Source organism: Perna viridis, chromosome 3, assembly GCF_037379345.1.
Source record: "Perna viridis isolate PV_CMFRI_1.1 ecotype Kerala chromosome 3, ASM3737934v1, whole genome shotgun sequence".
Classification (NCBI taxonomy): domain Eukaryota; kingdom Metazoa; phylum Mollusca; class Bivalvia; order Mytilida; family Mytilidae; genus Perna; species Perna viridis.
Genome location: NC_142447.1, coordinates 23,196,004 through 23,268,060, shown reverse-complemented (window position 1 = coordinate 23,268,060; position 72,057 = coordinate 23,196,004). Strand labels below are relative to the sequence as shown.

Sequence of the window (72,057 nt, the reverse complement as noted above, 5' to 3'; positions counted from 1 at the left end):
ATGTTTGAATAGTTCTGTCTAGGTTTAGGAATAAAAAGAGCATTCTTTATGGCATTTCTAGAATGGAATGGCTTTTCTTCAGAAACGAATTTTATTTTATCAGCTAAATAAGATGGAGCTAATCAGTTTATACATTAAAAGATCAATAGGCACTTGTGATATATAATTCTTATTACTTAGTTTTCTTCAGAATAGAAGTTATTTTTTACCAGTTATTTCAGTAGGAAGAACAAGACCAGACATAGAAAACAGACATACACAACATAGAATACAAAGTAACTAAAATCATACATAAAAAGTAACAAAAGCAAATGAGGAACTCGAACTCCACCAAAAACTGGGAGCATGGACCATATGCACCGGTAGGGTAAGCGTCCTCTGCTTTTCCAGAAACACCCGCCGAGTTGTTCATAAAAAGTCAAGTCCGGGGTAGACAAAAGTGGAAAGGAAACCTATGACACTCTGAACAAATCAGTTTTCATGGTGTAGATGGATACATTGTAACAATCCCTGAGTTTATGACGACGACCATAAAACTTTTGTAGTGATGACTTCAATTTTGTAGCAACATAACCCTGCTTCAGAAACCTATTTGTTAGAATTCTATTGCGATACAAAAAGTCTGCGTTGTCTCGGCAAGCTCTAGCATAACGTATAAGTTGTGATATGAACACCCCATTCGCAGGTGCTGAAGGGATGTTGCCACAGATGAAAGGAAAGTTAACAATTTTGAATGAAAAGTCATCAAAGTTTGGTAAAGTTTTACTTTACCATTGATTTCTAAGTGTAGGTCAATATATGAGGCTGACTTCACAGTGTCTGTAGTATCCTTTAGCTCAAGTTCTATGGGGTAGATGCGATGTATCAAATCCCCAAGTTTAGGATTGTCTAAAGATAATATAGTGAGAGTGAGGGAAAGTGAGATTTCAGGATCTAGCTAAACGATATTCTTTCTTTCGGATCAGATCAGCTATAAAGTCAGCCTCATAAGAGTGAAGGAATAGGTCAGCACAATTAGTTCCCATTGGAATGCTGACCGTTTGTTGAAAAACGCGTCCACCACACTGGACAATTATGTTGTCGATTAAAAATTCCAGCATTTTGTAAACATCTTCTTCTGTGTATTTGGAAGATGATTTGGAATTATTTCTTACAAAGTATGAGGGATCTCTACCAAGAACTATATATTTGTATCAAGGTGTACCATCTTTTGGGGAAAAACAACGATGCATAATGTTTTTAAGTCGGGTTTTAACTGAGTATGTGAAATAGAAGTATACAGTGTTGAACAATCATAGGTTTTAATGCTATTATATTCTGATGATAGTCTTGAACTGATTGTCTCCAAAAGATCTTTCGAATTTTTCAGGATCCACATTGAATTAATACCACTAAGGGAATAATAAGTGTTGTGGTAGGATTGCAAACCCTCTATGACAGCATGTAAGTATAGAGGTTTGGTGGTGCATTTTCCAGATCCAGCTATGTAACGTTGTTTGTATGGATTTTTGTGGAGTTTATAAGTTAGATTGTACTAAATATTTGTACAATTGCCATTGCACTTGTTGTGAAATAGTTGATAAGACTGATATTGGTCTGTAATTTGATGGGCTTGAGATATCCCCAGTTTTAAATATTGGGGAGACTTAAGTATTTTTTTAGAACATCAGGAAAAACTCCCTGGTCTATTATCTTGTTAAAAATTGAAGTTAGGGAGGTGACTGTTATTTGGGCACTAATTGGCATTAATTTAGGTCCAATTTTGTTTGTCCCCATTGATTTCCTTTCATCAAGATTTTTTAAATTCAAATACAAATCATTTACACGTGTTACATTAATAGGTGGAATTGAAAAGGTTTTATCAGAGCATTTAGATCGAACAAATTTCTTTAAATCTTTGAAATTTAGGTCTTGTGGGTTCAGTTCACACATATTTCTCATTTGATTTACACATTTGGTAAACAATTATTGAATTCATTAAATTCATTGGCAATATCTTGCGTGTAAGTAGTATTTTCATTTTTGATACATAATTCATACTATTTAGTTTGTTTTGGTGAATTAAGTCTGTGTATGCAATTCCACAATGTTTTAGAATCCTTTGAATCCCCAACCAATTTATTGTAATACTCCTACTTAGAGTTTTCAATAATATGTGATGTTTTGTTCCTACAGAATTTATATTCACCCCCCCATGAAACTTATCTCTTATTCTTTGAGCATGAAGTATTATACCACTCGGGTAGATTATTTTTTATTTTTTTGTTTTTTTGTTTTTTGTTTTTTGTTTTTCTTTTTTAACTCGTTTTAATGATAGTAGCCTGTTTGTTCAGAACACCATTAAAATATTGTACCACATATCCATACATTTTGAGGGGTCACTATCAAATTCGATTGAATAAAAAAGTGCTTTTTCTAGGTCTGACAAGAACTAATTTTCATCAATTTTTCTAAAATTTCTATACTCTATAACAGTGTTTTTATGTTTCCTTTGATTAATAAGATCTCTTCTATTTACATAGATTAGGGAAAAAAATCACTTACACTATATTTACATGTATATGAGTTAGATATTTTATCTAAATTGGTGAAATACACATAGTCAATAAGAGTTTTGGTATTTTCAGTAATCCTTTTATTATTTGGTGTAAACTATTAAACTTTTCTATTTTAGAGGTATTTTTTCATGCTTAAAAAAGTCAAAGTTAAAGTCACCTACAAGAATTATATCTGAATTTTTATTAAAAGCAATCATTAGCTCTTTTTCAAACTTATCAATCCATTCGATAAGTGGCTGAGGTGGACGATAAGTTTAGCATAGTAGGAAGGATTTCTTGTGACTAGGTTTTACTTCAAACCATAGATTTTCAATTTAGATATTTAAAATTCTTTTCTTCTATTATGTTAATTTTTTTTTCAGAAAATTAACAACCCATCCACCTCCAGCACAAATATCCCTATCTTTTCTATTCATGATATAACCTGGAATTTCTATTTCACTGTCAGATATTCTGTCAGTTAAAAAGTTTAACAGAAACCAATTACATGTGGATAATTAATGGATGTTGTCAAGTTATATCTTATTTCGTCAATCTTGTTCATCATTCTATCTATGTTATGACTGCATTTCTTAATACCTTTCCTGTCATCAAAATTACATACATTCAACAATTCTACAGATAAATTATGATACATAACATAAAATAATCATGCAAATTATAAATCTTATAAAGAACCATGTCAAACAATCATAAATTGATATGGCCTCAGGAATGGTAATATATAGTTTGGCATTATCACGTGAACAATCAACGTCTAATGACATAGTGATGGGTTGGATTTGCAGATTTATTTGACTATTACATTCATTTATTGAAGAGTGGTTGGTATAATTGGATTTATCTGAGCCGTTTGCTTTATATGTCTCTTTTCATATCATGTACATCAGCTATAATGTGTTTATCTATACCTAAACAATTACAATCTTCAAGGAGTTTTCAACATTCTGTGCATTCATCATCAAAAACTTCATAAATATTTGATGTACATACTCTTGATTCAAAAGAGATATTTAAAGAGGTAAATTAGTATCAGAACATACTTTGTAGATTATGTCTTCTTTGCCATTGTTCTAGTAATGTAACCTACAGTGTTTCTCTTTATGACTGAAAAACCCACATAGATAGCATTGATTTTTTTTATTATGTCTACATACTCTAAAGTTGTGACCTTCTTCTCCACAAAAGGCACACTTTCCCATGTTTTCATTTCGTAGTATGAGAACAAACTTATTTAAATCACGAAGGAAGGTAGAAGTTCCTTTCTTCGAGAAGTGGACGAGTTGAATAACGATAGTCTAATTTTGCCACTATCTATACAAAATGAATTGCTTACACATTGAATCTAATATGTTGTTAAGTGGAGTGACATTCACATCTAACCTTGTGGTAATTCCAGATACTATAATAACAGACTCAGGATTTTTGCCTCTAAGAAGATAAAGTATACTTTCATATTTCTCCTTCATTATCTACAGACCATCACCATTGCTGTAAACATTCCCTCCAGTATGAATTATAATATTCTTGTAATAAGAAATATTTCATTGATTAAGAACTTCAAACAGATCATCTGTTGTTGGACCTCGGTTTATACACACTTTCAGACCTCTAGTTTGTATACCTTTCAGAACTGAGCTTCCTATTACCAATGTTCTAGCTTTCACTTTGCTTTTCAGTTCTTGAATTTGCTCTTGAGGAGATTGTCTTAGACTTGAAGCTTTTTTTATCATCATTCAAGACCATTTGAACCTCTATAATCAATATTACCCTGGCCATAGTTAAATACAATAATGTTTTTAAAGACTGAAAAGATTTTTTCATCTTTGAATTTTATGACATCGGAAAAAGTTCTATGTGTGCAGTCATCAATTGCATATAATTCACAGAGGTTTCAAGATAAAACTGATACTCAGCTTTAGAAAAAAAATCTTCATTGTAGGATGAAAACAAAAAAAATAATTGCTTGTAAATTTATATCCATCTCTATAAATTCTTAATTCTTTTATCCTCTTTTTTTAACAGTAATACAGTAATAGTTATAGTAGTACATATGAAATAATACAGCCATTAATGAAATGGTAAGTTCATTCACACTTTTTCTTCTTTTTGTTTTAAAGAAACAGAAAAAAAAATCAGCAAAGATACAGTAATCCTGTTGAAAAATGTATATTTTCCCATAATATTACACAGAATTAATTCCTGATATAATCCTTTGAAAAGCATATTTTTAACTAATTCACTGAGAGCTAATAAGGGTGATGTTGCTTGTCGGCCATATTTAATAAAAATTCAAAACTTAAACTGATAGTTCTTATCGAGGTGTCATTGCATTTGAGGTTCAAGATAATCATGCGTCTTAAATATCTTCTTCGTCATTGTCCAAAAAGTAGTCAGAAATCTAGATCGCTATAACATCGGTCGAAACAGTACCTTCGTGAATTTTGTAAACAAGATTGAAATACTGATATGACAATCTAATTCTGTAATATTTTTTTAAGTAGTGTATTACTCTAACAATTACATTATGGGTGTTAGAAGATTTTGTTACTTTGTTCCCAATTCTTAAATTCCCTCCTGTTAAAAGCAAAACAAATCAACCAAAAAGTATATACTTTTTGCCGTCAAAACTTAAAAGCGCCAGGTAACAGATATCCTTTTAACATGATAATAAATTTGGTCGGTCCTCAACTTGTAGCAATTTGTTTTTATATGCATGACTATGCAAAATTCGGGCATTTCATGGAGGTAATTACCAAACACTTGCTACACAAAGGATGAGGGTACATAAGGCTCTGTAGCGCCTTCTAGAAGAAATGAAATTATCTCCATTTTGTAAATTCAAAACTGTTTCAATGTTTAGTTAAATAAAACAGTTTAATTCAGTTTAAATCAAAAACGAAAATTTATTGTCGCTTATGAAAAGGTATAAACAAAATAAATGCGTTTTCGATCAGTATATGTTGAATATATTAAAAAATAATTACAACTTAGTGTTAAGGTTCATACTATCTGTTAGTCATATATATAGTAACAATGAATGATGGAAAACCTGGCCAGAGAAGCATACAAAGAATAATAAATTAATATATTCTTCTGTTTAGTTTTGATCTGTCGTGATTGTTTTTTTTTAATTGATATGCTAGATGAATGGACTTCCGATTACTCAAGATTTTGCAGGTGAAAGGATTTTTATGACCATATCATGCATGTGATGTTAATACTTAATGGTTTTGCGTTCTAGAATCGGCAAAATATATGTTTTACGTAGCAGTTATGTCTGCGCATAAATTAAGTATTGAACTTCAAATTAAGGAGGCACACAGAGAGAGAGAGAGAGAGAGAGAGAGAGAGAGAGAGAGAGAGAGAGAGAGAGAGAGAGAGAGAGAGAGGGGGGGGAGAGAGAGAATAAATCGTTTGGTAGTCTCGAATTGGTACAGTTGCGCAATCAGCCCTGTAAAGAATGACTGCATTTGTACCTTCACTTCTAGGCTTTGTAAAGCAATCAATCATTTTTGTCTCCGGTTCTGTAAAATAGCGTTTTACTTAAATCAAACTTGTATAAAATTCGGTGACCATCGAGTCTCATAATATGTTCCGCTGAGGACGGAATCAACAGAGATGAAGCAAATATACAAATCTCATGTTACCGTTACTTTCTCGACTACATGGTAACACTGCATGATTGAATATCTTACTGATAACCAGTTACTAATGCTTCTCGTGCTCCACTACAGACAGACAAACAGAAAAAAATTGTGAGCAATGTGTTAAATGCTTATCACAAATCATTGTTGATAAACTTATCATTACTTTTAGTTTTATCAACAATTCCTGTAATTTTTGCTAATTTTTAAAATATAAATGAGAAGAATAAAGACACTTTTTTATTAGAATTTATGATTATTAGTAACTTGATATGGGACAGTTTGAAATGAATGCATCTATATAGGTATTAATTCTCCTGCTTTCTCCTGCTTTCAGTTTGAGCCTTCAATTACCTTTACAATATGTAATACATGTAGGGACATATTTGACATTGACATTGTAAATGTATAGGTATTGGAGTTAGAAAAAAAAGTCTTGAGAGAACTTTGATAGAACTGTGCTTAATTATTGCTTTAGATAAAATACCTAGTTGGTGCATTCAAGTACATGCATGCAGAGGCTACTTAGTATATCAAAATCGTCATCTGATCAAAGATTATTTCAGACTTTATTTGCAAAAAAATCATTCTTTAGCAAAAACTATAGATAAAAGCTCTTTAATTGATATGATTCTCCATGTGCTACGGTGTAATAAGGGTTTCATTAGGTATTTAATCACGTGATAGTTAGCTAAGTCATATGATACATGTACAGGTAAAGTTGCGCTTTTTGAAGCGATTTTATCGTGATTTTTTAAAGCTATTTCTTAAATGCACATTGAGATCCAGCGTGAACCAAAACATCCATTTTCCTGTAGAAAGAATGAATAAATGCACACTTTCAGTTTCAACCTAATAAACGCTGGATCTCACTATATACTAAACAGCAAAAGAGTGAAAAATGTTATATTATTTACTGAATAGCCTTCAAGATTTCTCAATCGTTACTTTTTAAAATACAAACTTAATTCATAAAATTGAAAATTTACAATATGATTTACATTATTATTTAGTTTTCTTCCGAATTTATGAAAATGTTTTATACCGATTATTTCAGTGGGCAGAATAAGGCCTTATTGGCCCTCATCCTTTAGCAGTTCCAATATTGTTCGAAAGTTTCCAGACCTTTGTATGCTTATCTTATCTTCTCTGTTTGTAAAATGATTCGATGGAACTGTGTAACAATTAGAGTCTTAACGTTCTCGTATATATATAAAGTCTAAAGGAATCTGTCAACCAGCAAACTTAATGGGTATCGGATCGTCCAGTCATGACGATGCAGCACAAGCAAAAAAAAATTATATAAGTCTAAAGGATTGTACAACGATACCGATAAAGATGTTAACACACTATAATAAAGTATATAACGGGCAAAATTTTCAGTCAACAAATGACCTTCTTCAGTGCCTTAAATAAACTAAGTATAAGTATAAGGAGTGAAATTGATTATTAAAGGAACAACACTTTATGTTGAACTGTATATTCTCCTTTTCGAAAACATTCATTTGATATTTATTTCAAATTCGTTTGATTGATACAATGTACTTTGCTTCAACAACCATGGGTTTTCAGCTAGAATGGCAAAAAGGCAAAAAGGCATATATTCAAAGAGTACTCAAGGGAACCAAGGTTATAGGGGTAATCAAAAGAATGTAATCCAGGGACAAAGACCCGACATGGAAAACATACATACACAACAAAGAACATAAAGTAATTAAATCATATATACAAAGTAACAAAAGCAAATGAGTAACTTGGACTCCACTAAAAAAATGGGAGCATGGACCAGGTGCATCGGTAGGGTAAGCGTCCTCTGCTTTTCTAGAAATACTCGCCGAGTTGCTCATAAAATGTCAAGTCCGGGGTAGACAAACGATGAAAGGAAAACTATAACACGTTGAACAAATCAGTTTTCATGGCGCAGATGGATACACCATAACGATCCACGAATTTATGATGACGAACATAAAACTTCTGTAGTAATGACTTCCATCTTTAAACATAACCCTGTTCCAGAGGCCTTTTTGTTAGAATTCTACTGCAACACAAAAAGTCTGCGTAGTTTTTGCCAGATCATGCATAACGTATGAGTTGTGGTATGAACACTCCATACGCAGGTGTTGAAGGGATGTTGCCACAGATGAAAGGAAAGTTAACAATTCTGAATGGAAGTCATCACGTTTGTCGTAAAGTTTGGTCAATTGTTTTCTAAAAATAATCTTTTAGGCAGCTTATAGTCGAAATTAATGTCAAATTGATATCAAACGAATGTCAAACGAACGCCGATTAAGTACCTAACTTCACACTGCTAATCCATCAAGTGGTTATAGAACACTTGCGCTTACAAGATGTTAAATAAAAAAATACCAGTTTTATGAATTGTAAATTTCGATATGCTGTACACGTGTTTCAAGGAGTAATCTCTCATCAGCAGCATCAAAATCAAATATGTAGGAAGTTCATAATAAAAAATATTAGTTAAACACAAGAAGTACTCATAACCCCAAACTATCGAAAGAGGAAGTAAAATCCCATCACCGAGAGGTTCTATCATATGCAATGAAAGGAATGACGCCTCGGTGTTTTCTAAAAACACTAGAAACACTACATCATCTTTTTTTGCATGGATACCGCGAGAAAGGTCTTTTTTTATTAACATAAGTCAATGTTTAAACAACATGACTTATTCAGATGTCATACATGATTTTTCCAAAATTTAGAATGGAAAACTATAGGAGTTAATGACAAAATAGAAGTTTAACTAATGGAAACATAAAATCATTAAAAGAAAAACTAGATGCACAATGGCAGTACTTGATTATCATTCCCCGATGGTTTCATCAAAATTCATCAAGATATTTAGAAGAAGTTGATGAATGTCATATATGTTGGTAAACCATCCATCCGAGTCAATGGAAAAGTCAACAATACGCTTAAGAAAAACAAAACACTCTTGTGTATTAAAAATCAAAATAGCAGGTGGAATCACCTAGTTATCTTTCTCCTTTTTCATGAAAAGTAATTAAAATCAAAATTATAGACCAGTGCATAATTACATCACTTCTTGAAAGTGTCAAGTAGTATATGTGTAAGAGAAGTTTACCTCTTGAAATGATCAGACGAAAATCATTTATCTTAAAAGAAAACTCTTTAATTGGGTTATTTCCCTTTTAAAGATCCCATAAGACATTTAGTCCTCTACTTACCTCTATATGTGGTTAAGGAGTTTCTTTTCCAATATGGTAAGTCATACGGTAACGTTAACCGAAAAAAAAATATTTGCTATGATTAGATGAATTAAACAGGTCAGCAATAATATGGAAATGTTTGCTCATTTCTCTGTACTTTACTGTGAAATTCCTTTACAGCTTCAATTATATTATTGTCACAAAATGTCACTCAAAATCAATCATGTAGTCAAGAATTTATATTATATCAAAAGTGATACGTATATGTTCTAAGCATATCCCTTAACAGTTAGTGCATTATCAATTAAAAAAATAGCAATTTTGGCAGTACCAGTTGGCAAATAAATGCAACATCAAAACACAGTTTGCCTGTCAGCTAAATACATATATCGTCAATAAAAACACTTTGTTGATCTGATGCATGCACAAAGTCTTGGTAATCATTTTACGGGTAGCTAGATACAACGGATACTTTAAGTCATGATACATGCATTATCAAACATGTTTCATATGCATTTCATATATATTTTAAATAATATGATTTTAATCAAGTTTTACAAATTCGCGAACCAGTAATAAAAATAATCTGTGATTAAGTTGTTGACATTTCTTTTTTTTCCAAATGCGTTGAATTGTGCAAAAGACCTATATATAAAACTCAATCTTTAGAAATTCACAAAATGTAAATTAACAGGTTTGATTCTTCTCTGATGAATAAAAATAATGTATTAGATTTCAAATAGCTGCTGTACGGTTGAGCGTTTTGGCAAAAAACCCGTTAGGCACTTAAACAGAAAAGAGTTATTCATCAAAGGGTTATGCATAAGTTCATAAATGACGCGCTCCAATAACTCATCTTCTATGTTACTAAACAGCGATTTAATATTTAAAGGGAAGCCTTTCCGTCATTGAATATATGTCATCAATTTTTTGGCAGGTGTATGTGCAGGTCAGGGTGTCAAAAGAATAGACCTGCAGCAGCGCTAAGCTTGTCGTAAAAGGCGACTAAACAGTGCTCAGAACCCTGGCCGGTGGCTAGGGCGCTCTGCCCACAGAGCAACTGGGATGTGTGCCCCAGGTGATGGAATGGAGTATCCCTGGCGTGTTACATGCTTGGGTTGTCTGGCTATAATACGGAAAACCTGACCGCAAACCATAGTGGAGCACCGTGTTGAGAAAGATGCCACGTTCCTCGCACGTTAAAGAACCCTACTGTGGTATTCTCCCGGAGTAGGAACCATAGGGCTCCGCCACAGGAGGCTAAATTGCCCGACCCTACCCACTACTCCCTATTTCCAGTGGCAATCAAAATTTGTCGACCCCATTGTCCTCTTGTCCCATCCCTTTTCTTGTTCATTTTATCATCAATTTCATGTTCATCGTCTGAATATAGCTGCAATATTGCTGCTCGGACGTTAAACCCCAACAAACAAACAAACATATATCTACATAATGTATACCAATTGTGGGATATAATTTATAGTATATTTTAAGGAGGCAGACCTAGGGTAATGGACACAGCTTTCACGAATCATTGGAACGTTTGTATTCAGCATTTTACATCGATTTTATGTAAGCATAGAAGTAACTTTGACTGATTTCATTCTGTTTCAAATGAAAGCTTGAAAGACTTTAGTGGAATTGAATTTGATACAAACATATCACTGATTTTATGAGTTATGTACCTTACCCCAGGTCCACTTCCTTAAGCATACGATGACCGGTTTATCTTGACCATGGTCAGTAGCTTTATTAGGATCAAGAATCTGATTGATTTCATTATCCGTTATTTGTATGTTGTTCAGAAGATTGGCAGTTTTTGCACCGATTTTGATTACACTACACCGACATCATAAATTGCTGAAATTTTACTAAACTATTTATTTAATTGCTCACACTTTTGATTATTCATCGTACACAATATCATCGTTACCTAACGTTAAAAGGGAATCGATCACTTCGTTTCGCGAGGATTCCCTTTTGTATTACTGTTAATTTTGGAACTTATAGTCAATAATTGAAAAAAAAATCTTCCCACTTCGTAACGAAAACAACCTTAATTACTGATATGAACTGTAATACTTTATAAACTGATTTTATTTGCAATGTAAATGCGAATAGAATATCACGTTATACAATGAGCTATGGTACAAGGAAAAAGTATACACAAATCCGTATATATATGTAATACTCTTGCATTACATATCAACTGTGATAAAGTTCATACATTGAGGCTAAAGGAATGCTGCGGTGGACGGAAACTGATAGTTCTTATCACAGATGCACAGTTACTTACCAAATACCAATATTTCAAGGGAGGATGAGATGAGAGTAGAATGTAGAACATATTCTCCTAATATTATCTCTATCATAATACACGGACAAATATTGTTCTGTTTGTTTGTAAAATAATAAACCGTTAATTCTTCTCAAATTTATTTCAAACATAAAATATCGTGAACAGCAATACACAAGGAAAACAATGATATATACTATCAAATGTGCCCTATCAAAATGAATTGAAATCTTACACAAAATGTATACTAAATTAATTGAAATCTTACACAAAATGTATACTAAATTAATTGAAGTCTTACACTAAATGAATAGAATATGGTATACATTGAATAAGATCAGTCAAATATTGTTCAATAGTCTTAATGTACACCTTAAGTGTTATTTCTGACAAAACTGATAACAGGACATCTACTTTACGCTTCTATTTATACACAATACTGCAATTTGTTCTTTTCATGTCTTTTCTTCTGTTCAAATATGTATACATTGATCAAAAGAAATAAATTGCCATAACTGACAAGGCTAAGATAAGAATCAAATTTACAATGTATATAATCATTAAAACTACATCTGCTTTCTGCAAAGACTCCGAACCGTTTTTCTCCGATTTTCCTGAAAATAACAATAAGCGTTTGTACAAAAAATAGATACATTCTCACACACACTCAAACATATTCAAAATCATGAACGCCGACTGCCTGCTTGTAAGTCGATTACATGATTCATTTTGTCAAAACAAATTTTAAAATTGTAATATAAAAATTTAAATTCGTTTGTTGCTTATGCATCGCCACATTGTTATGTGCTACCAGCAGAAATATGTAAGACTTCCCTCTAAACATATTCTTTTCAAATTTTAATCTGTAGAACTGTATTTTACATTTGACCTACCAAGCAAATCATTGAGAAATCTGAATATAGCATTACTACACACTCCAAGTAATTTAAACATTTTAAGTACATTTTAAAATGAATACTTCAATACGAGAGACCGGTTGTGCCATGTACAAAAGACAAGTAGAGCTATGACTTCACATTTCCGGATTGATGCGAAACATTTTGCAGTTGTACCCTGACATTTCTCGGTTCCAAATTGGAACTGTGAAATGACAACTTGGAACTGCGAAATGCCAACTTGGAAATGAGAATGTCCACTTGGAAGTGAGAAATATCAAGTTGGAATTGAAGAATGACAAGGTAAAACTGAGTAATGCCTTTACATCAATCGGGAAATGTGAAAGAAGTCATAGCACTACCGGTCTTCCGTATTTCAGGGTAAGACATTTATTGCTGTCTTCTTTCTGACTTACAGCCATATATTGCCACAACTTGAAAGTTTGATTTTATCTGTGCGATCAAATTTCTATATATGGAGGAACATGAGTACATAATTTTTTTTAAAGAACGGTTTGTATAACTAACCTCTTCTTATATGTCGAAGTTCATAAAATGCTTCCCATAAAATCTGGCATGCAACCCATATACTGGAAATAATTACTCCAAATTTTGATTGCGTCTTTGGAATCAGCTTTATGTTAAAGGCAAGGAAAATGGCAACAGCTGCAAACCAAATTAAAGACCTTTATAATTTTGCATATTCATATGATTTCAGATGAGATATGTGGCTTTAAATTGGTAAATCAGTAACTGCTGTTATATTATTTTTTTTTAAGTTTATAACTTTATAGAGTGTTCTCTGTCTCTGCCCTTGTATCAAACGAAATTTGGTCACTGATTAAATTGTAACACTATATTGAAAAATCTAAATTTGATATAATGTTGAAACAATGGGGAAAAAACTGACCCAAATAAGACCTAAGTATCAAGAATAGAAGACAAACATTACACTAAATAAACAAAGAGAGGAAATTTCTACCTTCAAGCGTAAGATTTAACATGATTACATCTATGGTTATAATTCGAGATAATTCTATTGACACAATTTCATAAACAGGCTAACCACATCCAAAAATGTTTACCTGCCAAAATATGTGACAACTTTCCAAGTATCCAATGTCCCCAGTTAAAAAGTGGTCTAACTTTCGATGACGGTTTCGGCCTGAGTAGTCCGCTTATTATCTGCATTGAGGTTGTTGTCATAAGTGCAATTCCAAAATAGGCATGTAAACCAGCAACCTGCATTGTTAACAAATGTTTAAATGCTTGGAACCAGATAAGAGTTTATATATCATCGTGTCTTAAATGAAGAAAATTGATAAAAATTCGAGTAACTGACAATGAATGTTAAAAGAATCTTTTTGTCGTTAACAATAATAGTTAATTTAAAATAGCTATTTTTTTTAATTTAAACTATTTTCACAAAATCTTTCTTAATACACTTTGCATATGATAACGGTTTTTTTTTGTTTGAAATTTGGAAAATATTGTCGCAAGAAGTATAATGTATAGCACGAGCACGAATGCAATATATGTTTATACTTCGATAGATAGTTTCTTTAATTATTCATGTAATAATTCTTTCTCTGTATGGAAAGGAAATATAATTCAAATATTTATTTTTCGTTTCTGCTATCAAGACGTAATTGATAGAGCGTAATTTTGCATTAGCGCAATATGGGAATTAATTGTATAATTACACTTGGTGTCTCTTTGTAGTAAATATTACTTTGGGATACAATAAAATATATTTGAAAGTATAATAATTTCTTATTTACCAGTTCCAGTACATAACCAAATGATATTCTTTTTTACTTTTTATACTGATCATTAAAGTAAAGCAATTTGAATAATGTCCGAGAATTTCGAAAAGCTTGTCTGCAGCGGTTAATAAGAAAGGAAATGAACGTCTGCGGCTGCGTTTAGCTTGGCTCTCTGTACTTTTAATTGCATAATATTTGTCCTTTATTTGTTTTCCTTTGTATAAGTTTTGATTCTTTTTTGTGTTTTGTGATATGTTCTTTGTAAGTTATATAAATAATCATAAGTTTTGCCATTTATTTCTCTTTCGTTTGTTTCTTTGGCATTGCATATTCTTTGTCCTATACTGGCCAAATTTTGGCCAATCTATATATTAAATCATTGAGTGATCGTCTTTTTTGTGTTGGTGTTTCTTTACTACAGAAGTTCTATGGTCGTCATCATGAACTTGTGGATCGTTATGGTGTATCCATCTGCACCATTAAAACTGATTTTTTCAACGGGTCATAGTTTTCCTTTCCTCGTTTGTCTACCCCGGACTTTTTATGAGCAACTCGGCGGGTGTTTCTAGAAAAGCAGAGGACGCTTACCCTACCGGTGCACATGGTCCATGCTCCCAGTTTTTAGTGGAGTCCGAATTGCTCATTTGCTTTTGTTACTTTATATGTATAATTTTAGTTACTGTATGTTCTTTGTTGTGTATGTCTGTTTTCCATGTCGGGTCTTTGTCCCTGGATTACATTCTTTTGATTACCTCTATAACCTTGGTTCCCTTGATTACTCTTTCTTTATCGTTTGTATAAAAAGACTCCAATAATAATTGACACCAATTACCTTTGTAAATCCATCAACTTTCACAAAAATAATAACGAATGAGACAGCAGTACACAATGCTGCCAATATTGCACTAGTTCTGTGAAGCTGAATATGAAAACATTTAAATATGTAAATATTGTTATACAAAACGATGAACGCTTTTCAAAATATATTTTTACTTCAAATTTCGTTTATTATTATAACTAAATGAAAACTAAAATGAAGATGCTGGGCAAATGGACGCAAAAAAAAATAAACAATCACACAATAATAGTGACTAAAAAACCCACAATACAATCTAGGATATATTATATACTCGTAAGCTGGTTTGGGACACACAGACTCGTCTCTTCTACAAACGAGGAACTTTTGGGTATCATACAAATTCTTCACTCAAAAATGCAAAATTTGAAACAAAACATGACCTATCTCATCGTCATTACAATTTATAATTAGGAGCAGCTTGATGCATGTTTTTAACTTTTCCACTTAAAACATAAACCAAATCAAACAACATTAAGGTTTGACGACATTATTAGTTAGGTAATAATTTCACAAAAACATTCAAGACCCACATTTAGTGGTGATTTAAGCAATTTAATACCTGATATTAAAAACAAATCGCCAAGTTGTCATTAAAACGTTATTCAAAATAAACGCGTAGTATTATTTTGAATAATACAGAACGGAAACCTCGTCTCATAGGTTTAAGTCTAAATATGCAATACTTTATAACTATCAGTTGGAGTACAAAAACACATTTTCTCGTGAATTTAGAAGGAAATAATTATAATTGAAATTAGAATCGTAATTAATTCGCAACGAATGAAGGTAGACATTGTCCATTATTTACTGTTGTCCCATCATTTAGCCTAAAATACTAAAACGGGTCAGTGAAGTCCAATATTAACAGTAAAAATGTATTACCTGAAACCAAAGCTTAGCACCAATTAACGTCTTTTCCCCGAAACTAGATTTGAAATATCTTGCAACTGTTGTAGCCAAACCAGTAAACACTATCCATGCAATTAGCATCAACAGAGCTAGAAACGAACATAAAGAATATTCTAAAGCCTAAATACATATTTAGTATAGTATTCTCTGAAATCATGTGATAATGGAAGATATGATAAATGACGGGTAAAAACGAAATCACCGAACTGATCAATTCTAGGCAAAAGTCAAAAGAAAAAGTGAACAGAAGGCCCATATAACAAATGTCAATATCAGGGTAAAATTCTAAAAACTTTCATAGACTTGGTTTGCACGAAAAAACATTTTTATATACATTATTAAAAACATGATATTAAAGTATAAACATTGAAATGTGTTGTCAACTCAGGTATTGGGTGTTTAGAAACTTAACAGAATCGTATAAAAAATCAAATATAAGGTTTCTTTAGAAAAAAAAATAAAGAGTCTGTTATATGCCAGATGATTTTTGTCCAGCAAACTTCAAATTCCAACAAAAGCATATAAAGAAGCAGTCTTGTAAGAATCATGCAAATTCCGTAAAACGCGATATACCCCAAAAGAGCCTACACATTTTTATTACTGTAATTAAGTTGCTCTTTATGTCTATATCATGAAATGTATAATTATTCATTTCGATATGTCCCCTCTTAGTAGATCATTCACTATGGTATTTTACTGTGATTTATCTCTTAAATTTTTAATCCTACAGTAAATTTTATGCAATATTTATCTCACCTGACCATGGGTTATATGAAAGAATTTTTTAATGAAAATATCAACAATAAAAATATGTAGGCCTTCCGACCATGTATCACATTTTGCATTATTCTTAGCTGGGGTGCTACTTAAGTAAAAACTAAATTCGAATGCTTTGCTGTGAAGTCAATATAATAGCAAGGTGGGTCTATCAAACATACTGACCATGCACTTGTGTCACTTGTGGTAGAGCAGATCCCCTATAAATTAACGCGGATTTAAAGTTCACTTTTGAATCTGTAGTTACAGGCAATTCAACATGGTGTGATATAGCAGGAGATCCTACAAAGAAAATGAATATTTGAAGATTGAATGTATACATATAAGAGGCGGTTGATAGTTATTGCGTAAGTTCTTACCCAGTGCGCTGAACATCTTTTTGATATTTTTGCAGATTTACATAGAGATATCTATTTTAAACAAGCAAAACATTTCTAATGTGATGTGAACACCTCTTTTTATATCTTTATTGTATAAAAAATCAAATTAATGTTTGTATAAAATTTAAGGATTAAACATTATTTTTGTCGTGGGTCGTTATGCTGTATCCATCTGCGCCAGAGGATGTTCAACCCACCGGTGCACCTGGTCCATGCTTCAAGTTTTTAGTGGAGTTGGATAGCTCATTTACTTTTTTTCTTTGTACGTGTACATATTCTATGTTCGGTGTGTTTCATTTCTCTCTAGTCTCTATTCTTTGAATATATTCTTTTGATTTCCGCTCGAATGAATTTTAGTTCTTTTATTTACTCTCTAAAACGAAGTATTGTGCGTTTTTTTTTTTTCTCTTTTAAATAACAAAAACAAAAGTTCAATGACCATACATTTTCGTATTAAAGTATGAAAGAAAGTTAGGTGTGTTTTTGCTGTAAAGAATTTCAACTCACATAACAGACTGAAAATTTCCTACGTAAAATATTAACTCGAGATCAAGTGTAGTGAACTATGTTTTTTTTTTATTGAAATACTAAAACTTATCAGATCATCTATAAAAAAGTAAAGTTGAACTGGTCAATAAATGATAATATATTTAAATATTTGGGTTAAGCTTAAGACTACAATGTAACAACACGGGCACATATGATAACATTTGCAACCACCTAGCCAGTCCTAGTCACTGTCCATTCTATAAAAAAATATTGTTTACAGCTTTTTTATGTAATGTCATTTATAATGTATGACCGAAATGACGGATATCATTACAGAGTAATCAAGAGAACTAAGGTTATAGCGGTAATCAAAAGAATGGGACAAAGGCCAGACATGGAAAACAGACTTACACAACAAAGAAGATAAAATCAGACATACAAAGTAGCAAAACCAAATGAGCAACTCGGACTTCACTAAAAACTGGGAGCACGGACCAGGTGCACCGATAGGGTTAGCGTCCTCTGCTTTTCTAGAAACACCCGCCGAGTTGCAGAACATGGAATACGGTTGTTCAAAGAACCGTTGTACATCTCAGATCTTGATGAAATGTTTGGTAACCTTCTATTTGTGTGTAGTTTACTTTATTGCATGTCTTACTATCAGCTAAAGCTTTTTTAAGATGTGGTTTAAACCAAAGTATCCACATTGTATTTATGTAAAATGATTTTTCTCGATAAAAATTCCTAATCCTAACATCAATACCTATAATCATATCAACTTTCATTGAATTCGAGAGTAATAACATAAAAAATTAGCAAAACAAAAAACAACAAAAACAAAGAAACAAAAACGTATGAAAAAGCTTATTATTCCAACATATCTACTCATATTTAAAAAAAATGACCTCAAATAGATTGCATAATGCTGATCACTTTGACTTCGTGTCAAAATTTTGTTTAACTTAACGGCTTCTGTCTGACCCCATGTCTGTTCTATTTTAGTATTGGCGGCATCGTTTTACACAGATAAAAAATCCGAATATTAGTTTTAGTCAAAAATCGTAAGAACATTCCTATTAAGTTTGGTTCTAATTGTTCAAAAACTGTAAGAGGAGAAGATTTTTGAAAAAAAATAATATTGAAAATAGCGAAAAAAACATCCAGAAAGGGCAATTACTCCAATATGGCTTAACAGGTGTTTCTGTCCATGTTTGTTACAAGTAAATACTGAAATTTATCGGATTTAACTTGAACAAAAATATCTTTAATTATGATCTAGCTCACTTACATTCGCCTTTAAGAAAAAAATATATATCCATTCTTTCCACTCCTTACAATACCTCAAATACAAAGGATACCATCAGTGGGAACATGCGGACGTGAAATAAATTCAGACTTAATTGAACTGAATACTTTATCAATCACCTCCGAAAGTGTGATAGCCGCTTTATGATTTAGTATGTATCATTCCGATAGCATATTACTTCTCCTACCCAGAATGAACAAATTTCCAGAAAGCATGATCCATAATCATTAAGAAACAGAAAACCTTTTTTCCGATGATGTAGCAATTTGTATAATTTGTACGGTTAAACACTAGATATTGCAGAGGTGTTAAAACTATGAAAAGAGGACGAATTACTTTTGCGTAGGAGATTGGTAAAATAACAGTTATTAGTATCTTACCACGTTTTATCGGTCCCCATGCAACCATTACGTAATAGTCTCGGTCAAGATCGAAAGTCAATCGCTCGTCTGGATCAAACATATTAACGACACTCATGACCTTTGGTCTTGTGAACTCGCACTTCAGATATCCATCATGTTGAGCAACGATCATATCTTGTAAGTCGTCTTTCTGAAAAGGGAATCAGTGCAAAAATAATAAAGAAAATGTTTCGCTGCCTGACATAACAATAACTGCCAGCTTTGTTTTCAACACTGCTTTCAGCTCAACGCAGACTTGCCATCACATATGAGCATCTCGGTGGGAATTACTAGACAAGCATAGGCTGCTTACTCTCTTATTTGTGTCCGGGTTACTCATTTCTTCTTTGGTTATTTGTGTACTCTTTTTTGTAATTTTTTGTTGTCTGTTTTGTGGTCAAGTCTTTGTCTCCAGATCAAATAATTTCATTTATATTTTGGGGGTTCTAATCAAGGTCTCTTTGATTTTGCTAAGAATTTTAGAAGTTTTGTTTAATTCACTTAAATTGACGAAGAGCATTAAAAATATTAATAACATACATGAAACCAATACCTTAAACACAGCCAAAGCCTTCGTTCCTCTTCCCGCCAAAACAAAAAACAACAAACAGAACAACAACAAAGAGATACATTATAAAAGATCAAGTCATCAAGTGATGAAAGAAACAAAGAAAAAAAAGAAGATATTTGAAACAAAACATAACACAACAGCACTTGATGCGTCCACTTGTAGTTCGTCCTTGGCCACTTCTTAACCCTAAAACAGTACTCCACCACCAGATAAATCGGTTCAAATACATTTTATGGAAGGTATAGAAGGTACAGGACATCATTGACTAATCAAGTTTCATTTATATTATAGGAAGCGTTTTCCAATCAGTTATTGTGCGAACAGTAAAAATCCACTCCTTTTTTAATGAAATCCTTTAACTTGAAGAAAAAGAAAATATACAAAAGTAAAAAGGAAGCTTACATGAAAAGAAATAAACAATTTGTAAAAGATACATAAATTGCGTTTGACGTGGTTGAAAACACGAAATCGCCTCAATTCTTTGTATGAATAAAGTATCATAACTCTAAAATCATTGAATCAAAATTTTTAAAAAATCAATTTAACAGAATAAATATCTTAAGTTATAAGAAAGTTGGTGGGAGTTTGTACTTTGGTTACTGTACGAAATGTGAACAACGGATAGACGAATGGGTGGACAACGCTATAATTTATCCTGCAAAGGACGCATTTTGTGCCAATATTGCATGTCCAATATTGGAAATCGATATTGGGCAGTTATATTTAGAATAACGTGGGAACTACTTTTTGCCTTGGAAACTGTAAACAATATGGCGGACTCCGTGTCGATGTCGCTGAGAATATCTGTCATACATTTTGTACGTTTTTTGCCTGTAATATTTCTCCTCATTTGAAATAAATATTTTGAATATTGTAATCGTGACTTGTTTTTATTTGATGACTGTTGTATAAATAAATGACGCCTGAGTAATTTTGTAACCCTATGCTGGTCTATCCCTCTCGTCCCACATTCCACTGCAGACGACCGGTAGTCATCCACAAATGTCTTCCGACAGTGAAACAGAGCCTGTATTGCAATTTAACATTGACTCGTCGCCGACGTTGAACATGAAGAATCTTAATGTTTACATGCATCCGGCGCCGAATTCCATGCATGAATGCCTTGTTTCGTGACGTCATGATATAGTAAAAGCGTTTGATAAGACTTGTTGACATTTTTATCCAAGTGTGAAACAGTTACCTTTTTTCATTTATATTATTGTGATATGTGGTTTTCACGATATAAAGTTCAAAATAAATCATCAATTTATGAACTCATTACAGAATTTCTTCAGAAAAGACATAACTCAGCCCTGCAACCGTATTATATAAGAATCATTTTTCGGCTTGGAATTGCACAGAAAGTATTTTTCAAAATACTTTTAAAGTCATTTACATTTATAAAAAAAATATTGAGGTTACAAATACAGAAAGCATGTTCTTCCGAATGTATTATTTTAAAATGAATTGGCAGACTCGCACGGATTTGCATAGCCATACTGTCGCTAAGATATTACTTTGCGCTGCGTCGTTAGAGGCTCAATAGGGTACTTTTGGTTAACCACGTAAAATTGCAATTTTACATAGAATAGACTACAACCAATATTTGTTTTTATTTGCAGGATAAACACAATACACAACCAGTGTCCTAGCATATCGGAAGTATGGGTTACTTGGCGCGAAACGGGGGTAAAGCCTCGCAAAACCCCCATTCCTTAGCTTCATACCCATATCTCCAATATGCTAGGACACTAACCCCCACTTCTAAGCCTCATACCCATATTTCCGATATGCTAGGACACTGAATATGTATTGCATATATACGCTGTAACACATGAAATGATAGCGTAAAAATGTCAGAATTTTATAGAGATACAAAGGTTACGCTCTTAAGATTCAAATAAGATTATTTCTATAACTACGTTGTAATTGAATACATTTATGACTTGATTGAGGACGGAAATGTCAAACGATTCTATAAAGAATATCCATCAATTAACCGTATTCTACTTCATACTATTGTATATTCTTTCTTTATTGATTTAACGACATACCTTATACTGTCTATAATTAAACAATTTTGGATTATACCCATGTTGTACTGTATATTCTCCATCTTTAACTGTGCATGAAATTGTATGGTCTGTTCCCTGAAAATAAGAGACACACTACAATTAATCATGAACTTAATTATCATTGTTATATCTATAGCTAGTTTAACACATCTTCAGTGTTGTACGTGATTGTATCGTATTATGTTCGTTCATTGTGTATGTAGATCATATCCTATTTTCATGAACTTGGATTTTGATGTATCTAAACTGCCACAAGACCATGTGTCAATAGTAGCATTATTTTCAAGACATCATCTGATAAGGAATGGAACATAGGAATGGAACATGTTTTCTCTGCTTTGTTTCTCAAAAGGGAGAGGTTGTTACGTCATTATAATTGTCGTGTTATATCATATGTTTTTGCTGTTGTATAAAAACTTCATTTTAGGCAAGAATACCAACCATCCACCTGTCTTCAGAAAATCCAACTGAAACATAACCTTCTACTTGCTTGGCAAATATCTGAAACCTTGTTCTATTCCCTTCATCTCTATAAGTGACTCCGACGTCACAGTTCCAGTCTGTACAATAAGCAGGGTAAAGGAAACAGCCGTGTGTTTGCCCACAACCGTCAAACTGTATCTGCACACCCACTGAACTACTGACCTTTTGAAGATGCATAATGTTATACTTATTATCCAGTTTGCCTTGTGATTGCATGCGATTATATTATTTGGGTACTTCTGATTAATGATTCTCGTTTTGTCAACTAAGAAGTTTAGTTTGCATAAGGATATCTGTACCCTCAGGTTCAGACAAACATATCCAATGTTTGTGTTATGGTTTGTTAATGAGGGGTAAAATTTAGGTCAACGTATTAATACGCCTATTCAGTCCTTTATTCTTTTAAGGTAATGCTACTTCAAATTCATTTGAAATTAAAATTTAAAAACATGAAGATAAAAATGTTTAATGATGGCTCTATGAAATACTCAGTCATCCTTTTACTAATCGTATCATGTAAAAAAATATGTCAAGTCAAGTCCGTCATAGACAAACGAGGAAATGAAAAACTATGACCCGCTGAATAAATCAGTTTTCATGGTGCAGATTGATACACCATAACGATTCACGAGTTCATGATGACGACCATAAAACTTCTGTAGTGATGCCTTTAATCTTGTAGCAACATAACTCTGTATTAGAAGCCTATTTGTTAGAGTTCTAGCGCGATACAAAATGTCTGCATAGTTTCGGCAAGCTCTGGCATAACGTATGAGTTGTGATATGAACAATTCATACGCAGGTGCTGAAGGGATGTTGCCACAGAGGAAAGGAAAGTTGACAATTCTGAATGAAAAGTCATCACGTTTTTCCTCAAGTTTGGTCAATAGTGTTCCTTTACCATTTCTAAGTGTAGGTCAAGATATGATGCCGACTACAGTGTCTGTAGTATCCTTTATCTCAAGTTCTTTGGGGTAGATGCGTTGTATCAAATCCCCGAAATTAGGATTATTTAAAGATAATGCGTCATCTACATAGCGGAAACTGAGATTAAAAGATATTCTTTTGTTCGGATCAGATCAGCTATAAAGTCAGCCTCATAAGAGTGAAGGAATAGGTCAGCAAGTGAAGAAGCACAATATTACGTATTGATTTCATTATTACGCTATTCATTGTCTTTTTTTTTTTTTTTTTTTTAGTTAATTTTGGAAGAATAGCTGGTCACACTCTGATGGGCACTCAAATTGTAACAAATATATTTAGATACAACAAGTCTTCAATTGTTTCCATTAGATATGGCAATTTATATTTATTAAGATTTATACACACGAAATATAGAGTCGCTGATCTTTTATAATTACTACAGCTTAATGAATACATGTCTCATTCTCTAGGAGTTGCGGAGTTCTTTTTTTAAGTCATGTAGTTGATAGATGACTACTGCATACTTATAATCATAGAAAATCATATCTTTATTTATCATTTTAGTTTGTCTATTTTGTACTTTTTAGTAATCAGATTATATTAAATGATTGATATCTTGGATTACATTCTAATATATGCTGCTACAACGTACCTTTCAAAGATGCGTAAATAGAGATCGGTCACTTATGATGTTTACCGTTTCTTCTGTAGTGATACAATGTATTATAATGTATGCTTTGGTTCGTAATATTCACAATTTCATTGCCTTATTTACCTGTGGAACTGGAGTATGTGGAACGTCAATTGAAGAAGGCAAAAGATTCTTTATGTTAATCCAGAAGTTGCTGAAGTTTTCGACAATTGAGGTACTAGAAAATAAACACAATTCGTAAGCAACAATACTCATAGATGCAATTCTGTTATAGTTAAAATATAAGCAAACTTCTAGCAAAAGCAACGTAATCTATATGTTTCCGGTATTAGAAAAAAAAACTTAGATGTAACTAATTGACCATGATAGCTTATGTAGAATACCTGTTTTCCGTGTAAGTTCAAGTTGTCAGTGCCGTTGTATTACCAAACCATCTTTTTCCAAATTCATAATCGGAAATAGTACTAAAATCTCGAAAAATAATTTGAAAACAAGTGATTTATGAATTTAGCTATCGTTAAGCCAAAAACAGATAAATGCTACTTGTACACTGGAAAGTATATGCAAAATTTGCAAAATGAAATATTCAGTGTTCCTTCGACTGAAAAGCATTAAACTAAAACAAAACATGTTTATATACTCACAACATGGTGAGATTGCCTTCATTTACGTCTGGTGCCCTCCATGTAACATTAACTTCATTTACAACGTCACTATTATAATGGCCAATCATATTCTAGATATAATATAGAAACGTCAACGCTTATGACATTTTCACAATAAAAACAATTTGACAGTTACAGTTTTGATACTAAGGACGGAAGAACTTAAAAATATATATTTAGATACATCAGGTATTCCATTGTTTCCATTAGATATGACAATTTATATGCATGAAGGTTTATACACAAGAAATATACAGTCGCTGGTCTTTTATGATTATTACGGCTTAATGAATTCATGTTTCATTCTCTAGGAGTTGCGGAGTTCTTTTTTGAAGTAATGTAGTTGATAGTTAACTACTTTATACTTATGTATTTACAAGGATCCTATGAGTACTTATTTCAACCTTCTTCAATCACACAGGAAATTGAAACAAAACATTTCTACTATTCTGTAGAAACTATTTCTGCTGATCTTCCCAGTGTTCTTAAAGTAGTTTTTGGTTAATCATAAGTGATATATCGTCAATTTTGTCTTATCTAATATTTTCTAACAATTACTATTAAAAACTCTTACGTACTCTTTTACCGTCAATGCAGTCTAAGGCTTTCACTTTTTCCGCAGGGAATTCTACGAACTCTCCAAAAAATTCTTCAGTATCGCCTTTATTTCTATGAAAAGCAATTTGAATGCCCATCAGAGTGTGACCAGCTATTCCTCGAACGTTAACTGAAAAAAAAGAGAATGAATAGCGTAATAATAAAATCAATATAAACATGTTCTATAATTTTTTTACAATTTTGTTTTATTATGGCTTAGACACCGAATGTTTGTGAGCTCTCGAACACTCATTTTCACTACGGATGACACCAAATAATCTCCCCTAATCCACATTTTATTGATTATTTGTACGGTAAATTACTTTACCCTTTAAAATTTATTTTTCTGCAAGACAACCGCTGAGTACGAAATCATGAATAAAATATGTCTTTAGTATATAGATGGTTTGACGTACGTCATTTCAAAACAATCATTTCATATCAAGCCAAGCCATATTTGCCATATTGGGTAAGAACCATTTGATCTAAAACACATTATTTCTTGAAAGAATATAACTAGATTAAAGACCAAAATTCTTACGTCGTCCTAAAAACGATTCACTGAATTAAAAAGTGTGATAATGGGGATTTTCTTCAGCTCTAAAGGTTTCGACAGGCGACATACGTAATTTATCATTGCACAAAAATAAATTGACTAATATTTTTTCATTTGTTACCAAATAAGTCAGTACTTCAATTAGAATAATTTAGTGACGAGGAATGTACAGGGGACGAACCATCATTGCTAACTAACAGAACACGATAAAAAAAATAAGCACATTGGACGTTATCAGTGAAGGGCTGATAATAAGGCAATATTTGAAAAGCCATGTCTTATAATTTACTCATCACGCATTTCAATATTATGTCAATTATGTCATTATGGGTCACAAAAGGACTCCGAAATATTATTTTCTCTTCTAAAATATTACTCACCTTGGACAGATAACACTAATAAAAAAGCTTTCATAGTATTTGCACTGAAGTATATAATGAGCTAGGAGAACGAACTACATCTAAACTGAACTCAAAAACACCTGAAGTATGAAAACATCACTACTTCTTTTAAGACATCCGTTGTGGAGCTCATTGGAAGGTAAAGAATATATATATAGATTGGGCTTTTATACTGAAAACGGACACTAAATATCGGTTAGTATCCATTTTCCAGACTGTATTGGTGTAGTGGTCGCAGCTTTTAGCACAGTGGGTCGTTAGATAAAAACTCCATACACCTGATTAACTTGGATATTATTCAATATAGGATAGGATAGTTGTTTATTTTGCGGAGATTTTAAGTTTTCCCCATTTGTCAAAAATGAATGACATGTTAAAAGACGAACTTCTGCTTGTCTGAAGTGTCTTTAATATCCAGCTGCTTTTGGTGTCCTGTCATTGTCTTTTTACAAACACATGAGCAGTTTGATTTTCATGTCATTTCCGATAGACTTGAAATTCAGAAGCTATCAAAACAAAAACAAACAAACAAACAAACAAACAAACAAACAATCTTGACATGTATTTATCGTACAAGAATCAACAAAGTTTCGGTTGACACTATTATCCAAGCGGTACTTTTGAATGTTGGCAAAAGATCATTGCAAAGCTCACCTGGTCCATGCTCCCAGTTTTAGTGGAGTCAGAGTTGCTCAGTTGCTTTTGTTACTTTGTATGTATGATTTTAGTTACTTCATGTTCTTTGCTATATATGTCTGTTTTCCATGTCTGGTCTGTGTCCTGGATTACATTTTTTGGATTACCGCTATAACCTTGGTTCCCTTGATTACTCTTTGGCTAATGAGTTCTTGGCAATATATTGAAGCAATATGTTTGGTTAAAATTTTTCATCGTATTTATGTCTCTTTTTTCACAGAATTTTTAATTGAGGATGAATTCAGCCAAATTTAGGCAAACAAACTGCTTTAGCAATGAAATTATTTAAATACCGTGTGGCGGTTTATTTTGGCGGATGTAAAATATGGCGATTTTGAGGTAAAAGGTATACGGTGTTTGTTATCTTGAGGACGCTTCGTGATAAACTTTGTAAGTCCGGGATAAAATATGGCAAAATTTATTTTGGGGTATTAGAAAGACCGCTAAAATACTCCAAAATAAGAATCTAAAATCAAAAGATGGCTCAAAAGTGAACATATAAAACAAAATAAATTTAAAGTACATGTAATATGAACTCCCACAAAAAAACCGGGAGTGACATTATGTGCTCCTGATATGTACCTAATACATTCAAATTGTTCATTCAATGTCCTCTGAAGCTCTATGTAGTAATATTTCAAATGAAATGTTTTGTGAAGATAACAACATTTTGATTCTGGAATACTTTCATAATAAAAACAGATGGATACAGTCAAATATATTACTTACTATGAATATTCTGCTCGGGAGCGTAATTTGCTTCTTTGATAATGATGACGTATGGTGGGTCTGTAAACTGTGCATCTTGCCCTTTGTGTTTAGGGAAAAATGTCAAACATGTACTAAGGGGAGGGCCAGCTGAATATCCAGTTACTGTAAATCAAAATTAGCAATATTACCCAGATATATATATATATATATATATATATATATATATATATATATATATATATATATATATATATATATATATATATATATTCTTTTGTTTCTTACAAATTACCCGTGTTTAAAAAACTTTTATTCTGAAAAACGACAAACATTAAGCAACAGTCCATTTTAATTCCGGCACTGGCAATGGTAAAGTGATTCATGGTGTAAAAAATATCAAACAAACGATGCTTTTTCAATCTACATAGAATTTCACATAACGATAATCTTTTCTGCATTCAGATCTGTACTTTTTAGACAATCATTTATTTATCTCCCACTAAAATGTACCAAATGAAACTAAATTAAGAACGACAACTCTTTCAAAGTGCAAATTTCATGTACAATCTTTATAATTTCATATCTAAAAAGCGCAATGACCAAATAAAACACTAAGCCTTATTATGAGATAAGTAACTGTTTCTGAACAAGAAAAACTGAGTTGGGTTTTTGACATGGATAAATCACCTCCTGTCTTATTTTCGGAAAATATGCTGCTTAGTAAAAGCAACATGAACAAGATACAAAACATATTTTGTTGGTAATAGATAAAAAAAGTTTTTTTGTGTGCATTACTTTTTCGAGGATATTTCATAAAGGCTTGATGTATCTGCAAAGAGTCAAAGCACATTTACAAAAAAATACATACGTCCCTAATACATAAAGATGTATTTAATTAAGTTACTCAGTTAAGTATTTAATTAATGGAAGAGGATTAAAGTATAATAAAAAAAAAATACGTAAAAGTCATTTCTGTACTTAAGATAAAAAAAAAATAATGCAAAAATGGTCACTTAATCTTTGTTCCCTTTGTGGCAACATCTAAATCTGCTGTTTTGCCTAAACGAGGACGAGGTATATTGAACATAACTTTAATTAATAGTTAAATGAACCCTAAATTTGATGTCTTATTTGGGTTTATAATGAATAATTTTCTTCCTCAATCGAATCTGAACAATGTGAAAGACAGCCAAACCTTACTGAGATATAATTGCTCACAATTTATGTGCATATGGTCTGTAGTTTTATTTTTAAAAATGCAATTATTTAAATAAGTAATCACATCGCATTGCAAACTGAGACAAGAATGTTAATTTTACAAGCTAATTTTTTTCTTCAATAAACAGTTTTCACTTCGCCGTCATGTTAAAGATTTCCAAATACATCTTGCTGTGATCATTTTAATGTCATATTGAAATAATTGCAATACAAATATTGCAAGAAGCAATATAATGTACACATAAATAAACCATCACAATATTTTGACTTTTAAATAAAGTAAATAATAATAGACAGAGGGCCTATAGCAACGGTACCTGAGTCAATGCTTGTTGATTTTTCACAATAGGACACCAGTATAGGACAGAAGTATTTTATCATTCATCTATACAAGTATTGTGATAAAAAAATAAGATAAACATGCATTTATTTATATTGGTACATAATTGTATTTTCAATTGAAATACACGCCTAGCTTTATCTATATCTGAAATATTGTTAACTTCCATGGCCTTGAGTATATAAATGTGCACTGTAAATGCGAATAAAAATGTCTTTTTTAAGCTTCTATTAAAAAAAACCATTTTTTTTTTTTTTTTGGTTTCGAACTTTAGGCTGACAACCAGGGAAAAGTCAGACATTATCTGAATAGATATCGGAAAGCTCATTTAACCGGATTTGTATCATATATTATTTACCAAAATATTCAGTATTGCAAAATCAAAAGCTTAAAAGATTGAGGCAACATTTCTTATACTGCACTTGGTCGAACTTTTTGGTGCTGGATTTGTATACCCATTTCTATATTTTTAGTTTTGAGTACTTTTTGTACACATTTGTTTCTGCATGAAGATTTCATATGTATTTTGTTCTCATGCTGCAAATACCTAATTGTTTCTTGAAAAACCTGTACAGCATACACAAATTTTCATTTTCATTGTTAATAAAAATGGTATTTTCATATTTACCAATCATGGTGAATTGACAACTGGTAAATATAGAATATTACAGTAAGTAAATATTTTTATATTAATTGCATGCATGATAGCCTTGTCGGCGACATTGATTCCAGAAGTTTTAAACTACAAATATAAAAAAAACTATAGAAAGAGCCTCGTCACATATGAATAATGAAAACTGAACAATTTTCCTAAGTACTGAACTGCTGAGTTATGTCAACGACCCAAAAAATAAATTTTAAAAAAATATATCTTATGACTTGAGATGTCATGCCGTTCATGTTTTATGTTCATATAATTAAGATTTGCACTGATAATCTTGGCATACATTCTAAATCTGACGGAGATAAAACTTGGTATTTCATAAAATTATGTCAACGACGTCATTAAAATAAAAGTTACCCAATAGAAACAAAATCATATAAAAGATGTAATACATTTTGATGTTTTATGTTTAAATAGTTTGAATTATGATTTGCACTGCTACAATGGTTGAATTGAATTAATGGAAATTAACGACTTTATCCTGATTTAGCTATAATACGTTATTATATACTTGTTATGCACAATGAAAGCGGTCAAAAAGTTTCATATCTTTTAACGTTTCAAATATTTTCTTATTTACTGATATAATTAACACTAGTTCCTTTTTTATTATAATGAAATTCAACAAATAAAACTTCTGACGGGAGGATTAGAAAAAAAAAACATATTGTCGAACAGAAATTCAAACATTTTAACAACTGCGGACTTGAAGTACTATTTATCAGTATGATTTTGTTAAGGTAAGGTCTTTTCTATGCCTTGTGCTAAATAAGCATTTCTTTGATTCCCTGGTTTGTATAATAATAATGATTCAATATATGTCCTTTTTAATATTGCCCTTGTTATCTGCATAATATCTTGACATCGGCCCCGAGGGGCATTGACATATCAATCGAAGCCATCTGTTTATCTCATATTATTATACCAGTAATGGATCATTAACCAATTTTTCTTTTCTTTTTAAAAAGTATGTGGTCTATTCTGTTGATTCTGTATGTTTTAGTGCATTTGACTTTTTTGGTGTTTACAGCAAAACAGCTCTCAATTATGACAACAGCAGTTGATTGTGCATCGGCAATTAATCGTTTTTGCATGGTATTTTTAATCCTATGCTGGGGCCGTTATCCGCTATTTCAACTTGACAATGTTACGTCACTATCGCTCGGGGTAAAACAGCCAGCCCATGGTAAAAAAAATCCGGGATTCATTTCTTTATTGACAGAAAGTTAGAGTGTATCTTGTCTTCTTTTCATCCAACTCCTAATTTAATTTATCAACCTAATAAGCGTAACGAAATATGAACTACTTTATTAAAAAGATCAAAGCAACATGTGGTTTGCCTTTATCCTAAGGTTCTTATTACCTTTCTTAAATATGCCAAGTCAACTAGACCTTTGGTATTGATTTCAAGAATAGCTACTCAAAAATAAAGGAATTCTGCAAAGAAAATCGAGATGCATTGTTTACTGCAATGGACTTAGGTAGGTTATTCCGTAAGATTTCTGTACACAAACACTTAGATCAAAGTTTTTTTTTTGTTTTTGTTTTTGCTCTATATGAAAGAAGAAAGGTTTATTTTCTATAAAATGAAATAAGTCCTTGACCTATGATTTATATGATTAACTAGGCTAGAAACTCCAAGACCACAAACATATATCCTACTTTATAATTTTGTTTAAAATGATTGTCAAACTTGACACATAGTTATAAAGGCACAGCAAAAAATTACTGGGTGTTATGTAACTTGTTAGTGTTAATCAGTATGAAACCATTCATCAGAAGAGCAACATAGTAGATAAAATTCAAAACAAGGAGACTGACATATAGATTCTTGCTTAGCAAGCCGTTGTGGAATGACGAAAACCTAATAATGTCTAGAGTACATCATCAATAAAAAATTCACTGATTAATGAAAAATCTGTGAGAATATATTGATTCAGTGGAAGTAGGAATTCGTAAAGAACAGTTTAAATTGTGTCTTCAGTCTACCTTACGACATGCATTCAACTAAAGTCAATATACAAAAATAAAGTATTGTTCATTTTGCATCAACACTATATATAGTGCATGTAGAGGTTAAAAAATGGTATAAGTATGGTAAATAGATATAGTAAAGTAATGACATGGTTAAGGTCTTTCTGTTGAATTTCTGTGGCACGGAACAAAACTCTACTTGTAACTTGTCAGTTAACTTCCATTGAAAAAAAACAATTTTGTCAGACTTTTTATAGGAGTACTTGCATTGTTAAGCATGAACCTAGGTACAGAGAGGTTTAAACGATATCCTCATGCACTTTATTAGGGAACCATAAAAATCATGAACTTGATTTGTCAGACTAATACATCTTTAATACTCAACTGTACACAATTCGAATGGAAAAAATCGAAATTTCTTATTTTTATTGTTTAGAATAAAGAACTAGTCAATCGGTTTGGACGAATAAGACCAATGTCTAAACAAATAAATGAATGATAGTATTATCATTGACCGTTCATCATAAGCAAAACATATAGATAAAACGGTCATAAATATTTAAATTTTTCACACATGACAGTATCAAAAGTATAATTATCATAAAGAAACAAGGAAGCGAACAGTATATTTATATTGATGGAAACGTTACTTGACATGAAATAGGAATAAATTATATACAATTTATATGTAAGGACATAGATACGTTTTTATTACTGATGTTGTACCTACATAGGATATGTGAAATTACTGGCGCATGATAAAAAAACAAGGGAAGAGAGTAATTGTACTATCTTATTAAAACAAGGATACATTCTTTCTTGCAGGGGAATCTACATAGATAACTCAAACCATACCTAAAACACTGTACTGCAGTATATACATTTGATGTAAGATTTGATTTCAAATCATATATTAAGTATTTTTTTTTTTTTTTTGATATTTTAGTGTATTACATTGTTTACTAATAAATTTTGAAATAAATGAATATAAAAGCGCAGCCAAGTTCGCAATTTTGCAAACATGTCCGAAGTTAAAATGTTGTCAGTAATAATGTCACAATGCTGTTTTAGTTCACCGTCATTACGTTTGGCTTATTTTTCATCCCGATGTCGTTGCGAATCGACAGGGGCGTAGCTAGGCCTTTTTTTAGGCAAAATTACGGCGAGGGGTCTTGGGGGGGGGGGAGTCGCTCAAGGCCCCCAGTGAGTCATTGCATAAAACCTTTATTTCATCTTTAAAATGTGTGTTTTTATTTTTGTTACTTTTTTCGAAAGTACGCAACTGCGTATTTGCGTATAGGCAGCTACGCCCCTGATCGGCATGTACTTTGTTTATAAAACATAATATAAACTATGCAAAGTTCATCAGAAAGCTTCGTGTAGTAGTTGTTATATATTAAGTGCAATTTAAAATATAACATAACGGGCAGTTTTAATCTTCAGTTCATTTACAATTTACAACAAATCTTTTCATGGATGGAAAATTAAGACGCAGCATTATTGCAATTTTATACATTTTTAAGACTTGATAAAGTTATGGAAGCGCCTCATAAGAAATAAATCCTGCTAAACATATGTAAATACAAACAAATTTAAATGTGTAAATCGATCAAAAAATAGCATACCTGAACCGAATTGGTACCAATAATTCCACAGAAAAATATATACAATCAATCTATACATCCCGTGATTTAGCACAGTGTTTAATGTGTATTTTATTTTGGCCGTCGGCTATAAATACAAAACACTACATATATAAGTAGTGTAGTTGGAAATATGCGTGTGCAGCATCAACAGTAATAATTGTAGTCAGTTCTCACACTTACAAAGATTTATTGGGTCAAGTGAACAGGCACTGATAGCGATGTCAATATTTATGTGCTCAGACTTAAATGCAACATGCTACATAATATAATCTGATGGATCATTCTGAGCAAATAACTCAGATGTAAGACAGTTATCAATAATTCAGTGGTTTTTTTTTGTTGTTGTTGTTGTTGTTCTCTTAATTTGTATATTATATAAAAAGATCATATGTACATATATTATGTAATGTTTTATTTTTATTTATTTACCTTTTTTCAGTATCATAGTTTAAAGTCCAAACTTTAACATTTAGGATACAAATTAATGTCAAGACTGCATAATTCAAATAAAAAAAAATACCAAAAATTACTGAAAGCGTTTTGATATGAATTTTGAAAGGGTACTCATAACGAATTTCATATGAATATGTTAATTCCAAATTTAACCTCATTGAACTGTTGTTGATAGGTGGCACACAATCAGAAACAATAAGAGTGGTTTCAAGACGTATATTGATGTTCATGGACTTAAGCAAATGAAAATACAGTTACTAGCACATTTGAAAAGTATTCAGTTTGTTTTTGTGATGCTTAAGTTTTATAATTTTATTTGCCAGATTTAAATTCTTTTAATCTCTTCATAATTTGGTTCCATTTCAATGCACGAATGAGTAAACAAGAACCACATTATTCTGTTTCCGTCACAAATGCGTAGTTAACCCCAACAATAAACAAAAACAAAAAACAAAACACAAAAAAAAACAAAGCAAAACAAAGTAAAACAAAACAAAAAATGGTACATGTTATATATATTTTTAATTGAAGTTTAATTTGCTCTCTCTTTTTGACATTGGCCTGGATCATGTTTTGCAGGATTCGTCCCATAAATGAAGCTGTTATTTGTCCGTAGTTTTTTCGTTGCAACCGGTAAAAAATAACTTGCTTTTGTAACTTGAATGGTTTTTAAAATCAAACAGAAAAAACATAGTAATTTGCTTTTCAACAAGCATGATCTAAATTAAATGTTTGGAATAAGAAATACCAAAAGGAACATCTTTTCAACTATGATGTATGATTATAGAAAAAAAACAGATTTTGATAGCCCAAGATGATTGATAAGGTGTTAAAGGTGAAGGTTTTCGGTTGAAAAATAAATCATAGGAATAACACATCTTATGTAGCATTCATAAATTATTGCCAATGTATTTATCGTTGTTCAACTAACTAAAACACATTGGATATTCCAAATCTGACAACTACAAAACTGACTTAACATAATTTTTTTCTAGTTTTTAATGTGTGTAACGGATCAAATTTTATAACCATATTGTTTTCTTGTAAAAAAAATGTAAATGTTTTAGTTTAAAAAGTGACTTTATAAGAAAAGTCTGGAAAGACTGACAAAGTTCCTTGAAATATAAATTTGGGTTAAACAAATGCGATACAACTACTTTTTATATTGTTAAGGAATCCGAAAAGTCTCAGTTCGTAAATGTAAGAAAACTGGACGTGCTTCCCAAAATCTAAATAAACCAATGTCAAATATATTCACACCTTTGGGTGATCATTGGTAATAACACACACAAGACGAATGAATAATATTGAAATTTATAAATTACAGATACAGGGGGTAGATGAAAGATTCGGTCTATGGGAGAGAACTGTGAAATATCAGGACTCAAATTTGGCGATCTTTTTTTTTTTCGCGATTTCGCGATTCCCCGAACCTCGCGAATATAGCGAAAATTAGAACCTCGCCAAAATTTCCCTCTATACGGTATTTTAAGCTTTCTGTTTTCATAATATCAATGTAGCTGTGTCCAGCATATAACTATGTCCTTCATATAAATCTGTCCTGTCATGCAAACAATGAGTGTGTGTTTTGCGGAAAAAGAACGCTGGTGTTACGACCACGTTACGACATAATTATATATAAAATCGTTTTGATCCTTCGATAGTACCGCTAGTTGGATTTTAAAACGTAACAGTACGTGTTCCTAAGTTTTTTACTCAAATAATGAGCTATATGTCCACTTTGGCTCCATCCTAAGGATTTCATTGACAAGTTATTTATTGAAAATCACTTTTAATTTACCCGTGTAATTAGGTGAACTAAGCCTATGTGATAAGCTATGTATTTCTAAAAATAGATATTCATATTGTTATTACTTGTTACGACATATGTTGTCCTGGTGAAACACATTTCGGGTCAAATTATGAGGTAAGGCTTTACTTTAAACTCTGTTGTTGATTGTTTGTTATTGAACCAAAAAAAAAGGTAAAGGTGACAAAACAATCGATCACTAACATTGATGATCCGTTCATCCTGCGATTGTGTGTAAGGTAAGAAATTGTTTGTTTTGACAGTGTGATAAAATCTTTTTCGTACAATTTCTATTTAAACTTACATTATAATTCATCATTCACTGTCATTGTTTGAAACTTTAAAGCATTAAAGACAACCTTCAACGTTTATGTAAGCATTTTCGATTCGTATTCCATGTAATTCATGTGGCAAAATCTTTTGGAAACAACACCCATATGTTAAGTAATAATTTATTACTATGTAACCTTTATACTCCTTAAGTCGCAGTTTTAAGCGATAACTATATTGATTTTTAATTCTTTTTGGTTGTTATTTTAAGGGATAACGAATACGTTAATTATGAAAACTGATTTGTTCAAAGTGTCAAAGTTTTTTTTTCCTTTTTCGTCTACCTTGGTCTTGACTTTTTATGAGCAACACAGCCGTGTTTCTGGAATCTTTGAATTGAGGCAGATTGAATACGCACACACGTAAGAGCTCTGAAGAAAAAATGTAAATAGATGTGTTTTTAAATGGAGTCCAGAACTCTAGATTGTTACTGGAGCTCGGAAAAATACATTGAACCTAAAGTGTGAGACAGAACTGTAAAAAATGTGTTTTGAATGGCAAGAAGGAAACGAAAACGAAAATCAATAACAACACAGACACCACCCAATATGGCAGCCCCCATGATACTTGATGTAAACAACAGCTCAAATGAACTTTCACAAGTTATAGCAAATACCAATGAGTCCATTTATGGAAGCCAAACACAACCTAAATTCTTAAACCCTCAATATCAAAATCCTCAACAATTTCATCACAGTACTCCAATGACAATGAACTCTCTAATGTTAAATGATCAACCATCCATACATATGACACCAGTCCAACCTCAACATAATGGTGTAATTCTACCAGATAAACCCCCACAGCTGCCTCAACCAATGCAAATTAGACCTCAAGCAGTTTGTGATAGTGGTACCCTTCAAATAATACTAGAAACAATAAACAATATGAACACAAGGTTGAACAAACTAGATATGTTGGATGAACTGAATGGTAGAATGTCGACTATAGAAAATCATTTCACTAAAATAACAGATGAAATAAAAGAAATAAGACAAGATCTTAAACAACAATCAGAGAGAATATCAATAGAAGAATTCCAATACAATATTATTGATGAGCGAGTTACAAATGTTGAGTCTGAAAAAGACAAGTTACTTTTTGAGAATGATCAATTGAAACAAAAACTTTTAGAAATGCAAGCCCAATCAATGAAGTACAACCTGATCTTTGGTGGCATTGCAGAGGATCCTGATAACCCAGTTGAAAATACTGAGCATATGGTTAAAGGTTTCATTTCCAAAGAGCTGAACATTGACACTCAAGAAATGCAATTCTGTAATGTTCATAGGCTAAGACCAAGAAACGATGGAAAGCCTCGCAATATTATAGCAAAATTTGTCATATATGAGGATCATGAAAAGGTCAGATCAGCAGCTATCGAAAAGCTTAAAGAGCGACGTGATGTTTCAGTCTATCAGCAATATTCGACTGAAATAAATGATCGCAGGAAAGAATTAATCCCAAAGTTAGCGAGTCTAAAAAGATCTGGTCACAAGAATGCTCGAATTGTGCTTGACAAACTGTGCATTGGTAACCGACTAGCTGAACCGTCCGACTTTGCAAATCCTAATGATCAACAGTTCTTTGGGCCGGGTAATGGGCCTCGGTTCGCTGGACCTCCACCACCACGCTTTGATCCCCCAAGATATCATGGGCCTGTCAACAACGGACAGCAAAATATTCCACCTTTCCGTGGACCGCCGAACTTCGTACCACAATTTAACACTCCTAACGGACCAAATAACCGGCCTCTGCGTCCTCAAAATGGCAGATAGGGTGGCGCTCACAGGAGACGAGCTGTTCCCCCCTCTGAAGAAAAGAATGATATTAACATTTTGTTCCTGAACGTATGTGGACTGAAGTCGAAACTCAATTGTCCAGAGTTTATCGAACTAGTTAAGTCTCATGATGTAAACATTTTTGTAGAGTCAAAAACAGACGAACTTGATGTATTAAATTTGCCAAATGGCTATTTATGTAATTCAAAAATAAGAACAAATTGTAAAAGAAAATCAGGTGGAATTGTGGTGATTTATCGAGAATATCTCAAACATTTTTTGAAATTCATTAAGACTAGTTCTAATTTTGTTCAATGGGTAATTTTTTTCATCTGATATTATGAAGTTAGATAAAGATCTTCTTCTTGGTTGTATATATTTACCACCGGAAAATTCCAAATATGCATCTAGTGAAGCATTTAATGAAATTGAGGATGAGATGCTTGACATCTTAAGCAAAAATAGTTGCTGTGCTTGTACGGTTGGTGATTTTAATGCAAAAACTAGACATTTGAATGAAGTAGTAATTCCTGATGATTCTCTCTTTGATATTTTGGATGACATAGGAGATGATGATGATTTTAGATCATATATCTATGATTTTGAAGAATTGAAAAAATTATATTTTCCTCTTTCGAGATTCTCAGAAGATATTTCATCTGCTAATAATTATGGTTACAAGCTAATTGATTTTTGTAAGAGAAACAACCTCTATATTGGTAATGGTAGATTAATGGGTAATGACTATATGATTGGTCAAAAAACATATAAAAATGTGTCTTAAATTGATTATATTTTATTGTCCTCAAGTGCTATTCCAATTGTAAAAATGTTTAATGTATTAGAGTTCAACCCCCTTTTCTCTGATGTACACAATGCTTTACAATTTACTTTCCACGCAACAATGAATAATTTTACTACACATTCCAACGATACACACCACGAACAAGCTACACGAATTCCTAGGTGGAACACAAACAAAGAAAACCGGTTTGTTGAAGTAGTGCAAGATGACATTGAGACAATCAACGAAATCAATAAAAAATTAAATGACCTGAATGACGCTGGTCAAGATGGAAAAAACAAAGTCAATGATATTGTTAACTCCATTGGTGGCCTGTTCAAAAAGGTAGCGACTCATGCATTTAGCAAGAAACACAACCACAAAAAATATGCACCACACAAAACATTTCAGGTTTGGTTCAATGGAGAATGTCATGAATCACGTCAAAAATTTCACAAGGCTCGCAATCGCTACAGCTTCATCAAAAACCTACACAACAGAAATGAGCTTAAAAAAGCGAGCAAGGAATACAAGCAAAACATGAATAAAGCATACAATAACTACAAACATAAAATGGAGGCTGAACTTAGAAAAACCTCCAAAACAAATCCTAAAGGTCTGTGGAAAATATTGAATAAATTAAAGCATAACAAAACATCAGACGAGGCTAATATTTCAGTTGATACTTTGTACAATTATTTTAAATCGTTAAATGAAAATCCAAATGATGATGATGAGTTTGACATTGATCAAATGATCGATCCAAGTATTGTAAATATGTTAGATTTTGATATAACTGATGACGAGATTATTTCTGCTGAAAAATTCTAAAGCAGCTGCTGAAGATGGCATTGTTAATGAATACATTAAGAGTACGTTAAATTTGATGTTACCGACTTACAATAAGCTTTTTAACTATGTATTTGATAGTGGTACAATTCCTGATGCCTGGCTCACAGGAATTATTAAACCTGTCTATAAAAACAAGGGTGATAAGAATGACCTAGATAATTATAAAGCAATTTGTTTAACGTCAAACCTTGGTAAAGTTTTTACCTCTATTATGAACACTAGACTTAATACATTTGCTGATGAGTTAGAACTTATAACTCAAGCACAAGGCGGATTTCGAAAGGGATTCTCTGTTCAAGACAACACTTTTGTTTTACACTCTCTTATATCTTTGTATCTTTCTTCTGGCAGAAAACTTTTTTGTGCCTTCATAGATTTCAAGAAGGTTTTTGATACAGTTTGGAGGGTAGGGTTATATCAAAAACTATTAAAATCGGGTATAGATGGGAAGATGTTCAGATTGATATATAATATATACTCAGATATTAAGTCATGTGTTCACTATGGAGAATCAAAAAACTGATTATTTTACATGTGAAATTGGTGTACGGCAAGGGGAGAAATTATCTCCCTTTCTTTTTTCCGTTTATCTCAACGACTTAGAAAGTTATCTAGATGAAAATTCTTGTTCCAATTTACAATTCCTAGATTCTGTATTTTTTGATAGACTTGGTGAATATTTGAAACTTTTCATTTTACTTTATGCAGACGATACAGTTATTTTTGCTTATACGGAAGAAGAATTACAAAACTCACTTCGAGTGTTTGAATCCTATTGTACTTCCTGGAAACTTAAGGTTAATACTAATAAAACTAAAATTGTAATTTTTTGTAATAGAAGATGTCAATGTAATTTTCATTTTACCTTATTTAATGATAATGTAGAAAAGTGTGATTCGTACACTTATCTTGGGCTATTATTAAATTTTAATGGTCGTTTTTGTAAAGCCCGGGACAAACTTATTAATCAAGCTCAAAAGGCGATGTATGCTTTATACCATAAAATACGCAACTTGCACATTCCAATAGACCTTCAACGTAGATTATTTGATGCTCTAGTTACCCCTATTCTTACTTATTCTTCGGAAGTATGGGGCTTCGAAAATCTTTCAAGCATTGAGAAAATCCATTTGCAATTTGCAAAAAGATACTTGGCGTGCGGTCTTCAACGCCAAATATTATGATATATGGAGAACTTGGAAGATACCCTCTAGAAACTAATATCAAGGTGCGTATGGTTTGTTTTTGGTATAAGCTTATGATCAATAAAAATAAGCTTTCAGGAAAATTATGTGACCTATTATATAGTTTATACGCAAACGGTAATCGTTCTTTGAAGTGGATTAGCTTCGTAAAATCTATTTTTTACAATATTGGCATGAGTGAGATATGGGATAATGTAAACTTTTATACATTGAATGCTTTAAAAGATATTGTAAAACAGCGTCTTCAAGACCAGTTTATTCAGAAGTGGTTCTCTGATACTGATAATTCCTCGAGAGGGAAGTATTATTCCAATTTCAAGACTGAATTTTGTTTTGAGCCATACCTTATACGTCTTAAAGAAGCAAGTAGATTATATATATGTAAGGCAAGAACTTGTAATTTAAAAATCCCTATTGAGACAGGGAGATGGAATAGAATTCCAGAAAATGAACGAATATGTACACTCTGTGGCTCTGATATTGGAAATGAACTCCATTACATTGCTCATTGCTCAAACAACTCAGTCACTGAAATACGAAATGAGTATATACCCCTCTATTACAGAATGAATCCTACCCCACATAAGTTCTACGGTATGTTAAAGTATTGTAACATTAAAGTTTTGACTCACCTTTCTATCTTTTTGCGAAAGGTTGAAAAGATATTGTCCACATCCAGGTAATTTTCATGAATACACTGTTTGTTCCAAAACACTGACAAAATGTTACACAAATAATTTTTTGAGAATATTATCCTTTTTTATGTTATATATATACAATGCACATCATAATATTAAAGTTCATGAATTCCGTTAATTTCACTGTTATACACTTCTTTCTGTGGTACGTACGCATGTACCTGTATAACGTACGGTAATAAAGCTCATTAATTAATTCATCCATAAAAGGTGTGGTACCGCCCATCATACCCCTCTAGGTCACATGACTGATGGATAAGTAATTGATAAATTAAAAAGTAGTTTAATTTTTTTTTACTTTTTTTATTTTTTGTAATCGGCCTGTTGTACTCATTTCGCTTCCTTGACTAAAATACTATAGGACTTCTAATCTGATATATATCATACTAATCAATCATGTACTTTATTGTATTGTAAATTTGTGTGAATTCATTATTTCATTTTCGCTCCTGTAGCGCTTATCAAGCGCCTGAGTGTTTTCTTGAATAAAGTTTCAGTTCTGTTTCAGTTTCAGTTTCAGTTTCTGGAAAAGCAGAGGATGCTTACCCTACTAGAACACCTGGTCCATGCTCCCAGTTTTTAGTGAAGTCCAAGTCGATCATTTACTTTTGTTGCTTTGTATGTGATAGCTTTGTTATTTTATATTCATTGTTGTATGTGTCTGTGGACCATGCCTGGTCTTTGTCCTTGAACTACATTCTTTTGATTACTCTTTAAATAATTTAAAATTCTATCGAGTACAACTTACAACATCCTTTTTGATATCTTGTTTTAGCAAAATATGAACAAAACCAAATGATGTCCTAATTAAAGATGTCAATTGATTATTTAAGCATCGCTTTAAAGTCAAAATTTGAAATAACTGAAGAAAAACCTGTCCACATATTTGGTTGTTTTGTTTTTCTAAAACCGGTAAACTGGTACTTGCTGACAACACTTACAATAAAGTTATATTGTTGAACGAGGATGGTGAGAAGGAAATTGACATACCAACATCATCTGGTCAATGGGATGTCACAGTCATCACAAATAATTTAATAGCTGTTTCTACAAATAGAGGTGTAGACATTATAAACGTTTACACCAACACCATAGAAAGGTTTATAAATACTGGATCTCATGGATTTCATCATCATAGAGGTTCAGGTGTTCCTGTAAACGAGCATTACATGTAGATCTATCCAGTAACGTTATCAAATCTTTAGTACACGATGAATCAGCAAATGTATGGTATTACTGTACCGTGATTGATGATAGAATCTTTATCTCACGATCAAATTTTGGTACAGTTACTTGTTATACAATGACAGAAGAGAGAATATGGGAGATTAGCGATCCATCAGTGATAAGCTTGCCATGCGGAATTGCCGTTGGTAACAGCTCAAACGTTTAGATTACATCATATTATAACAACAGCATCGCAGTTTTGTCACCTGACGGAAAGGGAAGTAGACAACTTCTTACCGAAAAAGATGGGTTATTTTTCGATAAAAGAACAAATCAACTGAGGATTGGAAATTGTTATGGCCATGTGTTGCTTTTCAGTTTGCAAAATTAGTTCAAACCTTAATTATTCCACCTATTCCTGGGTACGACATTTGCCATTGTGACAAAGGATTTTATTTTATTCAATCAAGATACAATTGTGCGCACAATAATACAATATTTTTGTACTTCAATGACACCAACGTATTAATGACTGGTTAGTTTGAACTCCTTGGTCACTTTTTTATGGAATCCCTGAATTTGAAAACATTGTTTTAGTAAGAGAAGTTTCCCCTAGATTGTCATATTCGATAGTTTTAATATCAACCGAAATAACAATCACTTCCCAGTCATATTGTGTCTTTAAAAGACCTTTCTGATCAATAGTGTAGAGAGAGACAAGTATCCTACAAAGTAGACCAATTATACGTTTTTGCTACATTAGATGTATTTAACTTGTGCCAACCTTTGCGAAAAAGTTAATTAACTGGTAGTTTCTATACTGAGATTACCAACAACCAACTGATAATTCACGTACGCTGCCTTGAAAGATTGAAATTCCGATATCCAGGTCTTATTTTGAAATGTACTGTTTCTGACATATTATCAACAAGTTTTTTTGTTCTTTTTACTTGTATCTTATTATACTCGTCTTGAACTTGACGCATCTTCCCACGAAATTTAAAGGCATATTTTATAAGTGCTGAATTGTATTTTTATTATATCTAGTTCCCTTCATTTTCACTTACTCATTGTTTATATCTTCCGTATTGTTTTTACTTCCGATTTAACCAATTTTGAACAGTATGCTGCTCCTTATATAAAAATATACCGAAGAAAAAAATTAATTGTAATGGAAGTTTTATTGTAATATAAAACCTGGCTTAAGGAGGTAGACCTGAGGTAAGGGGCATAACTCTTGAAATCAGTGATATGTTTATATCACATTTAATTTTACCAAAGCCTCTCAAGCTTTCGTTTGAAGCAGAACACAACATGAATCCAAGTTAATTAGATGCTTGCATAAGATTGAAGTAAAATGCTGAATACAAATGAATGATTGGATCATTTAGAAGTGATGAAGTAATGAGAATGTTCCCGATGATATTTTTTACACAATTCAGTGTTTACGAAGTTTATTGACTTTCATAAAAAGGTAGAATCATACGATCTGTTTTGTTTATCGTTTTATCTTTGTATTAATGGTTTGGTATTTTTATTTTATGCCATTATAACTGTGCATAAATAGAAACTAATCTCCGATATTTAAAATAAATATGTCGTGATACAAAATGTCCAAAAGATGAAGATCAAAGCAAAGGCATGGACTTTACTGGTTCGATTGCTAAAATAAATAAATATAGTAATATATTAATAAGAAATTATAAAAACGTGTTCAATGGGGTTCATTAATTGCAGGCAAACATAAAATTCAAAGAATGACCCACGATAGTGTAAAAAATGTTTATGGTGAAACGTTACAAATGTATTAGCGTATAACTTGAATACAAAACAATAAATGCTTTCAGAAATCACTAGTCACTAAAATGTCTCTGACAACCGTAAACACACATTGAAGTAAGCTCTAGAAAGTACAAACAACAAAGTAATAAAATTCACGGTAATTGAATGATGATAATTCTTCAAAATCAAACTAAAAATAATAAAACCACACAAAGATGCATTAATAGTCAACATCTCCTTACTGTGGACAGGCCCATGGAATCTGCAGTAGTTTTATAAGGTCCTAACCATCCCACTTTAATGTAAGGTAAAAAATAAACTAAAACAACAAATAAACACACCATAAAATGCATTCAATAATACATGCAATTCTCTCCATGCTAAAGTAAACAATATGAACAAATAAGATTTTCACCTAAAGAATGCTCTCAGTTACTGAAAGTAAGCTCATAACATATATATATTAAAGAATGACAATTCCATCATTGCTTCTAGCAATAAAAACGTGTGCTCCTATTCTGTTAAAAAGGAGAATGTATAATAATGGACCAGACCACAAAATAAGTTACTGTAGCATACAATAGATAAGGTAAAAAATCGAAGTTAAATGTTATAAACGTTACTCAGCAAACACAGCACGTTCCAAAACTGACACAATTTGTTCTAAGAAAATCAATCAGATTACAGTTCATAAACTTGTGAAAAAGGAAATCAATTCGTAGTTAAATTCAACTCAATGAAACGTGTGAGCCAAATAGCCTCTTAATCACCAATAAATAATTAATGCCATAAAACATGCTTACTGAATTTTTCAGAAAGTGAAATTGCAAACAAATACAAACTCGTCACAATTTCTTTACAAGCTGAACCTAGTAGCATGTAAGTTTCTACTATGTTCTGGCTGCCCAAATATAGTAATCAGCTTTTTAATAAGGATTTATTTCTATTCAAGTCATTGCTCTACTACTAGACTTCTATTTTACTTGCAAGTGTGCCCAATATACAATAAAAGAATCAATTATAATTTTTTGAAACAAAGCTCATCAAAATAGTGGAATTAACTTTTTTATGAGTGTTAAAAGTACTTTTTTGAAGTACTTGACAAATTACATGCCCATGAGGGATCTTTTGTATGTGTTCAAAGTTTTGATCTGTTTACTCTTTAAACTACACTTCCATTCAATATCGAAATACATACACTTTTTATCAAATGGTGTTTTGACAAATCAGAATGTGAATATATTTATTCAAATTCTATTAGATCATTATTCTAGTGACGAAAATCTGTAACCTACGTTAATTGGACTTCTTTTGATATGCTTAGAGCACTCGAATTTTTGTAATATAACATTTCCGTTCGCTCTGGCGATACCGTTTTTCGCCATGTTATTGGAGTTCACATGGTGACCAATTGTACACCAGTTATTACGGACCTCTTTCTGTATTGTTTCGATTTACAATTTATAGGTAGAATAAATAAACACAGCGTTTTTTGCGCGTCCGATATGTCTGCGCTGACGTCATATCCGTAAATAAAAAATTGCGAATCATCTGTTTCACCCGGAAAAAATATCAATCAAGAATACAAGACATATTTAGCAAGTTTCGATCTTTGAATACCACTTTTAAATAATTTTTTTAAATCTCTAAAATTATGTAGAATTCGATAAATTGACTGGCTTCGAGGGGATTCCCTAATGCGTAATGACCCATGACAGGATGACCTAGTAAACAGTGATTTGGAATCGCTTACCTGTTATGAATTTTCATAAAGAAGCTCAAAACCATGATCCTTTTTAAATAATCTCCAAAGGAAATGATTCGCCATATGCAAATTAAAATATATATAAAAATAAACGAAAGTTTTGTCTGCCATGATCACACAAGAGCGTCTATTTTATTTTGACATTGGCCTTAGATAGTGCTATATTCTGATTGGATAAAACATTATTCTAAAGTAGTAAAAAAGGAAAGCTTTCAATGTGTTAGTAATACTGATGTTAATGAAAAAAAAAACTTTAACAAACAAATATTTTCATAAATTTCTTCTAATTTTAGACAATGCAAAAGAAAAAAAACTTTTTTTCTGCCATTGGCACACAATGCCTTACTAACCCAATCTCCTCTGAAATTGTAAAAATGGTTGGACTACCCATAGGTTATCAACGCCTGTAATATTGCTTAATCGCAATGTGAGTGTGACTTCTGGGAGACAATGTCTTCTAGCTGCAGCTCTAATATTTTCTACTCTAATTCTGACATCACCGAAAGCCTCTTTTAACATTTCTAAATTATAATTTGCTCGAAAGAAATGAAACAACATTATGCTAACATTGAGAAAGAAATCCCATCAACATCAAATGCAGTGTCAAAAGCAAACAAATCAGTTCAAAATAAAATAAATGGAAAATTTAGGAGGGGGTCTTCAAAGGAAAACAAATCTAAAGGAAAAGGACTTGCAAAATCAACAGAAACAAAAACTTCTGAAGATAAGAAGTCAAATTTTTAATGCAAGAGAATGGTGATGAACTTGAAGTTGAGGAGACAGAAACTTGCATTGTGTGTGGAAAATGTCACCCAGATTGACTCAAACTGGATCTAAGCCTTAAAATTGTTAACTGGGCACAATGTGATTGCTGTCTTAAGTGGGCCCATTTGAAGTATTGTACCAAGGAGGAACGCATATATAAAATTGATAACTTATACTGTCCCTTGTGTCTTACCTCACAGAGCATTTTATAAATAACTTGATTTTGTGACTGTAGCATAGACAAGTACAATATATATTCATCGGTTTTAAACCTTATAACTGCCTAATCAGTTTATTAATTATAGAAACTTGTTAATTTAGCTCCACTTAAAAAACGCATTATCTCTAAGGTATCAACAAAACTACAATTCGAACCCATTGTTTTGCAACTTTTATTGGTTGAATTCAACTAAAACAGTTTGCTTTGTTTAATGAATGTTCTGAACAATTTGTAAAACTTAATTTGAAGTTTCAAAATCATTCCTTTATCCATACCCAGGCGTTTATTCTAGGCATGCGCAGAATTACCGGACTTTCATTGTTTACAAGAACAGCATGTGGGTTATATAGACAACAAATAAATCAAATTTGCTAATGCCACTGGTTATAAAGAATGATTTCCTTAAAAATGCATTGCATGTAGATTTAGTATTCAAAATTTTAAAGAACAGTTAACCATGATCTTATGTGTATAAAGGACAGCAAGTCTTAGGTGCGCAGACATACCGGACTGCTCCGTAAATAAAAAAAAACATTTGGTAGAAACATTTAATGGCATCTTTAGTTAAATGTACGATAATTTGTTTCTAAACAACGACGACTTTAGTATTCATATTAAAGATATATATATTCTGCCGAGGTTTCTTTGCATAAAGCAAATGCTAGTGAAGGATTTCCGTTTCTTGATCTTTTATTTAGTATTAATATCATTAATGCTAAACTTAATACTAAAATTTATTATAAAAGGGGTGACTTTTCATTCACTATTGTCAACTATCAATTTTCAGATGCTGACGCCCCCTTGACACCATCATATTGTGTTTATATTTCACAGTTGGTTCGATTTGCTCGTTTTTGTAACAATGTTTCAGAATTCTACAGCGGAAATCTTTATATAACTGAAATAATACTACATCGAGATTTTCGGAAAATAAACATTAACAAACTTTTTCAACCGATACAAGGAACTCATTCTACTCTCAATTGTACATGTACACGATAAACACGTGCGGGTATCTACCACCATATAGTTTACGGTAAAATTCTACACAATACTCACCCAGTAAGTTTACTAGACTAATTCTTAAGGAGTATAGTTATGATATTGTTGTCAAATCGTTACAACATTTATTTTGTATTAATATTGATTCGTTCAGATCTACCAATTTTTCTGTACGCAATAGTCGCGAAATTAAGTACCAACGAAAATAGGTACAAACACAGTATAGCGGGTGTTTTTAAAAAAAGCAGAGCACGTAGATCAACCTTACCGGTGCTCGCAGTTCTTAGAGGAGTCCGAGTTGATCATTTACTTTTATTGATTTGTACGTAATAAATTGTTCTTTTTTATGCATTTTGTCATGTGTGACTGTTTTTCCTGTCTGGTATTTGTCCCTGGATTACATTCTTTTGGTTTCCACTTAAATTTTGTTTCCCTGAATTATTCTTTAACCCTGCCGCATATCTTTACTGCCTGTGTATAATGTTGTTTAGGGGATATCTGCAGCCTGTCCTTTGGTATGAGAGTTCCCTCGTCGTTAATTGAAGACCAATTGGTGGCCTTGATTTTCATCACGATGGGGTTGTTGTCTTTTGAACATACTCGCCATATCAATCCTCTTTATAAATTGAAACCCTTTTATATTGAATATTTGGTTTAAAGTGGGCTTACGCAGTTACATGACTCTTTTAATTGAACAGAGTAAAGACCATTTTTTTATTGATTTGTGCTATGAATTAAGATTTATAACAATTCGAAGGTAAATAATTCATTTTTTTGTCAGCATTGGGTACATTTTCATGAATTTATATGAAAATTCATATTAAGAAAGTATTAAGACCTTATGCCATTGCTTTAGAGTAAGACTCCCTATACAAACTAAACCAACAATAACAGAATCACTAAATCATGTTCTCTTTCAACTTAATTTCAGCATTAAAGAGTATCGTGTACTTTCATGTATACATGTATCACGATTGACGTGATCCAAAACTTCCGGCCCGTGCAGGTCCGTATGTCATAAGAATAGGCCCACAGCAGCGCTAAACTTGTCGTAAAAGGCGACTTAATAGTGCTCAGAAACCTAGCCGGGGTCTAGGGCGCTCTGCCCTCGGAGCAACTGGATTATGTGCCCCAGGCGGTGGAATGGGGTACCCCTGGCGTGTTACATGATGTATTTGTCAGGCTATAATACGGAAAACCTGATCGCAAACCATAGTGCTGCACCATGTCGGGAAAGAAGCCACATTCCTTGTACTTTAAAAAACCCTTATATGGTATTCGATAGGAGTAGGAACCTTTACGCTCCGCTGCAGGAGGCTAAATTCCCGCCCTTTTTCTGGTGGCAATCAAAATTTGTCGACCCTTTTATCCCTGTGTCTGATCCCTTTTTTCATTTCATCATCATTTCATGTTCATTTTATCATCCATTTCATGTTCATCGCCTGAATAAAGCTAAAATATTGCTACTTGGGCTATAAACACCAACTACCAAAACTTCCTGATTTAACCTATGTTTTCATTCTGTTGAAATACTCAAAGCACAAACACTAAAGAGGTAGGAAAATAAAAACTTTAATGATATAACTGAGCTATAAATCTATTCAAAATCTTTTTTTCTGCAACAAATAGAAAAACATTGACATGTACCTTGATTGGTAGACTTAATTTTCAAACTGTTCTTTGTAATGAAGACAGTTTCTTTTATGTTAGGCAACAGTACTACAATATTATAAAAATCGTATTTCAAACAACAGAAATTACATAATACTAAACATGTACATTTCTTGACAAGCAATGTGGCATCTGTCAACCTCCTTACTTAATAGCTCAACTGTATTTCATAAATTATAATTATCATTCAAGGCTTTTTCGAAGCTATGATTACTATACAATATACAAGTAACAGAAATTAGAAATGTCGTAATTATCACCATTATTATTTTAATGCTAAAACGTGTACTGGAATATTTTCAGAAAATTGTTCCATATCTAGCAAGTGCTAAAAACGTAATAGTCTGAAGCTTTAAGGAATTTAAGTAATCACTCTACGTGATTTCTTTTAAGGATCTTGAGAACAACAAGGGTATGGTAAGTCGTACATTTATTGCGTTCCGAAAGTACATGCCAATTTGGTGATAGTGCCGTATAGGAAGACGTTTTAATTGCAATGCAATAAATAAGCCCCTATTTGTTCATGTCTTCTTCAGGAATAAATGGCGACCAGACAAATGATTGACATTTGTGAAGTTATATAGACATACACCAATCCCAGCTGTAAAATGGTGTCCTGAGTTCGAGGAGAAATTTTGTGAAGATTGTCATAGTCAACATTTTTGTATCGAAGGTAACACGGAACCTAAATTGTAGATACTGAGCATTTTAGAAAACTTCCAAGCTCCATATCAAACTAAAGTGTTATTGTGACCAGCATGACATGAAGTATACCAATCTTTGCCAACAACATGATCAGCTCTGCTGCCCTGCATGCATATTGACGATAGGACCAAACAGAATATGTACTACTTGCTGATAAAGGTGTCCTGTCAGTAGATTTATCCAGCAGCATCATCACTACCTTAGTACAAGATACGATAAACAATAGGTGGTACCATTGCATTGCACAAAATGATCGGATATATCTAACCCGATCAAGTTACCACAGTGTAACACGTTACATGTATTCAAAGAAGGGTAACAAGGTATGGGAGTTTAACGATCTATCGTTGATATGCTGTCCCCTTGGTATAGCTATTGATAAGAGTTCCAACGTATATGTTTCATTACATAATAAACACAATATAGTATATTTGTAAGCTGAAGGACAGAAATACAGAATATTACTCACTCAGAAAGATGGGATCAACCTCTCGTGGGCCTTACATTTTGATCCAAAAACTAATCAACTCTTGGTTGTAAATATGAACGTTTCTGCATTGTTATTCAGTTTGTAGATAATAAAATTTAGAAAGAGAGATTAGTTTATTCTTAAAGCTCCTAAGTTGATACTTTGATATCGTTTACTCATTTCCTGTTACGTTAAGATTTGCAGACAATCTTTTCAATAATAAACATACGTTAAATATATGAATCACATTGACATTCACATTCACAGTGAAGGGTTGTATTTTTGTCAATGTCAAGATAAACATATTACATTATAAAAGTATTTGAACCTTTGTGTATATCATGTATCATGTGTCAATAGTTGCATATACCTACATCACACTCTGTCAGCCTTCTTTCTCGTCAAAACACGTTCGGAGTGTAGTATTAAAGTTACAAAACTTACACATTTTAAAGGAAGAAAAAAAATATTTTCGATAGTTTCAGCTTTGGTGCGTATTTGTTTATCTTGTATTTTCATAAATTTCCGTGTTTATATTTTCTGTACCATTGTTTTTTTGGTTTTGGAGAAATAAAGATATATATTTAAATTCCATCGGTATCTTTGATTAACGATATACTGCAAAATTAAGTTTGTTCTGAAAGGTTAAACTTAGATTTAAATCATATACAAACAACCCAGAAAAAATACAAATCTAGATCGACAAAAGCAGACGTTTACGGGAATAGTACAATAAAAAGAACACTAGCCAATACTCAGATATAAAGGATTTTGTATCAAACTAAATACCGGTTAAAAAAGGAAATTAGGACGCGCTGATACTTAAATGTTCGAGTGGTTTCTAAAAATTCAAATTAAGTACTGAATGTCATAGGTTACACAAATAAATGTTTCCTGTTACAGGAAAAATATGACTTATCAATCGCAAAGCGTGTCTTTGAAATATAACAAATTCACATTTTTGATTAGCTTTCCCCGTGCAGGTCTTGGTGTCAAAAGAATACGCCTGCAGCAGCGCTAAGCCTGTCGTAAAAGGCGACTTAATAGTTCTCAGGAACCTAGCAGGGAGCTAGGGGCTCTGCCCACAGAGCAACTGGAATGTGTGCCCCAGGTGGTGGAATGGGGTACCCCTAGCGTGTTACATGCTGGGGTTGTCAGGCTATAATACGGACAACCTGACTGCATCGTGATGGGAGAGATGCCACGTTCCTCGCACGTTAAAAAACCTTGTTGTGGTATTCGATAGGAGTTGGAACCTTTGCGCTCCGCCACAAGATGTCAAATTGTCCGACCCTACCCATCCCCCTTTTTCTAGTGGCAATAAAAATTTGTCGACACAATTATCCTTGTGTCCCATCCCTTTTTTTCATTTCATCAACATTCATGTTCATTGTATCATCCTTTTCATATTCATCGCCTGAATATAACTGAAATATTGCTGTTCGGGCGTTAAACCCCAACAATCAATCGATCATTGATTAGCTTAATTCCTGTTTTGCGTTCGTCTATTTAGATTGTGTTCTAGAAAATAAAAGTACTGGTACTGAATGAACCAGAAGTAACTTAAAATTTCATATTTGAATTCATGGTTTGTACTTTGTATACTAAATCATAAAAAAATACGACTCATTGCATTTACCAAACGATTATTTAACAAAAACGTATTCTAGTTGTCATAGATGATCTTTTTAGTTCAGTTTATGTATCGCGTGTTTAAACGGTAACGTCAAACAAATAGTCTGATAACAATGATTATCAAGATGGGAGTTAATACGAAATTTTATTGACTTCTATAAATAAAAATGTAACAGCAGCTGGCTTAACTAACTGTCTCCATTAAATGACTGAACAAAATAATCTTTACTAATTGCTGAGTTTGGTGATGGTAATTTAGTGTTATATACAGCGTTGCATTTGCAACCCCAAACACTGTATGAATTAACGACCAAAATTAATATTGCGAATCAACTCCTCATCTAAATTATCATCCCACTCATATCCAGATATCCACATATCTTAAAAAAACTTATTTACCTATAATTGTGAAAGGCGGAAGAAATCCAAACGGATCAAATACCGGTAATATTGCATATTTGCTGAGAAAATTCTATTCATGGACGAAAATGCTGCCATATTTTTCTCACCTCACATGAAAAATATGCTATAGTTCCTGCAGACGAATTCTCTAACAATATTGTTATGATACAATAATAGTACTTTGAAATCATAATAAAAGAATAAAAAATCAGGTATACCAAATACATGTACAAATATAATCCTAGCTATCATCCTACTTCTTGACATCGTTAAAAAAAAATCCTTAGTAAGGAGTCTAAGGACTACCCCGATCTGTATTGGATCTCGAAACTACTTAACAATCCTAACGAACAAATATACATTGCAAGATGATCTACCTTATAAACGTATAAAATAAAGCTTTTGAAGAGTTTTCTATACGGCTCATGGCGATTTTCTTTAGCAGTGAAGGAGAGGCAACAAAAATACATATGGACAGTGTTGTCACAAAAATATAAAAGCGACTACATTTTCATACTAAAATAAAAAAAAACCAATGAAGTAGCAATACTAAGTAGAAATATTAACAAAAGTGTCTAAATCTATGTAGTATTTAACGTCTGTCGTCATGATATTTCTTTGTTCAAATAAAGGAACAAGACAAGTTTGTTGAACACTCATCAAATTCGCCTTTTTCTAATGAAAGGTTTAATAACTCTGGCAAGGTTATGATTTATAACACAGCCCATTTAGATAAAGGTTATGGTGTTAAAAGTTCCGTGCTCTTTGAACTGGCCTACATAACCGATTTGAAGTTTCCGTACAAATATGACCTACGACAATTTCCTGAACTTTATATTCTTCTTCATGGAATGCCCTAGATCTTCATCATATCTTACAAGAAATAATTTTCTAAACTTTCAGGGAAATTTATTATCTTGTTCATGTGTTAGTTATACGTAGAGGGGTGGTATTTCATGTTGTAAGACTTTAATTTTGGATTATTTGGTATTTTAAGTCTTTTTTGTAAAAGGATTCATTTCTCCTCGGATGGTATTTTCGTTATTGATACGTTTTATAATTTATCATGGTGCAGTTGCCGCTGATAGTGACAACTTTGTCAATTTCAACTGTTCAATGACTAGCGAAAGTGTGACAGCGATTTTTTTTTTAAAATTGGTAGAAGCGGCAGCGAGAGTGGAGAGCTCTTCTAGAACATACACGTGCAAGTTAAAGGGATGCAGAATGATGATTTTTTTATGATATCAATATGATATTAGTTACCTTATGTTCTTTGTTGTATATGTCTATTTTCCATGTCTGGTCTTTGTCCCTGGATTACATTCTTTGGATTTACGCTATAACCTTGATTCCCTTAATTACTCTTAAACAAGATAGATTTCAAATGCATCTAAACACAAGACGTTTGTAAATAAAGTTAAAAGTAGAAAATTCAGTTTAGCGAACTCCATGTCGAAACTGTCTGTAAAATCATTCAAATTTGAGCCACTATCATTGAAATATGTTCTGCCCTTGTTACCTCTCATCTAGCTGCAGTTCATGCTCGGCTGGTAAGCTACAACCCAAGTGCTACAGACTCTCGCATGGAAGCCTATATAGGTAACTACAAATATCAATCACATCAGACCGCAGACTGATACTATTCCCGAGAAAATTGCATTATAAAAATCACTACGACATCGTCGAAGCAAAGGTCTTTGTTTATTTTCCTCTTTCCAATTTCACGACAGAGGCAATAAGAGTGCTAAAATCTATTAAGATTAAGATCGGTACACAGTTTGTTTTCGACCTAGCAGTCAATTACAAGTTCGTATGATTTGGCCTTTTTTACGGGGGGGGGAGGGGGGGGGGTCGTTCAGATGGATATATATGGAATAATAATATCTTATTATTTATAGCCATAAATAATAGAATATACTATTTCGGTAAAACGGTATTATGCAAAGTAGGGCTTCTTTTTATAAATGTTGCTGTTCTGACATGCACGAAACAGTGACAGATGCATCAGGAAGTGTCAGTCTCTGTACGAATCAGGCAGTGGGTGAAATAGGGTATTAAAAAACCATCATTTTAAGAGTGTATTTGTACCATCAGAAACGCGGTAAAAAGGCAATATTTTCAATATCATGTTAGTGCATTGAGTTGTAATTCCATTGAAATGTACTGAAAATGACTATTTCAAGGGAAGATACTTTAGTCAAAAACCTAATTTTTCTAACATTTCATTGCAAAATGTGTGGGCAAAGTCAGTGCTGCAGAGATCAAATAATGGTAACATTGATCTTATCAAATGGAGAAAGCTTCCTTGAGTCATTCATAGGCAAAACCTACAATCATATTAGTCATCAATCCAAAATAGCAATATTAAACATTTACACTGACTTTCCTTCAACCATGACAATCTTTTGTAATTAATCTGATGAACAATTTCAATAATTGAAAATGAGATTTAAAAAAATATATTGGGGCATATTAAATGTCCAGTTGCTATTGAAAAATCTGAAGGAGCCACCAGTTTTATTCTCTTTTACATTGGTTAGGGGTTTTTAAAAGTAATGAATTATATTTGGTTTTGTATTTTGTTGCCAAGACTGAGAAAAAACATGAAATAGAATAATTATTAGAATAATTGTTTTCTTAACTACATTGTATAGAAGTCCTTCATATCATCATAAAAATAGACCTCGACTTACGTTCATATGTGAAGTACAGTGTTTGAAATAGTTTTATGAGTGCTGAGTAAATTAGGTGCTTTATAAAATCTGAAGGATGTTCCACGAAATCATATTATTCATGAATAATAGCACTTGTTTTCTTACTTTTGCCACGACTATAAAACAAAATTCCTTTGTATCATTTTTGGAATAAGTGCAAAGATTTCAGTTGAATTATAGTTTGGGATTATAAGTGCAATGATTTTCAATCAAATCTAGGATTTGGATCAAGTGTTTATTTAAATGAAACTACTGCTGGTTAATTGAAATTAAGAGACACTCTCTGTAAGAATCAAAATCACATGGAAACCTCAAACTGTCAATTATCTTTGAAATAACTAAAATAAGTTTATATGCCATGTGAACATCGAAATTAGGACATTTTATTTACAAACCTGTTGCCATGTAAACTTTAGTGTTTACCTTAACTTTATGTGAAATTTCGCAGATTTCAAAGGATATACTTTAGGAATTACACAAAATGCAGTTTTATTGTTTTTATAGGTATATCCTGATTATATACTAACATAATTTTCTACTTGCAGGAAAAGATATATTATTTGAAGACAATAAGTATAGGAAACATACAAAAATTCATATTTTCGCTTTTTTCCCATTGCTACCATATTCAAGTCATTTCTTTCAAAATAGAATAAAATAACAAATGTATATTTCTCTCTAATCATATCGAGTAAAGTTTATATTTCGTAGCATTTAAAGCAATTACCTTTCTACAACTGAAATTGTTGTAGTTGCTTTTCAAAATTACAATAAACTTTCCTACAATGCAAATATCAGTATTACAACTCTGGCAAGTAACTGTATATGGTGTTAAAATGTAGGTATTCGTATTGATTAATGCAGATATAGTTATTAAGCAAATCCCGTCGTAATGGTTTCCATGGAAACAGAACAATTGAAAATGGCATAGAATGTAGAATGACCCTTCTAGCACTATATATAGATTAATCCTACGAGGGAAGAATGACCCGGCCAGCGAAAGCTATATTTTTATATAGCCTAGCTGACCGAATGGCCTAGGGCGCTGGACTTTGTGCAGGCGATGCTGTCATAGATGTCACAGAGGTACGAGTTCGAGTCCCGAAGAGGGAAAGACTAAAAATTTGCATCGCAAATTTGACAGTTCTAACATCGTTGGGAATTTTTCAGACCTTTCTATACGTTTATATATCTTCCCTGTATCAATTTGATCCGTTTGAGCAATGTAGCAAATAGAGTTTGTTTGTTTGTTTGTTGGGTTTAACGTCCGAGCAGCAATATTTCAGCTATATTCAGACGATGAAAATGAAATTGATGATAAAATGAACATAAAATGATGATGAAATGAAAAAGGGATGGGACACAAGGACAATGGGGTCGACAAATTTTGATTGCCACTGGAAATAGGGAGAGGAGGGTAGGGTCGGGCAATTTAGCCTCCTGTGGCGGAGCCCTATGGTTCCTACTCCGGGAGAATACCACAGTGGGGTTCTTTAACGTGCGGGGAACGTGGCATCTTTCCCAACACGGTGCACCACTAGGTTTGCGGTCAGGTTTTCCGTATTATAGCCTGACAACCCCAGCATGTAACACGCCAGGGGTACCCCATTCAACCACCTGGGGCACACATCCCAGTTGCTCTGTGGGCAAAGCGCCCTAGCTCCCGGCTAGGGTTCTGAGTACTATTTAGTCGCCTTTTACGACAAGCTTAGCGCTGCTGCACGCCTATTCTTTTAACACCCAGACCTGCACGGGGCGTAGCAAATAGAGTCGGCACATTCTGAGACGTTTGTATAATATTGATTTGTTGTGACATGCATCATTAATTTGATCCTCTATCCTAAATATTAACATCTAAATGAACTGTCCCGTACTACCATACATCGTGTTTTAAGTTACAGCCTTAGATTAATCCTACGAGGAGGAATGACCCGGCCAGCGAAAGCTATATTTTTATATAGCCTAGGTGGTCGAGTGGTCTAGGGCACTGGACTTTGTGCGGGCGGTATTGCCATAGATGTCACAGCAGTACGAGTTCGAGTCCCACGGAGGAAACGACCAACAATTTGCACCGCAAATTTGACAGTTCTAATATCGTTGGGAATTTTTCAGACATATATATATAAACTAGTTTTGAAGTCCTAAGAAAAATAACCAAATGTGTGTTCTCTAAAAATATTAATGACTTAAATCTCAAAACAAACCACCTAGGCTTGAACATTCTTACAAGTTATGTTTGTTATTACCACAACACTCCAACCAGACTACCTAAGGCTAAAATACAGAAAGACTCATAAATATTGCACAGCAACGACCTAGGTCAATAATTATACTCCAAGGATTATTTAGGGAATTTAAAAATGTCCCCTCACATTAAGTGTGAGTCGGCTACAAGGGAAGGTCTTTCCTATTGCGTTTATTGTAAAAAAAAAAAGGATTCACATGTACTTCCACCAAAGATTTCAGCAAATGAGAATACATTTTTTTATATTATTCCCCGTACCAAAATGACCCATTTCCCATCGTCAAATGATCCATTACATGTTGCTGCATGTCCCTATTCACCAGTGATTAATTAATCAATGCCACCCACGCCAAACATAGAATGGATATACTATATTTTAATAAAAAGCAAGACACATGCTTGGTATTATAATCTGATGAGATTTCCATGAACATGTAGAACTGTTGCATTGTACTTGCAAGCGGATAAAACTCTACATGATCCAAGGTTCATAAGTCAATTCCTGCATATTTCCGTTATGATAACTACGTCCTTTGATATATATGTTAAATCTTCCTTTTTTTAATTTCCTGGTTAAAACAAATCGATATCGTGTCACAGCGTTCTAATTTCAAACCTTTAAGGTAAGATAAACAAAATAAAATATTGAACTTGTTAACAGGTTGTTTCAGTGAAAAATAAGCATGGTGTTATTTTCTTAAAATGTCCGCCTTGAACAAGGCCTGGTAGGTCGACTAAAAATAAATCGTATAGAAAACATTTGATTATACCTATAGACATGTTTAACATAATAGTGTATATAACACCAGTCTTATTATCTTTGGATCTTAACAACTTAATCTTTAGAGATCATTAAATCTGTATTGTACAAATTTAGGCATAATATTCAAAATTTCGAAACAAATATGTAACTGTTACCAAAAAGGATACAAAACGGATAACCACTATACAGGAAGAACAGATTCACACAACAAAGAACATATTATAAACGAATCAACACGCACATAGAAACATGAGTTAATTAATCTTAAAACTTAAAACGAGCATAATAAGGAGTGCGTCATCTGCTTTTTCAGAAATATCTGCAAAATGAATTACTCATAAAATGTCAAGTCTGTAGTAGACTACAAAGGAAAACAATTAGCATGGTGAACAAATCGGTTTGGTGGTACACATATATATATACACTCAGTTTATTTAAGGCACTGAAGAAGGTCATTTGTTGACTGAAAATTTTGCCCATTATATACTTTATTATAGTGTGTTAACATTTTTATCGGTATCGTTGTACAATCCTTTAGACTTATATAATTATTTTTGGTTGTGCTGCATCGTCATGATTGGACGATCCGATACCCATTAAATGTGCTGGTTGGCAGATTCCTTTAGACTTTATTAATATATATTTACTTTCTTTTTAGAAGGTAATAATTCAGCTCATGGCTTTGTTATCATATTTGGTCCTTATCCATATTTTGAATTCTGTTTTTCCTCTCTCATTTGCAATCAAAGGTTTGTTCATTACAGAGAGATATTTTAGTCTGAATTATAATGTATGTATTTGGTCAAAATTTTTCTGATATTGAAAAACACAACAAATATCCTTGATATAAATAAACGAAGGAAAGGAATTATTACTGTCAGTTAGGTCATATTGTTTGTCAAGATTTACAGTTTTAAAGTTCATTACCTTATTGATTTATTAAGGTTCCTTTCCAACATAAAATGGTAGTGTTTTTATATTCTAGTCTTTCTATCGACAATTATCTATTCATCAATATTCAAACCTTGTTCCGTACAAACATTTTCAACTTTTAAAAAAGCAGGTAATATCTAAATAATACTTTTTTCTAGTGAATTAATTGTCCCACTTTATATGATTCATTCACTACCACCCTTCACGATCGTAGTAATAACGTTTAAATTTTCCATTACAACCTACTAGTTTACTATTACTTTAACTAATTGCAATAGAGTTAGTCACTTTGATATTATCAATTTCAGGTTTACATGTCGACAAGTGAAATGACTGGCATGTGTGATATCTGTGAAGGAAGACACAAATCAATACCAGCAGTAAAATGGTGTCCAGAGTGCGAGGAAAAAATGTGTAAAGAATGTCTAGATCATCATTCTGCATCAAAAATATCGCGAAACCACACCGTTTTAGACATCGAATATTTCAGTAAATTTTCCAGTTCATTTTCTGAGGTTAAGATTTATTGTGAACAGCATGATATGAAATATACCAATTTATGTGAAACACATGACAAACTATGTTGCCCTGCTTGTATCTCTGAGTCTGAAACACATGCCAAATGTAAAACTTTGCTCCTACAGAAAGTCGTTAATGCAGTGAAAACATCAACCCTACTACATTCAATAGAAGAGCGTTTAAAGCATCTAAATATTAATCTTGATAAGATAATAAAGGCCCGCAAAACAAATATACAAGAGTTGATTAAACAGAGAGAAAATATTGTGAAAAAAATAAAACAACTGAAAGAAAATATCTTTAATCTTCTAAATTCAATTGAAAAGGAAAATTTAGAAGAGTTGGACAGAATATTTAACAGGCTCAATACAAAACTTGATTCTGAAGTATCGAGTCTTGAACAACGGTTCATGAAAACAGAGAAGTTTATACATGATATAAACATATTCAAGCGTTACGGGACCAACATGCATACGTACATACGTACCAAAACCATTGAATCTGAAATTTCCAAGGAAACCAACTTCCTTCAGGAGTTAGTAGGTGACGGATACATGGAACGGCTAGGGATAAAATTTGAAGAGAACAAGAATGTCACTGGCGTCATCGAATCATTTTCTTCTTTTGGAACAATTTCAATAGATTGCACAACTTTCTCCTTCATTCTAATCGCCGATAAAGGACAGCAGGTCCATACAATGATATCACCACCACGCGGGTGTGTTGCCGATATAAATATGACTCTAAAGTCAAAATTTTTAATTTCTAGTAAATCAGTTTTTGTTTATGGATGTTCCTTCCTGCCAGATAATAGAATGATATTTGCAGAAAGTAAATATTATAATATAGTACTATTTAAAAGAAACGAAAGAAAAGAAAAAGTAATATCCACATCGTCCTTTCTTCGAGACGTGACAGTTATAGACGACAAAACTGTAGCTGTATCTACCGATGAAGGTGTTATGATTGTCAACATCGCTACGAACACTGTGGAGAAGTCAACAATTATTGGGAGATGTCATGGACTTGAGTATTACAATGGTTCTTTGATTATTTGTGCTTCTGGTAAAGGTATCGTGTCGTTAAATCTATCCACCAGCTTGATCACCACTTTAGTACAGGATACAACTGACCGTGGATGTTATTACTGTGCTGTGTACAATGATAAAATTTATTTCTCAAGGTCATATTATGACACCGTTACTTCTTATTCAATGAGAGGAGATAAAGTATGGGAGTTTCATGACCCATCATTGATATCTGGGCCACACGGAATAGCTATTGATAACAACTCTAATGTTTACATTGCATCACACAGTAACCATAGTATAGTTGTATTGTCATCTGATGGACAGGGGAATAAGATTTTACTCACTCATACGGATGGAATTCATCTTCCCTGGGCCTTATCTTTTGACAGAACCGAGAATAAGCTGTTGGTAGGAAACCACTATGGCCCTGCGCTGTTATTTAATTTTAGTTGATAGCACTAATAACTCTTTGGGTTTTAAGGACAATACAAATAATTTTATACAACAAATGAAAAATCATATAAATTGTGACATAGCTCAATTACTCGTATTATAATATTAAAACGTAAAATTTTTAAACAGATCTAAATGCAAATTCATATGAAACGTTATTGAAAAGAATAATTCAAAAATAAAGTACAATTTCATGTTTAGCTAATTAAATTATGTTAAAGCAGTGTGCGATAAAGCATCATTAATGAACACAAATGTGAGGAAAATGTTTCGTAAATTTTTGAAATATGTAATTTTGAATATTTGAAATCAATTCATGCGTTACTGTCGCTAGAGCCTATTGGTTCAATAGAGCCAAAATCGCTCAACCATTTGCTATTTTGAAAAAAAAATAAAAACATGAGGAATGAGACACGCTAAGGTAAAATGAAATGAATTGTCAAATGCAGGATATACTTTTAATAACATTTGTATTATCTGAACCAGAATTTTGCTAAAAGAAACAGTTTTTGAATTATCTAAAAAACAAAATACAGCCAAATCTATTCACGGATTAAAATCACAAGTCATTTGTTTCATAATGTCTAAAATGCTAATTTCTTCAAAGTTGCTATCATATAGTGGCTGCAACATATTAATTTGAGTCAAAATTCTTCAAAAATGTCATATTCTTACAAAATGTATGAGTGCGAGCACTTTTAATTTCCACGAAGGTCTAAAATTTATGACTGAAAAGCTAAAAACAAATATGCATATTATTTATATGATCTTAAATGGTTTTAGATAAGAAGATTTTCATAGTTGTACATGTGGATTTTTTAAAAATTGTTTCAGGTGCCGTAACTCCTATATCAGTATTCAAATCGTTTTGAAAATTTCGACATTGGTCGGTCTCATGATGTTGAATAAAATTACCCCGTAAAAATTATGCTAAGGGCAACGCTTTTTGAGTTATATGCAAAACACTGCCTTTAGACCTCTATGTTCTATAAGGGCGGACATGCTACAGATCAAATCGTACCAGTGGAATTTGTTATTTACTTGATATACGGATAAAAGTTTTGTTTTATAGATACACTCGTTACAGTAAACATTCGTGTAAAATACAAACATTTGAAAGTACAATAAAATCAGATCAGAAAACAACCAAGGGTCAAGTCATCATGAGGAAAATTTCTATCAAGAAAAAAACATACAAAAATAAATAGGTTACTGATACTTACGTTGTCCAACTTTAAAAATGAACATGGTATAGGGGCGTAACATCGTTATATGCTATATTTCATGATATACCACATGATATTTTGACCTTTGAATGTGTGTAGTGGGAAAATTCAAATTCAGTGTTGAATTGAAAGGTGCAAAAACTATATCATGGTTGAATGCTGAAAGGATGAGGGTACATAAGGCTCTGTAGTGTCTACTAGGAGAAATGAAATTATCTCCCTTTAGTAAACTTTAAATGTTTCAATTTTTGATATTAAAAAACAAATGTTTTCATCTTTGTTTTTAATGAAATCTTAAAAGAAATAATATTTCGTTTGTAAAAGAAATGAACTAAGTTGTATGAGTGTTCAATCTGTAATGTTGAAAAAATAAAACACAATTGCACCTTACTGTAACGTTTTACGCTATTCGTTACACATATATAATAAGATTATGTTGCGAGACCTGCTCAGGGACGGATATAATATATGATATTTTCTCTCTTCGATGTAGTGTGGATCTGTTGGGTTTTTAATTGGTATCTTAGATGATTAGGTAATCGAAAACACAATATTTTATAGTTGATAAAAGTTACATGACCAATTCATAATGCCAATATTGCATTTTTTTTACTTTGGATTCAGCCAGAGGAATAAAATGTAGCGTCAATTACTGCACATAATTAAGAATGAAGCTTCAAATTGAGGAGGAATTATGATATACAGTTACCCTAAACAGCCGGACGTAAATGTGAGAAAAAAAATCGTTAGGTATTCATGCAATAGTAAAGTCACGTACTTATTCCTGTAAATATTTGCTTTGTATCTTTACCTCTACGCATGGAATATCTTTAAGCAACAAATCATTTTGGTCTCCCGTTCCAAATAATAGTGTTTTTTAACATTATCGACAAAATTAAAAACGCACCTCTATAAAATTCGTTGTCACCAAGATTATGTTCTGCTGAAAACGGAATCCACTAAGATGAGGCAATTATAAAGCCATGTTTTACCGTTGCCTCCTCAACTACAAGTTAGTATTGCACTATTACATCTTAAAGATCACTGGATTTTCTTGTGTTGTGTTTAACAACGAATAGACATACAGACAGACAGACAGACAGACAGACAGACAGACAGATCCCTGCTGTGTATATTTTTTTCTTGGAAAATAGATAAAACTCAATAAGCACGAACATTTACAAATCATTGTTGATAATCTTGTAATAATTTTTATTAGAAATCAACAATTCCTTTATTTCGAAGTTTTAAAATATATAAATGAGAAAAAAAATCAAATCACACTTGTTTATGGAAAATTAATGTGGAAACGTTTGAATTAAATGCATCTACATAGGTGTTAACGATTCTTCGAGCCTCCTGATATTTCATCACACGTTTCGTAATCTCCCAGTGTACTATCTGCCTCCAAGTGGGAGTTTGAAACTTACCGCTTTCGGAATTTTCGGTATTCATCAATTACGATGATGGGGAGAAAAAGGGAAGCCATGAAGCTCAGGAATGACACTCTTCAATTTAGGATCAAAATAACAGTTTTTTGAGGGATCCAAAACTAATGTTGAAGTGTATGAAAATACATTGTCACAAATTGTAGTATAGTTTTATGATCAAAAGAACTCACTTTAATATGTCATGAAAATGACGTTTCGTTAAAACAAAACACAATATCTACATGTAAAAAATTGCATAAAAATATTCGAAAAGACGGCAAAACCTGTTGACAACAATTAGCACGACAGGACCGCTTGGTACCAATGCTAGATTAGAACTATCATGACAAATACTTAAACTACAAGTAGACTATTGATCACAGCTATGACACATACCCATTGAAAATTTACATGTACATTCATGCACTTCATGAACCGTGCATCCCAGCAAAGTAATTAATCTGGTAACTACGTGTCAGTGTTTAAAATTTTTCGGCGTATGTTCAGAAATGTGAAACTGAATACGAACGAGATGTTGGAAATTTCACAATATATACAAGAAACTCGATCCACAGGATTTTATACGCACAAAAATATGTAAGATTTAACATATATTTTGCATATAGACTTTGCAAATTCAAATAAACGTAGGGACATTTATGATATGTGTGCATTGTACATATTTTTTTCCGGATAGAGAAGGCAGTCTTGAATAAACATTGTTAGATATTTTTGACTGTTCTTTTCATTTCATATCATTAGACAAATACCCAAAGCCTTGATCCTTTTTACCAGGCAAACAAAAAAAAAAGAATTGATTTTCCGACATTCGAAATAAGGTCCAGAAGTCCTTTTCACAAAAAATCGTAAGTGTAAAATTAGTTGTAAGTTAAGTATTGTGACGTCACAACATTTACTCTTACGATTTCTTTTTTGTGAAAAGGGGTACAGGAGAGAGTTACAAGTTTTATTTTCGCTTAAGTTTGTTGGATCGCATTAGGGAATAAAAAGCGGTGTAACAGTTGTTACAAACAAATTTGTCGTTATACAGCTGGTTACTTATTTCTATACACTAAGGGAGCTGTCGTTAGATTTTTTGGGGGTAGGATAAAATTTTCTATCATGCTTTTTATTTTTTTGCAATTTCTTATTTAATATTAAAATATTAAAATGATAGTAACAAAAAATATTAGGACAATAAAAAATCTACCTTTTTTATTTCTTGAAAATTTCAATTATGCCCATTTATTTTAAATATAATCATACCCCCCTTTATTAAATCCAATAGACGATCCCTAATGCTTTTACTAGCTTATTTAAAGCCTCTCATTTTTGTACTACAGTCCACGCAAAAATAAATAACAAATCAAATTAGAAAACTAAGGAGATTTCTACGGATACTAAAACCAACTATGGATGCAAGTGATGCGGTTCAAAGTTGGTGCATTTACGAACAATGTACATGCATGCATGTTCTCAGCGGTGACTATATATTATATCAAAATCGACATCTGATCGAAGAATAGATTATTTCACACTTTATTTTATAAAAAATTACCATTTTTTGGCATTAAAACTCTTAAATTAATATATCTTCTCTACTTGATACAGTGGTTTATTCCTCGAATGCCAACATCCTTTGAGCTACCGACAATTTACCTGTAAAATTTTGTTGGCGTTCATGGAATAGGTGTCAGTGGTCATCACAACAAAGGTGCATGCTTATTAAAACATTAATACTAATTAACAGATAGGTAAATTACAGGTGACTTATTCCAGTTCATATTTCAGATAGTTATTCTAGTTGTTAAAATCTTATTTTTTTTTTTTTATAAGTTTTGTTTTTTTTTTTTTTTTTGCTGTTTCTACTCATGCATTTCTTCATAAAACCATACATGTACATGTATAGCACAATAGACTTTTGAATTACTTTTGTAGTCCAATAACTTTACGATATTTCAATCGATCATTCAAGTTATGTAGGAATACTAGTACTGGAATAGTTACTAAGTATGAAGTTTTTGTTCAGTTTAAGAACACAATGTAGAAAATCCGTTTTTGCTGTAAGTGGTTTAAGGACTATACTCTTATTACTATAAATTGATATCACATGAGACATAAAATGTAGAAGATAAATGTATTCATATTAATTAGTTAAAACGTTAGAATGATTAAGAATGAAATAAATCATTAATATAAAGTTCAGAGTTTGGAATAATGTTTATTGAATTTCTGAATTTCTTTAATATTTTGGTATATGATTTATACATTTATTTAAATAAAAGTAAAAAAAATGTTGAAATTTTATTATATTTTTACACATTTTAATAATTCAATTTTATTATATTCTTACATATATTTAAAAATCTACTGTTTTCCATATAAAAAAGGTATATTAATCTCAACAATTAAATACTTGTAAAACATTTTAATTGTTATAAAAACACCTATTGTTATAATATAAACATATTTTTGTTGGCATTCAAGGAATAGGTAACATATAAAATGTTGGTATTCGACACCGTTACTGTGTAATTGGACGGGTGGCCAGATGTTTAATCATATGATAAGTAGCTAGGTCACATGATACATTTACTGGTAAAGTTGGAAAAAGTCATTTTTGAAGCGATTTTAAACGTGATTATTTAAAGTTTTTTACGAAATGGACATAGATATCCAGTATCAAAGTCCTTTTTCCTGAAGAATGAATGTATAAATACACACTGGTTTCTGTTCTTTCTATTTTCTTTCCTGAGTGGCCTTCCAGAGGGGTTTGGTACCTTCGTTTCTCAATTCGAACCTTTTAAATTACAAACTTAATGCATAAAATTAAATATTTACAATATAACTTTCATTATTACCGAGTTTTTGTTCGAATTAATGATAATCTTTCCCATGACTACTATAGTAGGCCTCATCCTTTGTCAAAGGTTGGTAAATTATTTTAGACAAAACATTCATTTAAAGATATTTGTTATTGTGTTATCCGTTGATTATTTGTAAAGTCTTGAACAGCTTTGATTACATTTCACTAATACTGTTCTAAAGCGTTGCACCACTATGGTTTGTTGTAAGGTTAAAATGCTAGAAACGTAAACACCTTACATTTTCCAAAAATATCTAATTAATATTCCCAGAATGAATTATATGAAAAATAAGAAATAAAATGTCTTAAATTGAAAACTAATGTAAACGAAAAAGAAACCATGTGGTTCGGTGGTTTTTTTAAACATCAGGTGAATATTTAAAAGTTTTAAACATAAGGTATTCATATGACACATTTTCGCAAGTTAAAAGCCATAAAGTATTTTTAATGGACTAATTATGAATCGAATAATGTTTTTAATGCAACTGACCATATATGTTAATCCAGAACATTGGACAAGACGAGATTTCAAGCTATTTTTGGCAAATCTTTTGCACAAAAAAGTACAAAATTAACAATTTCCCACATATCGGGTCCATCATCCACTGGATCTATCAATGAACTAAACTGTCGTATTAAAAATATAATGTGCAGTTCATGTATTAGAGCGTACACTCTAAACAATATTTTCGGCCTATGGTATTTGATTTTGAAAAAGTTTATAACTGTGAAGTTTGTCTACTTCTAAGGTGTAAAATTGATGGTCTCAATATAGCATAATACAAAAGTATACTTGACTTTCTCATAATGATAATTCACAATTGTTAACATTATACACAACTTATTAAACTAAAGTCATCTTCCCATGCATTACAGTTACCACACTAGAAAAAATGACGCATCAAATCTCCAAGAAATGATCCATTCGCTTGCTAAGTATAATGCTTTATATATTTGTTGATACATTGTTCATTATTCACTCTAATGTACTGTTTTTTTAGGTTTTCTGAATTCTGTAAAAAAGAGAGATTTTGTGGTAATGATGTTTATCTCACTGACCTCTAGGAACCAGTGTGGCCCTGCAATATTGTTAATAGTTTACATATACAGTATTAGATGAAAGAATTTCTACGGGTATGACTTGACCTAGACCTGCATTTATTTTAGAAAAGCATGGCTACCAGTATACATACTGACCTTTGTGATATATGTGTGTGAGGCAAAACACAAATCTAACAAAGTAGTGAAATGGTGCCCAGAGTGCGAGGAGAAACTTTGTGAAGAATGTCACAGTCACCATTCCGCATCGAAGGTAACACAAAATCATACCGTTGTAGATATTGAATTTTTTAGAAATCTTCCCAGCTCAACATCAGACATCAGGAGTTATTGTGACCAGCATGACATAAAGTATACCAATCTTTGTCAACAACATGATCAACTGTGCTGTCCTGCATGTATCTCAGGGTCTGGACCACACAGTATACGTACAACCTTCGTTCTACAGGAAGTTATTAAAACAGCAAAAGCATCAATCTACTCCAGTCTATTGAGGAAAGTCTTATGCATCTCAAAACCAATCTTATAAAGATCGTCAATGATCACAGAATCAATCTACAAGAGTTAAATGACCAGCGGAAAAGTATAGAAAAAGAGGTAAGGTAGCTGAGAGAAAAAATCGTCAATCATCTTAATGATACTGAAAAAAAAAGAACTGTAGAAGTGTTGAAGTGTTGAACATGAAAGTTACCAATACACATCGAAACTTTAATCAGAAATAGCCGGGCTCGAACAAAAGTTATTGAAAACTGAAAAGTGTATAAGCGAGACCAGTGAAGTGAAAATGTATGGATCCGATCTACAGATATATATAGGTTCCAAAGCCATAAACACCGAAGTTACCAAGGAAACCGATAGCCTTCAGGAATCAGTGAGTAAAGGTCCCTTTAGACGACTTACGGTAAAATTTGAAGAGAACCAGAACGTCACTGAAATTATCTAAATTATATCTTCACTTGGGTCAGTTTCAGAGAATTGCACACCAATGCCATTCGTCCTTATTTCCGGAAAGGGAAAGCAGGTGCAGATTATGTCATCTACTTTACAGGTTAATATTGACGATATAAAGATCGACCAAATATCTCAGTTTTCAGCGTCAGTATCCGTGAATTGTATTTGTAGAAAGTGAACAAAATAACATTATACTACGGAAAGAAAATGGTGAGAGAGAGAGGTAAACCTACCAATCTCATTAAGTCCATGGGATGTGACGATTATAGATGACAATACTGTAGCTGTATCTACAAATGAAGGTGTGCAGATAATCAACATTAAAACCAACACCGTGGAGAAGTCAATAAACACCGGGATGTGTCATGGTCTGGATTATAAAAATGGGTCCCTGATTTGTTTTGTTCCCGGTAAAGGTGTCTTGTCAGTGACTCTCATCAGCAGCACCATCACCACTTTAGTACAGGATACGACAAACAGAGGATGGTTCTACTGTACTGTGTATCTATTCCAGTAGGTATAACAGTGGGTAACAGCTCCAACGTTTATTATAGTAATGTTGTCACCAGATGGGGAGAGATACAGAACGTTACTCACTCAGAACGATGGAATCAAGTATCCTTATGCCTTATATTTTGACAGAACAAAGAATCAGTTGTTGGTTGGGAACTACAATGGCCCTGCATTTCTATTTAACTGTTACTGTTAAAACATTGTCAAGTTATTTCAGAGGGAAACCTTATGTGAAACATTATAAATGCACACCTTTTATTATCTAATAGAAAAAAATATCTTTCTTTTGTAAGTATGGGATCTCTGTCTGTAAAGCAAATACATGTAGTAAACTTTACAATTTTTCAAATGATTGAAAATGGAAATTAGGGAGGATAATTTAATGACATAGAAATGTTGATTGCTTGATTGTTGAGGATTAGCGTCCGAGCAGCAATATTTCAGCTATATTCAGACGATGAACATGAAATGGATGATAAAATGAACATGAAATGATGATGAAATGAAAAATGGAATGGGACACAAGGATAATATAGGGTCGACAAATTTTGAATGCCACTAGAAAAAGGGGAGCGATGGGTAGGGTCGGGCAATTTAGCCCCCTGTGACAGCGCGCAAAGGTTCCTACTCCTATCGAATACCACTGCAGGGTTCTTTAACGTGCGAGGAACGAGGCATCTTTCCCAACACGGTGCACCACTACGGTTTGCGGTCAGGTATTCCATATTATAGCCTGACAACCCCGGCATGTAACACGCCAGGGGTACATATATCACATATATCACAAAGGTCAGTTAGTATGCTGGTAGCCATGCTTTCCTAAATAAATGCAGGTCTAAGTTAGAAAACACTGTTGTCGTTTTCTAAAAGGTTCAGTGCTTATATCGCATTTAAAATTCAATACGTTATGATGTTGCTTCCTCAAGTAGTACCCGTAGAAATATATATCACCTAATACATTATATGTAAATTATTAACACTATCGCAGTGCGACACTGGCTCCTAGAAGTCAGTGAAATAAATATCTTTAATTACCACAAAATCTGTCTTTTTTTTTTGTAGAATTCAAGAAAAGTTAAAAAGCAGTAAATTAGAGTGAATAATGAACAATGTATATATAACATCATACTATGCTAGGATAGGATCATTTCTTGCACATTTGATGTGTCCTACTTCTTACAATTAGACTTCGGGAACAGGGTTATATTGCTACAAGATTGAAGTCATCACTACAGACGTTTTATGGTCGTCATCATGAACTCGTGGATCGTTACGATGTATCCGTCTACACCACGAAAACTGATTTGTTCAACGTGTCATAGTTTTCCTTTCCTCTTTCTTCTATCCTAAACTTGACTGACTTTATTAGCAATTCGGCGGGAGTTTCTAGAAAAGCAATGGACGCTTACCTTACTGGTGCAACTGGTCCACGCTCCCAGTTTTCAGTGGAGTTCTAGTTGGTCATTTATTTTTGTTACTTTGTATGTATTATTTAAGTTACTTTAATGTTCTTTGTTGTGTTTGACAGTTTTTTCATGCATATGTCTGGTCTTTGTCCCTGGATTACATTTTTTGATTTCCGCTAGAATCTTGGTTCTCTTGATTACTCTTTCCTATTTTCTTGTGTCATAACTGTAATACATTGGTACAAGACTTTGGTTTAATAAGTTGTGTATAATGTTAACAATTGTAAATTATCAATTTGAGAATGTCAAGTATAGTTTTGTATTATTCTATATTGAGATCATCTATTTTACACCTTTGAAGTAGAAAAGCTCACAGTTATAAACCTTTTAAAAATCAGATACCTTTAGCCGAAAATATTGTTGAGAGTTTGCGCTCGAAAACGTAAACTGTACATTATAATTTTATTAGGACGTTTTAGTTCATTGGTACAATGTAGATCCAGTGGATGGACCCATTATGTTGGAAATTGTGAATTTTGCATTTTTTGTGCAAAAGATTTGCCGGATATAGTTTGGAATCTCTCCTTGTCCAATGTTCTTGATCAATGACTGGTCAATTGTATTGAGAACATTATTTGAGTCATAATTAGTCTATTAAGAATACTTCATGGTTTTTAACTTGCGAAAATGTGTCATATGAATACCTTATGTTAAAAACTTTTTTGAAATTCACCTGATATTTAAAAAAAAAACAAACAAACAAACCATATGGTTTCTTTTTCGTTAACATTTACATTAGTTTTTCAT

General features: G+C 32.4%; 3 protein-coding genes and 1 pseudogene across 5 annotated transcripts; 3 read left to right on the top strand and 1 right to left on the bottom strand.

Moving 5' to 3' along the window:
- Window positions 1–11,816: 11,816 nt before the first annotated feature.
- Window positions 11,817–41,513, bottom strand: LOC148621497 (ferric reductase 1-like). Of its 2 annotated transcripts, none has more exons than XM_088575954.1 (14): window positions 41,493–41,513; window positions 27,822–27,965; window positions 25,421–25,569; window positions 24,822–24,913; window positions 24,301–24,394; window positions 22,560–22,763; window positions 22,098–22,193; window positions 19,452–19,623; window positions 17,062–17,178; window positions 16,093–16,208; window positions 15,184–15,270; window positions 13,671–13,827; window positions 13,114–13,251; window positions 11,817–12,303 (listed from the first exon to the last, which is right to left on the bottom strand). In XM_088575954.1, exons 3-14 carry the CDS (start codon window positions 25,535–25,537, stop codon window positions 12,182–12,184), a joined length of 1,512 nt encoding a protein of 503 aa, XP_088432080.1. In that variant the 5' UTR covers window positions 25,538–25,569; window positions 27,822–27,965; window positions 41,493–41,513; the 3' UTR covers window positions 11,817–12,181. The 2 variants fall into 2 exon arrangements, with proteins under 2 accessions (XP_088432080.1, XP_088432079.1); XM_088575953.1 differs by lacking the exon at window positions 41,493–41,513 and adding an exon at window positions 33,625–33,874.
- On the top strand, window positions 35,944–63,399 carry LOC148621496 (uncharacterized). Of its 2 annotated transcripts, XM_088575956.1 has the most exons (3): window positions 35,944–36,025; window positions 50,467–50,603; window positions 60,105–63,399. In XM_088575956.1, the coding sequence occupies exon 3, from the start codon at window positions 60,111–60,113 to the stop codon at window positions 61,797–61,799; it is 1,689 nt and encodes a 562-aa protein (XP_088432082.1). In that variant the 5' UTR covers window positions 35,944–36,025; window positions 50,467–50,603; window positions 60,105–60,110; the 3' UTR covers window positions 61,800–63,399. The 2 variants fall into 2 exon arrangements, with proteins under 2 accessions (XP_088432082.1, XP_088432081.1); XM_088575955.1 differs by lacking the exons at window positions 35,944–36,025; window positions 50,467–50,603 and adding an exon at window positions 58,676–58,723 and having other exon boundaries at window positions 60,105–63,398.
- LOC148621498 (uncharacterized) lies at window positions 35,993–38,393 on the top strand. The gene is made up of 2 exons (XM_088575958.1): window positions 35,993–36,147; window positions 36,553–38,393. The coding sequence occupies exon 2, from the start codon at window positions 36,733–36,735 to the stop codon at window positions 38,014–38,016; it is 1,284 nt and encodes a 427-aa protein (XP_088432084.1). The 5' UTR covers window positions 35,993–36,147; window positions 36,553–36,732; the 3' UTR covers window positions 38,017–38,393.
- Window positions 63,400–68,494: 5,095 nt separating the features above from the next.
- LOC148621495 (uncharacterized) lies at window positions 68,495–70,040 on the top strand (annotated as a pseudogene).
- Window positions 70,041–72,057: the final 2,017 nt, after the last annotated feature.

What these genes read in the sequence shown, in the direction of transcription:
- LOC148621497 (XM_088575953.1), bottom strand. Translation starts at nt 33,682, where the DNA reads ATGTATAGATTGATTGTATATATTTTTCTGTGGAATTATTGGTACCAA. An exon ending in ACTGCATTGACGGTAAAAGA is followed by an intron (nt 24,914 to 25,420) that starts GTACGTAAGAGT and finishes TATTATATCTAG; the next exon opens with AATATGATTGGCCATTATAA. An exon ending in ATGGGGACCGATAAAACGTG is followed by an intron (nt 17,179 to 19,451) that starts GTAAGATACTAA and finishes TTTTCTTTGTAG; the next exon opens with GATCTCCTGCTATATCACAC.
- LOC148621498 (XM_088575958.1), top strand. Translation starts at nt 36,733, where the DNA reads ATGGCAAGAAGGAAACGAAAACGAAAATCAATAACAACACAGACACCA.
- LOC148621496 (XM_088575956.1), top strand. Translation starts at nt 60,111, where the DNA reads ATGTCGACAAGTGAAATGACTGGCATGTGTGATATCTGTGAAGGAAGA.